The sequence below is a fragment of the Haliotis rubra genome, unplaced genomic scaffold, assembly GCF_003918875.1.
Source record: "Haliotis rubra isolate DU_JTF1 unplaced genomic scaffold, ASM391887v1 Scf559, whole genome shotgun sequence".
Classification (NCBI taxonomy): domain Eukaryota; kingdom Metazoa; phylum Mollusca; class Gastropoda; order Lepetellida; family Haliotidae; genus Haliotis; species Haliotis rubra.
The window spans coordinates 189,464-261,552 of NW_025767256.1; the positions used below are offsets into that span (position 1 = coordinate 189,464).

At 40.4% G+C, this 72,089-nt stretch overlaps 1 protein-coding gene across 1 annotated transcript; it reads right to left on the reverse strand.

The window, feature by feature from the left end:
• Positions 1-314: 314 nt before the first annotated feature.
• LOC124253935 (protogenin-like) lies at positions 315-53,926 on the reverse strand. The gene is made up of 17 exons (XM_046687781.1): positions 53,641-53,926; positions 44,697-45,029; positions 17,278-17,425; positions 15,566-15,732; positions 14,644-14,772; positions 13,598-13,750; positions 12,687-12,835; positions 11,655-11,778; positions 10,627-10,764; positions 9,401-9,568; positions 8,426-8,614; positions 5,556-5,678; positions 5,022-5,210; positions 4,050-4,296; positions 2,127-2,254; positions 1,557-1,723; positions 315-407 (listed from the first exon to the last, which is right to left on the reverse strand). Exons 1-17 carry the CDS (start codon positions 53,714-53,716, stop codon positions 399-401), a joined length of 2,637 nt encoding a protein of 878 aa, XP_046543737.1. The 5' UTR covers positions 53,717-53,926; the 3' UTR covers positions 315-398.
• Between the last annotated feature and the right edge of the window lie 18,163 nt (positions 53,927-72,089).

The following is a 72,089-nucleotide window of genomic DNA, read 5'->3' on the forward strand; positions in this document are numbered from 1 at the left end:
GCAGTACACTGTGTCTAAGTTGGGTAATCAGGTTCAACTGTGGTATCTCCAATTAAAACAGGTTTACATTTCGAGTGAGTGAGTGAGTTATTATTTAACGTCACATCGGTTTACATTTAGACATACAAAGACACAAACACATGAAAGTTGAATGGACAACTTGTTCATTGTTCATAAGGCTGTTTTCACGCTGTGGACAGGATATTACTGACCTGTATTTGCACCAGGGCCGACGATTGTGTCAGGTCGGCATCTTTCCTGCTGCTGCGTCTGGCTTGTGCACTTGATGTTTGGGTAGACCACGACAATCTGTGACGAGCGACCTTGACCTGCTCGGGTACACGCTCGCAGTTTGAAGAAGTAGGAGGCGGCAGTCAGTTCATCAACGGTAGCCTGAGTCAGCCCCCCTGCACACACACAAGGACAAAGGTCATTTCTATGGCAACCAAGCATTGAAATTAATTAGGGCTCATGAATACCTTTTTGCAGGTGAGATTGCTCTTGTCTTCTTGGGTTAGATCGTGTTTGTATTATTGGGTAAGAATTTAATCTTATTTTTGCCTTTAAAATGTTTTGTCCGCTTGGGCGAGATCGTGCGTTTTCTTTTTGGGGAAGATTTTAATCTTGTTTTTGCCTTCTTGACTGAGATCAGGTTTGTATTATTGGGTAAGATTTAAATCTTGTTTTTGCCTTCTTGACTGAGATCAGGTTTGTATTATTGGGTAAGATTTTAAATCTTGTTTTTGCCTTCTTGACTGAGATCAGGTTTGTATTGTTTTGCCTTCTTGACTGAGATCAGGTTTGTATTATTGGGTAAGATTTAAATCTTGTTTTTGCCTTCTTGACTGAGATCAGGTTTGTATTATTGGGTAAGATTTAAATCTTGTTTTAGTGTTCTACGGTGAAAATGTGTTTTCTTTGGTGAGGTCATGTTAGTCTTTTTAGAAAAGACATTTTGTTTTGTCCTTCAGTAACATGACAGTTCCCATACACTGACACATCAGTCAACAGTAACAATACTTATGAAAATGATATCTGCTGAAGTCTCAAAAGCTATTTTTACCCACTGTCTGGCTTTGGTTAGGGACAGGGGTGGGTATTGCGAAGAATTTTCATATTGGGATATATTGCGATGCGAAAGCATATATTGCGATATGTATTGCAATATATAGCATGAAGTATTTTTAGACATAAAACTACTTATAATCGAGTTAATGCTTGATTTATAGAGCAAAAACACAACAAAATAACTATGCTTGATTAAGCTTTAACAACAACCGTTAATCATGACAAAATAAGAATGTAAATAATATTTGGCACAAATGAAACAAGGAAATATCCGAAGATTTGCGAGTGTTACGAAGTTTTCCGAATGCAAGTCGAAATACCGGTTTTTGATCAGCGTATCGCAATACGTATCGTTTTCATGTCTGAACCAGTAAATACCGGTAAACCGGTTATATTGCGCAGCCCTAGTTAGGGAGAGTGTCTTACCTGTCTGTGTTTGGTTAGGAGAGCGTCTAACCTGTCAGGGTTTGGTTAGGGAGAGGTCTTACCTGTCTGGGTAAGGTTGCGCCACATGGTGTCAGGAACCTTGTTGTTGTTGTTGTAGAAGATGATGTAGGAGGTGATGACGCCGTTGGGGAGGCAGGTGGCTTCCAGTGAAGCTCCACGGTGCCTGGTGACACCACGATCCAGGTAATGTTGGTCGGGGCACTGGGGACTGGTGGAGAGAAACACCAGAGTTACCTCCCTTGCATTACATTATTCAACTTCCACTCAACATCACAGTTACCTCCCCTGTATTACATTAACTAAACTTCCAGTTAGAAGCTGCAGTATAAACAGATACAGTGTTGACAGTGAGTGAGTGAGTGAATGAGCATGGTTGTACGCGCCGCTTTTAACAATATTCCAGCAATATCATGGGGGTGGACACCAGAAATGGGCTTCACACATTGTATCCATGTAGGGAATCGAACCCATTTCTTCGGCATGACAGGCGAACGATTTAACCACTAGGCTACCCCACCGCCCCCAGTGTTGACAGAGTGGCACCAATCATTGCAGCATAAAACTCAACTAACTCACTCACTCACTCACTCAGAACATGGCGATACACTTACTGTCTTCCTGTGTCTGTGCAATCAGTGGACTGCTGACCTTGACGTCGTTGTTCTGGAAGTGTGTACGTACAGTGAACCTGTACTTGGTGAATGGCTTCAGTCCGGCAATGCTGACACTGGGCGAGTGGCTGGAAACAGCCAGAAAGGGAGTAAGATTTGAGGCCACACTTACATGACATCATGATGGTTTTTGGTTGGCTGGTTTCATGTTTAATGCCGCACTAGCTTTATGATGGCGGTCTGCCAATAATCGGGTCTGATCCAGTGATCAACAACAATAGCATCGATCTATGCAATTGGGATACGATGACATGTGTCAACCAAGTCAGCGGTCTGACATGTCTTTGTGTCCCAACTGCGTAGACCAATGAAGAATTTATCTTCAGCAACCCATGTTTGTCGTAACAGGCGATTAACAGGATTGGGTGGTCAGGCTCGCCGACTTGGTTGACACATGTCATCATCTCCCGGATGCGCAGATCGATGCTCATGTTATTGATCACTGGATTGTCCAGTCCAAACCCGATTATTAACAGACCACCACCATGTAGCTGGAATCCCTAAAATTTACACAACTGCAAATAGCATATGTCGAAATGACCCACATCGGCCTAACTGGGCATTCAATGGAATGCGCAAGAGGATATCCAGAAAGCATGTTTGCTTGTAAAATCGGGCAAAACTACGATAACTCCTGAAAACAATAGATCAGACTATAGATGGCAATGAGTTCGCTCAGCCAGGTATGACGACGGACCGGCAACTCCCCTGGCATGAAATGCACGTGCTGCCTGCAGGCACAAGGGGTCATGTCAAAGATATTTTGTGCATTTTCATGTGTGTTGAATATGCCTCATCTATTGATTAACACCTTATGTCTCTTTCTTTCATAAAGTGCATATGCAAAAAAGCATGATACCTGATACGCATAGAAAAGCATCGTATTAAATGTCTCAAAATATATAGGTGGCATGACCACCCGAAGATCGACAGAACTGGATATTATTTGTAAATTGTTATGACATGCCGTGTACTTCCCCAGTTGAATTCCCCTACAGGATTATCATATCTTAGCTGATATCTCTATCCCTCAGCCCGACCCCAACCATTGTCTGAGACACCCATCCCGTTTTGCGTTTGAGACGACCCCTCCTACCTGTTTCTTTTTATAGTGACAGTGAGACTCCATGGTAGCTACATCCTTAATAATTTCAGCATGTAAGTTACCATCAGATATCGTTTATAATGAAGCCAAGTCTAATTTCAACATGGACATTTACAAGTGTCCTTTGTAATACAATATCATCGCACACTAATTTGTATAAAGCCATGGTCTGTTCTAAGTAAGACGCTTTGGACTTAGAAAAAACCCGCATTGCTCATATCTGCACTAATCTCTCCCCAGTAAAGTCCTTTTTTCATGTTTCCTATCTCCCTATCACTGAGACTGTGAATGAGCAAGCTATCCTGTAGAAACTAACAAACATGGCTATGGTACCGGGAAACCAAGAAAAATACTCGTGGTTATCAAACCAATCACATATTTGTGGCAAACTAAAGGGTCAAAACTCTGCCCTCTGGCAGGGGCCACCAGAAATGGGCTTCACACATTCTACCCATGTGAGGTCTTCAGCGAATGCTTTAACCACTACTCCACATAGACTTACAGCAGTCATAAACCTACGATTACTTTGTGGGCTGACTGACTGACTGAGTTTGGTTTTACGATGCTTTTAGCAATATTCCAGCGACATCACGGCGGGGGACACCAGAAATGGGCTTTACACATTGTACCCATGTGGGGACTCGAACCCAGGTTTTCGGCGTGACGAGCCAACGCTTTAACCACTAGGCTACTCCACCGCCCCTACTTTGTGGAACAGGGCAAGGCAATGTTACAGTTAGGAAGGAAAGAGAACACACCTCTTCATACAAGTCTGGGTTTTGCCCATCTCTATCTGGTAGCAGACGTCGTACTGTTTGATTCTGTGGGGCGAGCCTGGCTGTATCCACGTCAACAAGATGGTTGCTGCATTCAGCGTCCTAGCATTCAGGACCTCTGCTGCGAACACAGGACCATCTTCGGTTGTCCGAAACTCCATGGCAACAGGACCTGATGATTCTCCATTTCCCCTTGCAGTAAGCGTCACTTCATAGTCTGTGCTGTTGTCTGAAACAAGAGGGCACTGTGAGAGGTATGTTGGTAATACTCTCCTACTATTCTAGTAATATCGCATGTACCCATGTAGGAGAAAGAACATCTGCTAGTGAGGACGCGCCTTAGTATCTGCCTAAATCAGATAGTTCATACCTTGGTCATCATCATGGTGTGTGAAAAAGGTTTCCAAATTTTGCTGGCCAGTCGGGCTAGCCATGCCTGAAAGTTACTAGCCCACAGAATACTAGTAATTCACTAGCGCAAAATTTGAATGTAAATACGGGTTTCATCATTAGGGTGTTAATATGATAAAAAAATTATCAGGCCGTAGTCTTGAATGATTTAAAAAAGTATTATAACTTAACAAATCGGAGAGAGTGAGACATTGACAAAATGACCCCCTGAAAATTCATTAGCCAGTCAGGCTGGTGACTGTGGAGATTTACTAGCCCAACTGGATATTTACTAGCCACGGGTTAGCGGACCAGTGGCTATTTCACACACTATTTGGTCGGTGAGGGCAAACATTCTGTGTACAGACTTACGCCAATGAGGATAAGTGTACTTACCTAGGTCGGTGAGGGTAAGTGTACTTACCTAGGTCGGTGAGGGTAAGTGTACTTACCTAGGTCGGTGGGTGTAAGTGTACTTACCTAGGTTGGTGAGGATAAGTGTACTTACCTAGGTCGGTGAGGGTAAGTGTACTTACCTAGGTCGGTGAGGGTAAGTGTACTTACCTAGGTCGGTGAGGATGTACTGGTCCGCTGGGCCTACAATGGTGTCAGTGTGCAGGACGATGCCTTCACCCTGCAGGCTCTTCAACTGAACCTGGTACGTCTCCACCTTGCCAAGTGGATCGTCGATGACCCACTTGACTAAAGCCACAGAGGCATTTGAACGCATTATCTGCAGGTGTGGAATCGGAACTGTATGCAAGGGAAAAAAAGTGGGTGAGTGAGTGAGTTTGGTGTACAACTGCTCTGCACAGTAAATCAGTAATCATGGTGTGTGACCTTGATCTGGGGAAGAAATGTCGCAAGGTGAGGCAGGTCTCCAACAGTTAGGTAAAATCAAAACTCTAGTTTTCAAGCCAAATTTCATACTTAGCCTGGCCAATTAGTTGTTAAAACAAACTGAATGAGGCAGCCTACAATGAGACCTCTTTTCTTGGGGCTGCTGCCTCAAATATGAAACTCATTCTACCATGCACGTTTACACTGTAAAAGATCCTGAAAATCCAGGAAAATCAGCAGACATCAGATTCGACTTACACGAGGAGGTGAGCCTGGAAGTGCGGATGCTGACCCACGGCCACTGTGTATCGGACAGAACTGGATACCCCTTCTTGGTCCTGGCCAAAACCCGAACATAGTACTCCTCCTCCGACTGCACATCTGGAACAGTAACGTATTACACTGTCATAGGGATATCAAGAGACTTGTAAGGTAATGTCCACAGACCCTAAGTCTCCATAGTAACATCTACAGTTCCTTCAGCTTCCATAGTAACATCTACAGTCCATACAGCTTCCATAGTAACATCTACAGTCCATACAGCTTCCATAGTAACATCTACAGTTCCTTCAGCTTCCATAGTAACATCTACAGTTCCTTCAGCTTCCATAGTAACATCTACAGTCCATACAGCTTCCATAGTAACATCTACAGTCCATTCAGCTTCCATAGTAACATCTACAGTCCATACAGCTTCCATAGTAACATCTACAGTCCATTCAGCTTCCATAGTAACATCTACAGTCCATACAGCTTCCATAGTAACATCTACAGTACCTTCAGCTTCCATAGTAACATCTACAGTCCATTCAGCTTCCATAGTAACATCTACAGTCCATTCAGCTTCCATAGTAACATCTACAGTCCATACAGCTTCCATAGTAACATCTACAGTCCATACAGCTTCCATAGTAACATCTACAGTCCATACAGCTTCCATAGTAACATCTACAGTTCCTTCAGCTTCCATAGTAACATCTACAGTCCATACAGCTTCCATAGTAACATCTACAGTCCATACAGCTTCCATACATCTACAGTCCATACAGCTTCCATAGTAACATCTACAGTCCATACAGCTTCCATAGTAACATCTACAGTCCATACAGCTTCCATAGTAACATCTACAGTCCATTCAGCTTCCATATAGTAACATCTACAGTCCATACAGCTTCCATAGTAACATCTACAGTCCATACAGCTTCCATAGTAACATCTACAGTCCATACAGCTTCCATAGTAACATCTACAGTCCATACAGCTTCCATACAGTAACATCCACAGTCCATCTACAGTCTTCCATAGTAACATCTACAGTTCCTTCAGCTTCCATAGTAACATCTACAGTCCATCAGCTTCCATAGTAACATCTACAGTCCATACAGCTTCCATAGTAACATCTACAGTCCATACAGCTTCCATAGTAACATCTACAGTCCATACAGCTTCCATAGTAACATCTACAGTCCATACAGCTTCCATAGTAACATCTACAGTCCATACAGCTTCCATAGTAACATCTACAGTCCATACAGCTTCCATAGTAACATCTACAGTCCATACAGCTTCCATAGTAACATCTACAGTTCATTCAGCTTCCATAGTAACATCTACAGTTCCTTCAGCTTCCATAGTAACATCTACAGTCCATACAGCTTCCATAGTAACATCTACAGTCCATACAGCTTCCATAGTAACATCTACAGTCCATACAGCTTCCATAGTAACATCTACAGTCCATACAGCTTCCATAGTAACATCTACAGTCCATACAGCTTCCATAGTAACATCTACAGTCCATACAGCTTCCATAGTAACATCTACAGTCCATACAGCTTCCATAGTAACATCTACAGTTCCTTCCAGCTTCCATAGTAACATCTACAGTTCATACAGCTTCCATAGTAACATCTACAGTCCATACAGTTCCTTCAGCTTCCATAGTAACATCTACAGTCCATTCAGCTTCCATAGTAACATCTACAGTCCATACAGCTTCCATAGTAACATCTACAGTCCATACAGCTTCCATAGTAACATCTACAGTCCATACAGCTTCCATAGTAACATCTACAGTCCAGCTTCCATAGTAACATCTACAGTCCATACAGCTTCCATAGTAACATCTACAGTTCCTTCAGTAACATCTATATACAGCTTCCATAGTAACATCTACAGTTCCATACAGCTTCCATAGTAACATCTACAGTCCATACAGCTTCCATAGTAACATCTACAGTTCCTTCAGCTTCCATAGTAACATCTACAGTCCATTCAGCTTCCATAGTAACATCTACAGTTCCTTCAGCTTCCATAGTAACATCTACAGTCCATACAGCTTCCATAGTAACATCTACAGTCCATTCAGCTTCCATAGTAACATCTACAGTTCCTTCAGCTTCCATAGTAACATCTACAGTCAATTCAGCTTCCATAGTAACATCTACAGTTCCTTCAGCTTCCATAGTAACATCTACAGTCCATACAGCTTCCATAGTAACATCTACAGTCCATACAGCTTCCATAGTAACATCTACAGTTCATACAGCTTCCATAGTAACATCTACAGTCCATACAGCTTCCATAGTAACATCTACAGTTCCTTCAGCTTCCATAGTAACATCTACAGTCCATACAGCTTCCATAGTAACATCTACAGTTCCTTCAGCTTACATAGTAACATCTACAGTTCCTTCAGCTTCCATAGTAACATCTACAGTTCCTTCAGCTTACATAGTAACATCTACAGTTCCTTCAGCTTACATAGCAACATCTACAATACCTTCAGTTTCCATGGTAACATCTACAGACTATTCAGTTTCCATAGCAACATCTACAATTACTTCAGTTTCCATGGTAACATCTACAGTCTATTCAGTTTCCATAGCAACATCTACAGTCCATTCAGTTTCCATAGCAACATCTGCAGTTCCTTGGTTTCAATTTTATCATCTACAGTCCATTCAGTTTCCATGGTAACAAAATTTTCAACATGCATTGTTCAACATCTTCAGTTCCCTAGAAACACCCACTTTCCATAAATTTACTATAGTGACATCTGAAGTCCCTGCAGTTTCCCTGGCAGCTCCAATATTCCCAAGTAATCACAACAGTATTTTGTGACAAACCTCTGATGGTGTAGGAGGACTTGGAGCCATCAACTGTATCAACCATCTCTCCTGAATCCTTTGTCTTGTAATGCACCTGGTATTCCGTGATGATGCCGTTTCGCAGGGTGGACAACAGCTCCTTCCATTCCACAACGATAGTGTTGGGTGTGGTGGTCGACAGGATGATCTCGGGGGAAGCCACCGGCACTGAAGCAAGCAGTGCAACAGTGTAGGATCAACTTACCAAAGCATACTCTAGGAAATGAGTATCAAACACTTTCTCAGTGCAAAGTATCAACCTGTGAAGATCCGGCTAGAATTTGTCTTCAGCAACCAACGCTGGTCGTAGAGGTGACTAACGGGATCGAGTAGTCAAAGTCGTTGACTTTGTTGACACATGTCATAGTATCCCATTCCCTGTTTGTACTAAAGAACTAATCATGTCCAGACCAGACAATTCAGTGATTAACATCATGAACATTGATCTACATAATTGGGATATAATGACGTGTCAACCAAGTCAGCGAGCCTGACCATCCTGTCCCGTTAGTCGCCTCTTTCGACAAACATACGTTGCTGAAGACCAGTTTCTAACCGGGATCTTCATGGGTGTAGACAACCATACATTGCTGAAGACCAGTTTCTAACCGGGATCTTCATGGGTGTAGACAACCATATGTTGCTGAAGACCAGTTCTAACCTGGATCTTCACGGGTCAGTTCACATACACGATACAGTGAGCGGTCCACCAGCAGTGCCAACACTGTAGACCCCTGCATTATTTACAACGTTAATAACTTATTTCAACTGTACCAAGAAATTGAACGGTGACATAATTTCACTGGTGAGTTTTACTAAATTTGAATTGTTAAGTGATAACCACTTCTCGACACATCGCAAGAAATAAAGTTCGAAAAATGTGGAATGTAGATAAACCTAACCATGATATACAAACACACAAGGGTGGAGCTAGGACTGAAGACGTCAACTTACGATCCTCAAGTGTTTGGACTCTGACGTTGACTGAGCGGGGGCTGGCTCCCTTCTTGTTGAAGGCTTTGACATACACGGAGTAGTTGGTGAACGGCTTCAGTTGCTCCATGGTGGTGTTGAGGATCGGTTCCTCTCCGTTAACGAAGTCCGTCCCAAGAGCCTCTGCTCCTACAAAACACAACAAGCACTTGACCTCAAACCTGAACGTGATGAACATGAACTTAGCGCTTCTCAGTCAGCAACACAACGAGCATTTGACCTCAAACCTGAACGTGATGATCACATCCTAACATGGCCTTGGCGATTCTCAGTCAGCAACACAACAAGCACTTGACCTCAAACCTGAACATGATGAACACATCCTAACATGGCCTTAGCCCATCTCAACACAACAAGCATTTGACCTCAAACCTGCACGTGATGATCACATCCTAACATGGCCTTAGCGCTTCTCAGTCAGCAACACAACAAGCACTTGACCTCAAACCTGAACATGATGATCACATCCTAACATGGCCTTAGCGCATCTCAGTCAGCAACACAACAAGCATTTGACCTCAAACCTGCATGATCAAATCCTAACATGGACTTAGCGCTTCTCAGTCAGCAACACAACAAGCATTTGACCTCAAACCTGAACGTGATGATCACATCCTAACATGGCCTTAGCGATTCTCAGTCAGCAACACAACAAGCACTTGACCTCAAACCTGAACGTGATGATCACTTCCTAACATGGCCTTAGCGATTCTCATGAGTCAGCATTATGCCCTTGAATACATCATGTCTGAACAACTGTGTATCCTGTCCTCTCAAATTCACAAAGAAGTAACTGATTACAAGGTAGCATGGATGACCTAAGTACTTAGTCCTGAAGGCTACATACCACTGAGGGCTACATACCACTGAAGGCTACATACCACTGAGGGCTACATACCACTGAAGGCTACATACCACTGAGAGCTACATACCACTGAGGGCTACATACCACTGAGGGCTACATACCACTGAGAGCTACATGCCACTGAAGGCTACATACCACTGAGGGCTACATACCACTGAGGGCTACATACCATTGAAGGCTACATACCACTGAGGGCTACATACCATTGAAGGCTACATAGAACTGAGGGCTACATACCACTGAGATTTACATACCACTGAGAGCTACATACCACTGAGGGCTACATACCACTGAGGGCTACATACTACAGAAGGCTACATACCATTGAAGGCTAAGACTGTGACAACGTAGGTGAGGATCGGCAGGTCAGGTGGTGACTCAGACTTATTCCACTGGACGAAGATCTTCTTGCTGGTGAGAGCGTGAGCCTTCAAGCCTTGTGGAGGTTTAGGGGAACCGTCTGCAAAAATGATCACTCATTCATCACTGTCCATGCTAGTTTTGTCCATCAATATATAAAGAAGATATTCAGCATTCCTTGCCTCATAAAGTGACCTGCAATCTGAATCTAATATTCTTGCTACTGCTACTGACCCATAATGTGGTCAGTGGCTAGTCTACACTTGATGTCCATCTCACGTAATCAGGGCTACAGATAAAGGGCGTACAGGCATAATGTACGCCTCAAAATCAATTAAGTACGACATAATATAAGATTTCAAGCGTATCGTGTACGCACATAAATACCTTTGTACGTCTAACATTTAATTTCTGTGCGAATCGTGCAAATGGAAATATATTTCGGATAAATACTTGTCAAGTTTCTTTTGCGAAACACGATTTGACACATGAGGAAACCCCGACAGTAGGAATCACTTGCGTTGCCATGCAACGATATGCGTCACTATTTTTTGATTGGCTAAAAACTACACTGTTGCTATTTATATCCAGTCGGACCTGACATTTCCCGAATCACACGGTCGCTCAGTTATTTCTCACGCGACTTCAAATACAAATACATGGTTGGAAATAGTGATCGATTAATCGTCCAGACAAACCACATCACCAACTCGCTCACACAAAAACATGTCAGTAGTCCTTCAAAATTCTCAGTACACCTCCACTTGCAATATGATGTACACTCACACCCCCCAAAAGTTATCTGGAGCCCTGTGTAATATAATGGATGAAGAGAAAAAAAAACACAAGTCTACAACAGAGTGAGTGAGTATGGTTTCATGCCATTTTTGGCAAATTAATGGCAGGGAGACAAGAAAACTTGTCATCTGTGCCCCGATGAGCTTCACCACATTCATGACACTCTTTATTGTTTCACCACTTCCTACTTACTGTTTTCGAAGATCTCCAGTCTGGCGAAGGCCGTGTCCCTCCCTACACTGTTCTCCGCAACACACTGGTAGTACCCATCATGCTTCAGCTCCACGTTGTAGATGACCAATGAACTCGAGCGGAACTGAAGCAGCAACAACAGGTGGTAACACGCACAGTTCCTGGTATTACCGATACATTCTGAATACAGCAGTGCAAATTTCGAACGTAAAAGTACGCACTCCAATATTTTTTTCTGCATTCTGTCTGGCTATTCCCGAAACGTTCGCAGCCCTACAAACTTCATTAGCCCATTCTCAACACATTGGCTACGATCAAAGTTACGAATTCTTATGGCTATGAACGTTTCAAGAATTAAGGGCCCTGGGGGCCATTTCACAAAGCAATCATAGCGCTAAGGTGATCGTAACTCCCATGCTTAAACGTAGATGTACGACAGTCGTAGCACTATGATAACTTTGTGAAACGTGCCACTGGTCTACTGGGTTAAATAGAGACATAAACATGGTGGGTTAGTTTTTGGTTGTTTTTTGTTTAATGCCGCACTCAGCAGTATTCCAGCTATATGGAGGTGGTCTGTAAATAATCGAGTCTGGACCAGACAAACCAGTGATCAACAGCATCGATCACTGAGCATCGATCTACGCAACTGGGATACAATGACATGTGGCAGGCAAGTCAACGAAGTCTGACCATCTGATTCCATTAATCGCCTCTTACGACAAACATAAGTGGCTGAAGTCCAATACTAACCTGAGTCTTCACAGCTTTATCTAAACATGTAGTCGACATATTAAAAACGTATTTTTAAGTGATGCAGCGAGCAACTTAGTACAGCAATATCACAGCTGGGGACATATGGGCATCGAACCAGGATCTTTGGTGGGACAGACAAATACTTTAACCACAAGGTTACTGTACCTAGACTTTGCTCTTTAGCTGGACATTATTTGTGATGCTCCACTGCTATCGCGTGTTGACCACTAGATTCCAGTAAGCTAACCTGCCTCGTCAATCCATGACAGAACTCACCTCAAAGGGCTGTCCAGGTTTGATAAGCTCTCCGTCCCGATACCAGCGGACTTTGGCCTCCGGTAAGGCATCAACTTCGCATTTAAAGATGACAGTCCTTGCTCGTGGCCATCGCTGCATCTGTGGTGGCCTTGTGATGATTGGCAACACTGAAAGGTCAAGGTCACATGCCGAGAGATGGATTCATACACAGATCCAGCAGTAGGGTTGAGTTGAGTTGAGGTTTAAGACGTATCAGCATTGTTTCAGCCATATCGCCACAATCCAGCAGATGTGTGCTTACTGATACTGATTGGTGTACAGTATCTATAAGATATGTCCATGAGACAAATTTGCTTAACATTTTTAAGAATGCTACATGATTATTGAATATGAACTATCAAATAAATACAAATAAAATAAAAAATAAAAATAATTTAAATAACCTGAAGATCTTTTTGGGGGAAAATCATAAGTCTTAAGTGTTTAATGTTGACTACACAATTATCGGGCTATCCAGGGTACTAGAAGATGTATCGGAACGCATACCCTGGTGATTATCAAGGATGCTAGGAGTGAGTGAGTGAGTTTAGTTTTACGACGCGGTCAGCAATATTCCAGGGCCTAGTTTTCGAAGCTCTCTTAGCGCTAAGATACAATTATCTTAGCGCTAAGAGTGCTTCGAATATCTAGGCCCAGCAATTTAGCAGCGGTCTGTAAATAATCAAGTCTGGACTAGACAATCCAGTGATCAACAGCATGAGCATCGATCGGTGCAGTTGGGAACCGATGACATGTGTCAACCAAGTCAGTGAGCCTGACAACCCGATCCCGTTAGTCACCTCTTACGACAAGCATGGGTTACTGAAGATTCATTCTAACCCGGACCTTCACAGGTCATCGAGGATGCTAGGATGGCAAAGATGACTTACTGTTGACCGTAAGAGTCACGTATATGCTGACATCCTTAAAGCCTCGACTACTGGCTGTGCAGACATACACGCCTGCGTCCTCCTTCTGCACTGACCGGATCTTGAGGTTTCTGTGTCCAACGTAGGAGGCATGTTGACTGAGGCGTTTATGATCTGAAACACGGCAACACAGTGAGTGGATGAGTCATGGTTTATACCATCAGCAATATTCCAGGAAGTTAATGCAGGCAAATAATTGCTTCACTTATTGTACCATTGTGAGCAGTCGAGTCTTGACCAGACAATCAGGTGATTGACATCATCAACATTGACCTACACAAACGGATATGGTGACATGCAAGCTTGACCACCTGATACCGTAAGCTGCCTCTTACCACTAGCATGCGTTGCTGCAGACCAATTCTAATCCAGATCTTCACGGGTCTGACCACGATCATGGATCATATTATAATATCTTTAAGCAATATTCCAGGAAATAATGGCAGGGACAATGAAATATTAATTCAGATCTTGACACATAGTCTGAAGGTAGTGAGTTTGAGTGAGTTTAGTTTTACGCCGCACTCAGCAATATTCCAGCTATATGGCGGCGGTCTGTAAAAAATCGAGTCTGGAATACATATTGTATTCTCTATTATCTCCTTAAGTACTGGTAGTCACCTACTCACTACCAACACCTCACCCCCGACAGGTAAAACAACAACCTTCTCCTCCTCCTCCCATTATAGTATCAGTTAATGCAGTTACAGGGGAGTGAATACAGCTAACAGAACAGCCAGGTAAGGGGCAAGAGGTACTAATTGGTGGCTCGTGACAACAGGGGGCTAGGGGGATGATGCCGGCTTCAGATACGTCGAACAGGGCCTTCAATGTAACAATCTCAAGGGTCAAATATAAGACCAATTTTAACACAGATCTTCACGGCTCAACAAATATGTGAATAGAAACAAGCAGCTACATATCGTTGTGGAAAATGACAAATTTGTGTTACATTTATTTTCACACGTATCTGAGATGTTCCCCTATTCTGAAATCACATGACTCACCCTGTCGATGCCAGGTAACATTTGGCAGTGGAGTGCCGTCGACCAGGCACTCAAGAATGGCCGTCTCACCCGTTTTCGTTGTCACATTTAAGTTGCCGTCTATAATTCTTGGTTTTCGTCTTGCTCCGCCTGAAATAAATCCATATTATCATCAGGATAATCATAGATGATAGTAAGAACTGGTTATTTACAAGTAAAGGTGAGATTTTGGAAGCTCATCCAGAGAGCTCTGCAAAAGGAGAGTCACTGTGTGGAGCTTAGTATATGTCGCCAACACATTTAGGGATAACTGCTGAGTTACTTCCCTTTACAAGAAATGTGTGACCATTCTATACAAGTTATACTATACCAAATCAGAAGCTGTCGTTTAACCAGCAGTTTTCATAGGGAGCCTTCAGTGCTGATTGAATCATCTGGCAGCTGTGATTGGATGATTTTGTTTAATGTATGTTTAATGTACATCCATCCAGTAATTATATGGGGCCGTATTTTTCAACATTTAACGTTACATTTTTCAGCATGATGACTTATGATGAATGTGACCAGGGTATTTTCAAGCTGATGAATTTTATGTGGAACTGGGGTTGGTCTGTTTAGGGACCAAACAAATGGGTGACCCCACCGTACAATCAAACCAACCAACCAACCAACCAACCCCAACAAAACAAAAACACTCATTTCGAACGATCCCTTACCTTCCTGTCCTGGGGAAAAAAAGTGGTTGAGGTAGCCATTTTATACTTTTAATTGTATAGCTGATGAGGGCTTAATTAATTTGTCAAAAAGGTAATGACAATATTGATGTCTAAAATATTGGGTTTTGAATAACCTATAATACATAACATTAAAGTGGGCTACAGAGTTAGCTCCCTTTACCTGTTATCAGTGGTGAATACAAGCAACTACAGTACTTCAAACTGACCTGTTCTGACTGTGAGGGCGGCTTCTCTACTGTGGCGCCAGCGTATTGTGTCGATGACGTCGGGGAGCGTGTGTAGCTCCCCATGAGAGGTAATGCATCGGTAAAGACCCGTATCTTCTAATGTGAGATTGTTTACCTGAAGAACTCCAGAGCGGAATACAATATATCTGAAACACAAGTGACATCCAATCACAATGTTATGTTTCGCTACTTACAACCTTCACCGTGCATGTTCAAAATGGCTAGTGTAGGTTGCCTTTAGGTTGCACTTGGTTGCCTTTAGGTTGCACTTGGTGCAGGTAACAATAAATCCTCTAATAGCCTATAGCTGTCATCGTGTGTTTTAATTGGGAAGAAAGTGGCTGGAAGTAACAAGACTTGTTAGAAGCATTAACATTTACATGTAGCAGTAATCAAATAATTGTAATTTAAAAATAAAGGTAATGCAAAATTGAAGCATGGGTTCTGGTTCTGTTGAATGTATCTGATACTGAGTACTTGTTATGAAAATTGCTAAACAAGTATTTAAGATACATTTTAGAACAAGTGATGTTATTTTACAGAGCAACCAAAAATTTGATGGTGCAGCCAAACCTGTAAGCCAGGCTGCACTTGGTGCAGGAACTCAAAAAAGAACAAAATCGCACCGTGAATGAATACACAGAATGTAATGGTGTTACTGTCTCATCACTGGGAATCTAACCAATAATGACATATGCAAGGAAGACAACTCCCTGTTGCAAATCAGTTGAAGTTAAGCAATGTTGGTCATGGAGAGTCCTTGGATGGTAGTTTCCAGGATCTCAGTCCTGACCCACAACAAAGCACACGTGACACGTGGTCTCACCCTAGGCAATTGAGTTTGCTCATAAATTGCCTCTGTTCACCCAGCAGTGAATGGGTACCCAGTGGGATATGTCATATGACTGTTAACCTTCTGGTGCCTAACAGGCAGCTTGGGTTATCCAGGGTAATATTTTGAGCATGCACAACTGCATGGAAACAGGCATTTTATACATAACCATAATTATTTAATTAACCCGGTGGTGACCTAATACCAGGTCAATCCATGCCCCAGGGTCACATTGATGAGTTAGTTTGGTTTTATGCCTCTTTCAGCAATATTCTAGGAACATCATGGCAAAGGCGCACCGAGAATGGTCTTCACATTCTGAACCATTATGGGGATGCGGGATGATAATATCGAACATGCTATATAGTAATATGGTATGTAGTAATATGGTATGTAGTAATATGGTGGGTATTGCAGAGAATTTTCATATTGCGATATATTGCGATACGAAAGCATATATTGCGATATGTATTGCAATATATTGCAAGAAGTTTGTTTTAAACTAACAACTACTTATAATCAAGTTAATGCTTGATTTATAAAGCAAAAACACAACAAAATCACTACGCTTGATTAAGCTTTAATAAAAACTTTTAATCATGACAAAATAAAAATAAAAATTAAAAATTAAAATAAAATATTTGGCATATATGAAACAAGGAAATATCCAAAGATATCCGAGTGTTACAAAGTTTTCCGATTGCACGTCAAAATACCGGTTTTTGATCAGTGTATCGCAATACGTATCGTTTTGATGTCTGAACCAGTAAATACCGTAAATACCGGTTGTATTGCGGAGCCCTACAATATGGTATTTGGTAATCACAGCTAAGAACACCAGGGCTTACAAGACACTTACTTGTCACTATCTTGAGGTAGATCTGTGCGAGCTTTCTCCCATTTGAAGATTGGGGCAGGGAAAGCGTCAATCTGGCATTCAAATCGGGCAGTGCCGCCTACAAAAGCTTCCTGAGAAAGTGGCTCGCGTGTAAAGTTTTTTGCAACATCTGCAATGAGAGGAGAAAAGACCAAATATATAACCAATGTTGATGAATGGATACGTAAAGCAGCAACACTACAATTTGGGATGGTATATCACATACAAATAGAATAAGGTGAGGCGTTAATTGTCATTCTGTCTGTCAGTCTGTCTGTCATTCCATCTGTCTGTCAAGCTAGTGTTATTTGTGTTATCACATACCTAGCAATGGGAAAAATGAGCTATTTTGCATGTTTGATTAAACCAACATAAAGTCATATCACAGGGATGTAATAACCAGAGCTTATTACATCCTCAGCAGGGCTTATATGCCTGGTCAATTGATGTTTATCACTGATATCAGCTCCTCTAGCTTTGTAATGACATGGTCTCCCAAATAAGGTAAAACTATATTGTTTTGGTAACAGATACCAAACTTTGACTTCATGAAAACACTTCTGTGGGGATTTTCAAGCAGACAGGGGTTAACAGGGGTTAACAGGGGTTGAATAGTGTTTCAAAACTCCACTGGACACAGGTCCAGTAAACTTTCAAAATCCACTTGACCAAATATTAATTTCACTTGACCACAATTAACTATTTGAGTTGGTAGAAATTGCATTTCTATTTCATCATCAAAATACAATATCATAACATTTCAGTAGTTTGGCACTGCTGTACCATGGTCAAGTTTAATGTGGACATTTACTTGACTGACCAGAGAATTCCACTCAACACAGGCATCGGGCAATAGTATTTTCAACCCCTGGCTAAGATATCATTTATAACCCATAAATATCACCAATATAGTTACAATGTTGAACAAAACCTGTATTACATGACAAGCACAATATCAGGAATATCAGGTGAGTTATACATCACCAAAGATTTTCAAACAATACATATATTTTCCGAGAACTGACTTTCATTCACTTCAGATTCCTTCAATTAATTGTCAAAATGGCTTTCTTTGTATGCTATGAGTAGTATAAAAAGGAAAGTATCTAACCTATATTCTAGATGTATGTTATGAGAACCATGTTATTTCTTTTTCAGGTCTTAGTATGTGGAAAATAGGATTTGCATGTACAATCAGAGCCACTTATTGTCAAACAATTTAGCTGACCCATAAAGATACAGGTTAGAATTGGTCTTCTGTAACCCATGCTTGCCGTACGAGGCCAGTAACAGGATCAGGTGGTAGAAATCGTTGACTTGGTGGACACGACATTGCATCCCCAATGCCTTGAACACTGCTGATGATGTTGATCACTGGATTGTCTTGTCAAGACTCGATTAATTATAGCAGGAATATTGCTGAGTGCGACATTAAACATCAAACCAACCAAACAATTTAGCTCCTAATATATTGCAATAAGAATACGAGTATCGCAATATATTGCAATACAAATATTGACCAATACACAGCCTATACACAAGTCGTATTCCCCAGGTGAAATAGTTCTATTTTCAGCTAACATTCTTGGAGTCCTGGTTCAACTGTATCATAAAGACCTTTCAAAACCCGAGTGCTTTTCAAGACTGGGCTGTTAAGCTTAGCACCTTTCAAGAACCAACTCTGCCTTGAACCTTTCCAATAAGCTTTGCATGAGTCGTCTTTCATTTATAGCTCATCATGCCCTAGTGTATTGTGGAGAGTGTTGACACGAAGTGCATGTGCACTAGGTCAAGACCACAGCCGCCCGATGTGTTTAGGAGTATCAGTTCCTGGAGAAATCACCAAATTGTGAAATGTCCACAACGGAGAACTGTGAAACATGGCCCCTAAATGAATCAATACTTCATTGATTCTGGCCATCGCAAGGAGCCGCAGGAACTGGAACACGCTAACCAACATTGTCCTAGTGGAGGGTGGGTGGACCTGAGAGTTGTGACACCCACCAGCCAACATTGTCCTAGTGGAGAGTGGGTGGACCTGAGTGTTGTGACACCCACCAACCAACATTCTCCTAGTGGAGAGTGGGTGGACCTGAGTGTTGTGATACCCACCAGCCAACATTCTCCTAGTAGAGAGTGGGTGGACCTGAGAGTTGTGACACACCCCCCAGCCAACATTCTCCCAGTGGAGAGTGGGTGGACCTGAGTGTTGTGACACCTGAGTGTTGTGACACCCACCAACCAACATTCTCCTAGTGGAGAGTGGGTGGACCTGAGTGTTGTGACACCCACCAACCAACATTCTCCTAGTGGAGAGTGGGTGGACCTGAGTGTTGTGACACCCACCAACCAACATTCTCCTAGTGGAGAGTGGGTGGACCCCACCAACCAGTGGAGTGGGTGTGACACACCACCAACCAACATTCTCCCAGTGGAGAGTGGGTGGACCTGAGTGTTGTGACACCCACCAACCAACATTCTCCTAGTGGAGAGTGGGTGGACCTGAGTGTTGTGACACCCACCAACCAACATTCTCCTAGTGGAGAGTGGGTGGACCTGAGTGTTGTGACACCCACCAACCAACATTCTCCTAGTGGAGAGGGTGGACCTGGGTGTGGACCTGAGTGTTGTGACACCCACCAACCAACATTCTCCTAGTGGAGAGTGGGTGTGACCTGGAGTGTTGTGACACCCACCAACCAACATTCTCCTAGTGGAGGGTGGACCTGAGTGTTGTGAGTGGGTGGACCTGAGTGTTGTGACACCCACCAACCAACATTCTCCTAGTGGAGAGTGGGTGGACCAACCAACATTCTCTAGTGGAGGTGGGTGGACCTGAGTGTTGTGACACCATCCAACCAACATTCTCTTAGTGGAAGTGGGTGGACCTAGTGTTGTGACATCCACCAGCCAACATTCTCCTGGAGAGTGGGTGGACCGGAGAGTTGTGACGCCCACCAACCAACATTCTCCAAGTTGAGAGTGGGTGGACCGGAGAGTTGTGACGCCCACCAACCAACACTGTCCTAGAAGAAGGCTAACAATGCTGTGATGGAGTTATTTACAGTACAACAACATGGAAGGGTTTCAATATAATACATATGCTATTCTGTGCAAGATGATTACCCAACACACTACCATCTATACTGTTTACATATCTACAGTTATAATCACATGCACTACCATCATGATGAAAACTGATCACATGTGCACTTCTGAGATCATGTGACCAAACTCAGTGATCACGTGCACCTCTGATCGTATGTTTGAGTAACTCGGCCTGTCTGCGATCAATATTCCATCTATATATAGCCCACGTAGGCAGCGAATCCAAACATAGCACTTCCTCATCTTGCAAACAGCTTCTAATACAGCACACCATGGCCAGCAAAACCCTGTCTTATACACCCTGCTATTGATTTTCAAGCTAAACGTAACAAAAAAATACTGTTGATGTTTTCGCTCTGTAGTATTCCTGCATCGCAATAAATAACACAGGACTGTATCCTGTATCTGAAGGATGTTGTACGCTCAGAGGCGGCACCAGGTGTCTCAGTATCTGGGTTGGTGCTGTGTCCAGGGAGGCATATTGATTCTTTTCTCCTGAATGGGCTGAGAAAAACATCTAAACAAGGGCTAACAAGAACATATCCTAAACGAGCTGACAAGAACATTTAAACAAGGGCTGACAAGAACATCTAAACAGGGGCTGACAAGAACACCAGGGCTGACAAGAACATCTCCTAAATGGGCTGACAAGAACATTTAAACAAGGGCTGACAAGAACATCTAAACAAGGGCTGACAAGAACATCTAAAAGAAGGCTGCCATAAACATCTAAATGGGCTGACAAGAACATCTCCTAAAGGGGCTGACAAGAACATTTAAACAAGGGCTGACAAGAACACCAGGGCTGACAAGAACATCTCTTAAACGGGCTGACAAGATCATCTAAACAAGGGCTGACAAGAACACCTAATGAAAGGTTGACAAGAACATCTAAACAAGGGCTGACAAGAATAGCTCCTGACCATCGGCTATCAAGAACATCCCCAAAACAGTGGCTATCAAGAACATCCCTGGACTGTCAAGTCCATCTAAACAAGGGCTGACAAGGTCATCACCAAAACAGCAGCTATCAAGAATACCTCTGGACTGTCAAGTACATCTAAACATGGGCTGACAAGAACATGCCCTAAACAACAGCTATCAAGAACATCCCTGGGCTGCCAAATACATTTAAACAAGGGCTAACAAGAACATCCCCAAACAGCGGTTATCAAGCGGCACTTCACAAGAACTGTGAAAAACAACGTACACTTGGTCCGAGTCTTGTAAAGTCGGTCACGCAATTAGGAACCAAAACTGGTTCTTGAATTTTCACTTGTCACGGGAAATCTGATACCGGAAGTAAGCGGGGGCCTGTCTCACATATCGCAAGTTGGCGCGCTCAAAGGGAGCCGAGAACCAGCTTAGTACCAGAAGTAGGGCCTCACGAGGCCCTATACAAATTTATCCTGTCAAAGATTTTTCAAATGGAATGTAATACCGTTTGAGTTGCCTTACCAAATGCAAACTACAATTTATGTATCATTTCTAGTTGGCCATCTAATAATAATTAATTTATACAGCGCCAAAATTACAGGTAGAAGGAGCTCTGCGGCGAATGGCTACTGATACCACCGAAACATCTCTAACTGTCAAATATAAACAGTCTGCGAGTGAGTTTAGTTTTACAACGATTTTAGTAATCTTCCAGAAATATCGCGGCAGGAGACACCCCTAGTGGGCTCCACACATTGTACCGATGTAGACAATCGGATCCGGGTCTTCGGCGTGACGAGCAAATGCTTCAACCACTAGGCCACTCCATCGCCCCTAAAACAGTCTGTGACATCTACTGGTCTGACGCACGCGTCTGGTGCAACATTCTGTTGGCCTGGAGGAGCTGCTTGTGGCAGCCCGACCAGCATAGTAATGTTTTTAGTCAAATGAATCTTGTCAAACAGCTGAACAGTCAGCATCAGCTGGGTCCCACATAATCACAGAAATTGAATTAGTAGAAATAGTTTGTGTAAACTTAATCAGCAGAAACCTACCAGAGAACAATGCAATATTCCTGAAACTATTTTCCTAAAACTGTTTGCAACCTGTGTACAGCTTGAGATATCTACAAATACACCCCAATGTGCTGCAACACGTAGGGCTAGGAAACTTGAGTCCCATGCTGGGATTCGAACCATGGACCTTCTGATCCGAAGCTGGACACCTTGTACACATGACCAAAGAGGTTAAGCCTGTCAACGAGCTGATAAGGTAATCTGTCATCTGTGGGATGACTCCACACCCTGCTACAATAGCGACAGCAGTGTTTTACTAGCTTAAAATGCTGGTTGGGTCAAATGTTTTTACAAGACTGTATTGTTCTGCCATTATTCTGCCAGGTTCACTACAGTCAGTCACCTTAAAGTCCTCAATACGCAGGTAGTAGTATGCTGACACACAGAGTGAATATGTTTTTACGCCGATTTTAGCAATATTCTGGCAATATCACGGTATGGGGGATACCAGAAATGGGCTTCACACATTATACCCATATGGGGAATCAAACCCGGGTCTTCGACGTGATGAGCGAACGCTTTAGCCACTAGGCTACCCCACCACCCCTGCAGCCACACTGAAATTAACATTGTAATATCTTATCTGAGAGTGAGTGAGTGAGTGTTTTTGTCCTTAGCATGCCTTGAGAAACTTCCTCTGCGTCGGTCGAGGCGGCGATATGACCTTAAAGGCTTCCGTGATATCTGATAGTCGACCACATCTAGGGGATGAAACGCCAAAAGGTGATGATCCTATCCTGCCTTAGCGAAGTCCTTCGCTGAAGGCTGTACATCTAGGTTCTTTCCGCCTTGGCGAAGGCTGTACATCTAGGTCCTTTCGCCCAGCGAGAGCCTTGAGCTGTACATCTAGGTCCTTACGTCAAGGTGGTCCGTGACTTCCTTCGCGAAGGTGACTATCGTCCTAGCTGCTTCGTTATTGAGGGGTGCCTCTGGGGTGCTTTGTCACGTTGGAGCCTTGCTTGAAAAACTCCGGACCCTGCTAGCGAGTGATCAAGTCAGTGAGGAAGAAAGAGTGAGTGAGGGAGTTTAGTTTTACGCCACTTTTAGCAATATCCTGGCAATATCACAGCAGGGGACACCAGAAATGAGCTTCACACAATGTACCCATGTGGGGAATCAAGGGGAGAGAAAACAGAGAGAGAAAAGGGAATGAATTGGTGAGTGAGTGAGTAAGTTGGACACTGCCTTGAACAGTATATCGAACCATACCATCCCAGAGTCACATCTTGGAAGTTTAAGAGCACTGGTACGGTAAAAAAATATATATATACTTGATGCTATTTAATATTTTCAAATTTGATCATCTAGTCTTAACATTGTACTGTAGATAGGGCTGGCTATCGCAGCAGATCATAGAAGATAAAAAATCATTAACCGAATATCGATAAATTATCGATAAATATTGGAAAAGTATTTTTGAGCAAAATGTCTTTGCAAAATCTCAAACCTGACTGACTGAGTTTGGTTTTACGCCGCTTTTAGCAATATTCCAGCAATATCACGGCGAGGGACACCAGAAATGGGCTTCACACATTGTACCCATGTGGGGATTCGAACCCGGGTCTTGGGCGTGACGAGCGAACGCTTTAACTGCTAGACTACCCCACCGCCCTCAAAGAAATAAAAATGTTTCACATAACTGCTGAGCGGTAACATGGATTACTTACAAAAACATCATCCTGAACATAATTCAGGAAAAGCCTCTGACAAAAGACGTACCTTTGTACGCTGTGTGTGCTAACCAAAACTCTATTTCATAACAACACTTTATGTGTAATATTATCGAAAACACAATTTTAACAATAATCATTAATATTTTTTTCGATCAGCGATATTTCCGGTTACTAATCATTCAGCCATCCATTACTGTAGATTGAATGTGATTAACATGGTTCAGCAAGCACAGGGCTATTGAATATACATGAATGACTGCATCTATGTTATAAACAGTTATAATAGCTGCAGAGCATATATACATATTACAGTATGTGTTGCAGTCATGGACGCCATTAAGTAACACATTACTTTTCCTTACAACTCTCTTGCCAAAACAACTCTTAGGCCTATAAAAAAATGTTGTGGTTCTGATTACCCGACCGACCCTTGAATTCTGGTGCCGACCCTATTTTTTTAAGGCGTTATGAATAAGATATGCTTTCGGATTCCATTGTTTTTTCCTGACACCGACGGACATTGGTAATTCTGATTGAGAAAGTTGACATGATGGCTGCAAACTTGATTGAATAAACAATTACACATTGATAAATGTGTTCTTAGTTTGTACTTCACTCCTAAAAACAAATGTAAAAAGAAACTCCCACCTACCTACCCTAAATTTTAAAGAGGTGTAATCGGAACCACAACATTTTTTTAGTTGGCCTTAGGAAACATCATTTTTGTAAAAGAGAAGCGAGATTATTGATCAACGACAGAAATTATTCTATATTCACACCACATTTTGGGTTTTGGTTTTTTAGTAAAGTTAATAATCTTGTAATCTGTTTGTGAATAACTTTTGAATAATCAGTTGTCAAACTATGATGCATAAGTGTCTCACATACTATATTGTCATTGAGTGAGTGAGTGAGTGAGCGAGCGAGCAGGGTTTAAGTACAGGTTACACCATCAGGGCCCTTGTTTAACCGTTGAAATGCTGAGTTAAACCCCCTAGGCGTGTAGCGCCGATAGATTTAACTCAGTATTTCAACGGTTAAACACGGGACCCGGGGTTTAACTGGTTTGGCGGTCAGTTAAACCCCGGTCTGAAACAAAGGAGCCATGGTTTAATGTCAGTTTTAATATGACCGTGTGTCAACTTAATTTACGAGAAAAGCACAAAGTAACGCTGATTAAGTTCCAGATGTTTCCCACCTTCATGAAACCCATGAGCACTGGTACTGACCTAGAAACATGATCGTTGCAAATAGTCTTTTAAACCAGAAATCCACCGGTTCCTGACATGTCCAAGGGAAGCAACTCTGCACAGCAAACTGTGACAGCTGACTGGGTATTCACGACCTCAGGATTTTGCTTCTCATAATTTACCAAATGCTATTTTTATTGATACATTTGATTTCTGTAACACTACATGTAATTTTCAATTCTACCTCATTAAACTTTAAAGAGATTTTTTTTCTAAAAACAAAAAGGATCCAAACGGGTCACCCAGATTCCAGACTTATCTCTTCTTTTTGTATATAATGCTTCACTGAGAAATTTCCCAGCTATATTGCAGTTACACTTTGTAGATATAAAAATTTAAATAAGATAATTTCATGAAGGGATTAAATGTTTGTCTTATTTTCTTCAAGTAAGCTCTGTCATCTGCCACCTGTCACGGTTCTCATTTCCCAAAACTGATTATAATTTTTGATAAAACAAATAATCCTATTTTAATTGAAAAGGAGCACCAGTGAGATGGAATATACAGAATCTGAGGAAATCTAGACTTGCTTCATTTATTGTTTTATCATTGCAGCTAGGGCATTAGGGAAAGTAATGCAGTTCAGGGAGATGGATTTCTAAATTTCAATCATATTGTAAACCTATGTTAAATTTCAGTCATATTGTAAACCTATGTGGGCAACTCCAGTTTCGCATGTGTAATGTCCCCGAAACACGGCTTGCAAAGAAAAATATAAAACATGTCCTCCTTGTAGGTTGTTGTCAATGGGGGGCGGTGGGGTAGCCTAGTGGTTGAAGCGTTGGCTCATCACGCCGAAGACCCGGGTTCGAATCCCCACATGGGTACAATGTGTGAAGCCCATTTCTGGTGTCCCCCGCCGTGATGTTGCTGGAATATTGCTAAAAGCGGCATAAAACCAAACTCAGTCAGTCAGTCTTGTCAATGGTATGCCACAAGTCGTGAGTGGCTTGAAGACAACACGGACTCCTGCTGTGCTGCTCTGTAATGATGACTAAATCAGTAGATTTCCTTGCAGAGAGCATTTAATTTTCATGAAATTAACATAACATGACTGCAGGAGATTGTTGAAAATCTAGAGTTGGAAATGTTCTGTCGAATGTGTAAAATTTTAAAAATTCAACAAATTTTAAACTGTGTACCAACTAATCTGCTTTGAAGGAGACTGGGGTTACACTTCAAATTCAAGATTACTGCACTTATATTGCATCCCGCTAGTCGCTTCTTACGAAAAGAATGGGTTACTGAAGGCTGCTCATTATGTACATTAACAGTGAGAGTGAACGAGTGAGTGAGTTGGGTTTTACGCTGCTTTCTGCAGTATTCCAGCAATATCACAGCAGGTGACATAGATATAGGTTTCAAACATTGTACCAATATGTACAAACAAACCTGGGTCTTCAACGTGACAAGCAAACGCTTTAACCACTAAGCTACCCCGCCAAAGAAATAATCACAAAAACTTAATATATGTTCTTTAACCAATATACCAGTTCTCAGAAAAAAGTATTGCAATGCATATCATTTGAAAAGCATATTGCGATATACTGGTAACACCGTGCAGTCCAAACATTTACCATACCAAATTTAATCAAAGCAACCATCATATAGATAGTAGAGTGAGTGAGTGAGTGAGTTGAGTTTTACGCCGCACTCAGCAATATTCCAGCTATATGGCGCGGTCTGTAAATAATCGAGTCTGGACCAGACAATCCAGTGATCAACAGCATGAGCATCGATCTGCGCAATTGGGAACCGATGACATGTGTCAACCAAGTCAGCGAGCCTGACCACCCGATCCCGTTAGTCGCCTTTTACGACAAGCAGTCGCCTTTTATGACAAGAATGGGTTGCTGAAGACCTATTCTACCCCGGATCTTCACGGGTCCATCAGATAGAGACACAGAGGTAGAACGACAGTTCAGGGGAAATATTATAACACAAAAGGTACAGAGAAAGAAAATACTTCTATTTCAGAGGCTGGATACTAGGACGGCAAGCATACCAAGCATGTCAATACAACAGAGGTTTTTCCATTCATATCAATGGTAGTTCTGTTCCGATGATAAAAAATTATCGAAAATCGATTGAAAGAAAGATTTAAAATAATTATCAGTTGTAAAAAACATTTTTGATAAATCAGAATTTTGTTGTTTTAGTATAACACACTTGAATGAAGTAAACTAACATTAAAATTGATGGGTATTCACAAATCAACATGCGCTCAACAGCCTAAAGCTACGTGTGTTTGTATAATTTTAACCACTTTTATTGTTTAATTACAATTCCAGTGTCTCTGCATGCATGCATTTCAATGCACGACAGTATTAGCTATAAAAATCACTCATTAGAAAAATCCTGGGGAAAAACCCTTTAAATTGATGATTACATTAAAAATGTATATATTTTGATTATTATTGATAATCATCACCACAAGTCCTCCGATAATCGATAGTGAATTTGGTTACTGAGTCCCAACACTAGTCATTGGGATTCACATGTTTTCAGTAGGGTACAAAGACCCAATCTACAGGTAAAAGCATCTTATTGTCATGTTTCACACATAAAGTAACAAATGTAGCAAAATATTAAAGTTTAAAAAATAACTTTGCAAATAAAAAACCCAGGTTTGTCAGATTTTAGGCCAACGACATAAATGAGCACCAACAATGCTGCATAAAAAATTCTGTTGCGAAGAACAAACTGTACAGATCCTACTGTAGGAGACAAAAAAATACATCCTGTCTTGAAGCAAAGATTGAGAGAAATTACTCTACCACAGGGGCTGTTCTGATGATCGAAAATAATCGGAATTGGATCAAAAGAAAGGTTAAAAATAATTATCTATTGTAAAAAAAATATTTTCGATTAATCAGAATTTTGTTGTTTTAGTATAACACACTTGATTGAAGTAAACTAACCATTAAATTTGATGAATATTTACGAACAAACATGCGCTCAACAGCGTAAAGTTATGTGCATTGTGTTCATAGTTTCGTATTCATCACAACGGTAAATATCACTGTAACCTGTCTATGAATAAAGTTTATATCTATTGTGAACGTAATGAGACATACTGACAAATATTTGTTGTATAAATAAACAGAATAATTTGTATGTAGAAAGTAACATTACTGCACTTTAAAATTTAGATACAAAAATATATTGCTAATTAGAAAAAACTGGGAAAAAACACTTAAAGTTGGTGATTGCATGAAAAATGTACATATTTCAATTATAATCGATAATTGTTCACCACAAGTCCTCCGATAATCGATAGTGGATTTGGTTCCCGATTCCCAACACTACAAACAACCCCCTTTCTTCTCCTACACACATCTCTTATTTCTTCTGCATGTAATCTTTACATTTTCACATTAGGATTGCTAGCATTACCTTCTTATCAGCATAAATCAGAAGAAATTAGGTGACCCATTTTAAACCACTCTTTGACTGGTAACAACCAAAACATATGACTGACTGTATCAGTGAGAGAACAGCTTACAAACAAGTCAAGCACAGATGTCAGTCTGTTTAAGACTGTTGGTATGAAACATTGCTGAAACTATGTCATCCCAGGCCAGTGGATCAGTAGGCTGCCAGTATATAAGTATTTACTACACGGTTAAAGGTGGGATACGGTGTGTTAACATACAAGTGTTACAGTGAGCTGGACCAGGCATCAAGCACTGGCCAGTTTGAGCTCCACACAACTCAGGGGTCAGTAGAGGGGAGAAAGAAATAGTCCCTGTGTAGAGCAAGATTCCTACATCTCCCCCTCGTTTGCTCCCTCCTCCCAACTGCCCACCGCAGCGGCAGCAGCAGCAGCATCAGCATAACATCATGATCACTGTTTTCTCATTGATCTAGTGGGCAGAATCAGCCCCTTATTGGCTGGCCACCTGGTCATGTGACCCCAGCACTACTTTCCGCCTGCTGCAGTAGAGAAGCTGTCTTTGTTCTCAGTACCAGAAAAAAATAGGTCACGATGGGTTACTGAAGTCCAAAATAGGGCGGGCAGCGAGCAGGCCGAGATCAGCTTCCACAGTCAGTCAGTTGGTAGGACGGGGATGTGGGATGAAGCTGTCAGCAGGGGGGGCTATAAAACATATACTGACTGACTGGGACATAACAGTTTGTTGTGTACCAACACTGACAAGAAGAATCAAGGGCTATTGGAAATGGAAGATGTTGGGAGGGTGATAAAACACTATAATCACTGAGACATAACCCACTTATATCACAACTGACCAGGGAGTAAGTGGAATCAAGATGGAGAGTGTTGTTGATGGATGGGTGGTAGAGAAAATATTATAATGGCTGGGACATAACCCACTTATACCACAGCTGACCATGAAAGGGGTCGGCTGAATCAAGAAGAATGAAGTTGCTATGGGTTGGGTGTGAGATAAATACTGTAATGACACAGCAGTATTTATGTTTATATATTGTAACATTATGTAGAGACTGTTAATTGTTTTGAGGGGAAGGGAGCCATTGAGATTAGGATGTGCATGTTTCCTATGCATTGTTATTTTACTTACTTAGTGTTTGTTTTGAATTTTTCATACTGGGGTATTAGAGGTGAGTTTGTGTGTGTGGGTGAGAAGAGGGGTTGGCTTTAAGATTTCACATCAAGGGTAGGGTGGGGATGGAGGTTTTGGTCTGTTAATGGGTGACGCAGCAAACGGTGATACAGACGTGTGAACAACTCTACCCTATAATAACAGACCTGTCCCTGATGCTGAAATCATATTTAAGTCAATTAAATTTGCAAAATAACAAGAATACTCAAATTGGAAATTGAAAATTGAACAGGCCACCTTCAGCAGTATTCCAGTTACTGTATTTTCCTTTATATAAGGCTGATTTTAATCAAATCCAACTCAGCTGTGTGGAGGAGGGTGCGCATCAAATAAATGACAACTAGTTTTCATGTTTGGTGCCTATGCTGAGCCATTACCTTGAGCATTCAACACTGGGCATAAATTCCAACAAAATCAAAGTAAATATGCAATTCTACCATGTAATTTCCCTGTCTGGCTATCAAAAGTATTCATTGTATATATGGACTTACATTCATTCATACAATAGCTCATCATCACATATGTATATTCTAGTGGTGGTCCAATTAATTGAAATAATCAAAGATTGGTCGCAGTGACTAAATGACCAAGCAATCGATCATGTTTTCTCATAATCGAACACAATCAATCTGGAACACTTGTTTGCATTCACAATATTTTTCACAAGGTTGGTTTTGTCTGTTACATTTCATGAGCACTACAAGCTCGGTCCAAGTCATGATTGAATTTATCTTAATGACCCCAAGAGTTCCTGACATACTAGTCATCCTTTAAAGATGTGCAATTTGCGAAAAAAAATAATCAAAGAACTACATGTTTTTTTCTTTATGTTTTTGTGCAAACAGGAAAATTTCATAAATGACGCTAACTAATTATTTTCGATGATTGATCAGTTGCAATGAACCAATCACCAATTATGAGGTTTTAACCAATACCCAACACTAGTATAGCCGTTGCAGACAACCATAATGACTACTGAATAACTCTTATCCAACAAAAGCTTTAAACATATATTTGGCGTTAAGCAGTTTATACTTTTTATCTACATAGATTTATAAATACATAAAACACAATCACCTGAGAACAATAAAATTTTGATATGTCTCAATTGACATGACATCAAGCGACATATATTTGTTATATACCGTATTTCCTCTAATAAGCACCTGGACGTTGTTTTTTACAACCGACTTCGAGTCCCGGTGCTTATTAGGGGCCCGGTGCTTTTGCACTGACTGAGTGTAATTACCGTAAGTGTTAGTGAACTGCTTTACCCCCGGCACTTATTAGAAGACCGGTGCTTATTAGAGGAAATACAGTATATAAGTAACATACGCCACTGTTAGAGTATAACAGGTCAACAAATTATCCCGATCACTAGCACAGCTGCCTTGGGTGACTTGGATGTGACTACCATAATCAGATGGACCTATAAAATCGATAGTTTACAATATTTTCCCCGACTATATTTGTTCTATTATTTTGTTGTAACTGAATCACCTGCAGACTGGACAGAAATGACCTGCGTAACAGATTGCTACTACCGGCTCACAAGCAGCCTCTGCATCTTAACAATACATCGTAACAATCTCAACAGTAAACCTGACCAATCGCTGTACTGGCGATGTTCTATCTCAACTTCCAAATGTTTATTGACCAAGTTTGTTAATACGTGTTGGATGTTACCTGAATTCGCTGAAGTGAAGATTTTTGTTTTCGCATTATACTGGAAATATTTTTCTCCATAATACAGCATCCCCCCCCACAGAGAGGATTGTGCTGCAAACATATGGTATCTCACAACCTGTCACCTCCATGCGGGAGGAGGGCATGACGCTAAAACAGGTATTGTGAGATTGTATTGTGGAGACATCTAGAGTTACTCGACTGCCTGCTGATCCATAATACCACCTCCAGGGGGACTGGCTTCGGACACCTGACCACCTCCAGGGGGACTGGCTTGGGACACCTGACCACCTCCAGGGGACTGGCTTGGACACCTGACCACCTCCAGAGGGACTGGCTTGGGACACCTGACCACCTCCAGAGAAACTGGATTGGGACACCTCACCACCTCCAGAGGGACTGGCTTGGGACACCTGACCATCTCCAGAGAAACTGGATTAGGACACCTTACCACCTCCAGAGAGACTGGCTTGGGACACCTGACCACCTCCAGAGGGACTGGATTGGGACACCTGACCACCTCCAGAGGGACTGGTTTAGGACACCTGACAACACCCAGAGACTGGATTGGGACACCTCCACCTCCAGAGAGACTGGATTAGGACACCTGACCACCTCCAGAGAGACTGGATTAGGACACCTGACCACCTCCAGAGGGACTGGATTGGGACACCTGACCACCTCCAGAGGGACTGGATTGGGACACCTGACCACCTCCAGAGAGACTGGATTGGGACACCAGACCACCTCCAGAGAGACTGGATTAGGACACCTGACCACCTCCAGAGAGACTGGATTAGGACACCTGACCACCTCCAGAGGGACTGGATTGGGACACCTGATCACCTCCAGAGGGACTGGATTGGGACACCTGACCACCTCCAGAGAAACTGGATTGGGACACCTGACCACCTCCAGAGAGACTGGATTAGGACACCTTATCACCTCCAGAGAGACTGGATTAGGACACCTGACCACCTCCAGAGGGACTGGATTGGGACACCTGACCACCTCCAGAGAAACTGATTGGGACACCTGACCACCTCCAGAGACTGGATTAGGACACCTGACCACCTCCAGAGGGACTGGATTGGGACACCTGACCACCTCCAGAGAAACTGGATTGGGACACCTGACCACCTCCAGAGAGACTGGATTAGGACACCTGACCACCTCCAGAGAGACTGGATTGGGACACCTGATCACCTCCAGAGGGACTGGATTGGGACACCTGATCACCTCCAGAGAAATTGATTGGGACACCAGACGACCTCCAGAAAAACTGGATTTGGACTCCTCACCACCACCAAAGTGACTGTATTGGGACACCAGAGTGACTGTATTGGGACACCAGAGTGACTGTATTGGGACACCAGAGTGACTGTATTGGGACACCAGAGTGACTGTATTGGGACACCAGAGTGACTGTATTGGGACACCAGAGTGACTGTATTGGGACACCAGAGTGACTGTATTGGGACACTAGAGTGACTATTAGGACACTAAACTGACTGTATTGGCACAACAGAGTGACTGTATTGGGACACTATAGTGACTGTATTGGGAAACCATAGTAACTGTTTCAGGACACCACAGTGACTGTATCAAGACACCAGACTGATTGTATCTGGACACCAGAGTGACTATTGGGACAACAGAGTGACTGTATTGGGACACCAGAGTGACTATTGGGACACCTTGACAACCACCATAGTGACTGTATTGGGACACCTTGACGACCACCAAGTGACTGTATTGGGACACCTTGACGACCACCATAGTGACTGTATTGGGACACCAGAAAGACCACCATAGTGACTATTGGGACACCAGAAAACCACCATAGTGACTATTGGGACACAAGAAAGACCACCCCGGTGACTTTTAAATTATAACACAATATAGAACACTAAACATGCTCCTAGCCTACTTTAAAGTTATAAAGTACCTAGTAGCTGTGCAAAAGCTCCATCACCTGAATGATGTACATAACTGTTGCAGTGTGTGTGGAATACTTGATTGCATGCTATTCATGATTCATAACGTTAGACTGAATAATGCAAGTGCAGTCTCGGAAATAGAGCATAGCTCTTAACAGCAATAAAATGGACAATAGGTGTACTACATAACAGTATTTGTATCCCTGCTGTCCATGTGTACACAGTGTTATCACCACAGCAAGTTGTGTATATACTGTTATCTCCAGCTGAGGGTGTATATAGTGTTTTATCTCCAGCTGAGGGTGTATATGCAGTGTTAATTCATGGCTGTATATAGTGTTATACAGGGTGTATATAGTGTTACCAGCTGTAGGTGACCAGCTGAGGTGTATATTATCAGCTGTAGGTGTATAGTGTTATCCCTTGACCAGTAGGTGTATATATCAGCTGTGTTTTTATCTCCAGCTGATGGTGTATATACAGTGTTATTCCTGGCTGTAGGTGTATACACAGTGTTATCAGCTGTGGGTGACCAGTGTTATTATCAGCTGTAGGTGTCTATAGTGTTATCCCTTTCTGTTGGTGTATATACCGTGTTATCTTCAGCTGTAAGTGTTAATACAGTGTTATCCCTATCTATCTATCTATCTATCTATCTATATATATATATATATATATATATATATATATATACAGTGTTATCCAGCAGTCGGGCAGGGCAGCCATCTATCGGTAGCGGACAACACTGCAGTACAAGTCACTGCTTCTGCTACAACAATCTGCTACAGGAACTTTATTGATTTTCCCTCCGCCTACTGAACAAATAGATGCCTGGAATCTCTTGACCTCATTCTCAAGTCATTTATATTAATGAGCCATAGCAATGTGGACGGAAGACAAGTTTTCCTTATTTACTTCATCTAAGATATTTCAAGTCTGTAGCTACAGAAGTCCTCGGACATAGCTGCTGGCTGTTTTCTCACGTTTTTTACTGATTTACATTTAAGTCTAATATACAGCCCCCTGTTTCCTGACTTGATTAAATAAAAATACTGGCTGACATATTGTTGTCATTTGGGATGCGGCTTCAGGAATTATCATATTCTGGTTAACAAAGAATCAGGATTTTTTCATACTGAATTACAACAGCGATCATCAAGTGCCGATGGTGAAGACAATGTCCACACAAAGACGAGAAGAAATGTGATGAGATAATCAATCATTTCACTTTGTCAAAATATTCTCAGGTCTTGGTGATTGTTTTTAGTGCTACACTAGATTAGGTTACAAAGATGTTTATCTGAAACTGCAACTCGATACGGACTTGAAGTCTACACAGGAATCATTGCTACGAGAACAGAAAATTCTGTCCCTTAGAAAATATTCTCTCCCCCTTTCTGGTAACTGACAGATTCTAGGGCAATATTCCACTTATAAAACACTGCCTGTAGGACTTGCTGAATGTGTTTGATGTAATGGTGCTTGCATTTCAGACATATGTCCATCTGGGTGGGTGGGTGAGTGAGGGAGTGGAGTGAGAGAGGAGTGGCGCGGAAGGAGGGAGGGAGCGAGCAAGCTGGGTTTAACAGAAATATCCAAAGTATATCACAGTGTGTCAGCTCAATTCAGGAAGAAAGGTCGCTTTTAGCAATATTCCAGCAATATCACACCAGAAAAGGGCTTCGTACATTGTGCCCATGTGGGGAATTGAACCCTGGTCTTCGGCATGATGAGCAAAGCTTTAACCACTAGGTTACCCCACAGCCCCCATCCCTTCTAGAATAGAAGGACAGTGGGCAGTTAGGTATGTTGTAATAGTCCTGCTTCATTTCAACAGAGCAAACACTGTTTGACCGATGTAACGTCACAAGAAAGCCTCGTGTTATAGTTGATCATGGTATTAGAGGTTTCTCAAACACTCATCAGCCATTATCACAGTCAGGGGATTTTTTAATACAGTAATTATGGTGGAAAGGCATGTCAATTAATTTAAAATTGTTCAATGTTATTTCAATATTGATTATTTAAACTTGTTTAATGACATGAAAGTCAATCATGGACCGCATGAACTGTTGTTCCATCTGGTAGGTAATGAAAAATATTAGGGCTGCGCAATATAACCGGTTTACCAGTATTTACTGGTTCAGACATGAAAACGATGCATATTGCGATACGCTGATCAAAAACCGGTATCTTGACTTGCATTCGGAAAACACTCTGAAATGTTCGGATATGTCCTTGTTTCATTTGTGCCAAATATTATTCACATTTTTATTTTATCATCATTAAAAGTTGTTATTAAAGCTTAATCAAACCTAGTGATTTTGTTGTGTTTTTGCTCTATAAATCAAGAAATAACTCGATTATAAGTAGTTTTGGGTTTAAAAATACTTCATGCAATATATTGCAATACATATCGCAATACATGCTTTCGCATCGTAATATATCGCAATATGAAAATTCTCTGCAATACCCACCCCTAAAAAATATGCCCATGCATCAGCTCTCACAATGCCAATACTTTAGTCATTTGCCATCTTCGTGTACGCCGCTAAGGTGACAACATATAACAGACACATTCCATACAGGAGGCTGGTCACAATAGTTTCAACAATCAACTTGCTAATTGCTGAATTTCATAATTTCATTATGACTTGTCACGTAAACTTTAGCAAGAAGATGAACCCATGAACAGGGGTGGAAATAACTTTAAAATTGCTAGTGTACTCCGGTACAGTGGCACATGTAAAATCACTTGCCCTGATAATTTTTCCACTATACTGGCCGTTTTCTTGTTGATTTTTTAAATAAACAACATAACTAACATTGGAATATCAACTGGACACCGGTACAGTGTGATATACAAATTTGCTTGCCCGACAGAAAAAAACACTGGACTCGGGCGTCGGGCAATGGGTTATTTCCACCCCTGATGAATTATTTTGAACTACGTAACATACTGATATTTTCCAAACGTATTGTGATATGAATTGATAGTGTCATGTCATGGGATAACTGTATACCACACACCTTTAAATGAGTCTTTGTCTTAATATATAGAAAATCTCACCCACGTGTGATATCAGTTGTATCAAAACGAGTTTACAAATATCCAAGGCTTGCCAAAGATACTTTTACTTTTATCAACAAGTGTGGATATATCTGATATCAGAAGACACGAGGGTCAGATTCTATTTATCATCAAAAATCACTCTTCATTAGTTTTCAATGAAAAATGTACATCTCTGAATACAGTGCTGCCATTAGACTTGCAGTGCAGTGATGTCATAGCATTGTGACATCATAAGCATTGCGAGTCATGTAATTGATGATGTCAGGGCATTGTACAAGATCTACTGTGAAAACAATATCTCCTAGAGAGATATTGTTTGATCTCACACAAGCAATATCTCCAGTGGAACACAGTTTTGGATGATAAAATCATATTCCCTTCCACTCCTACAAGCTACCTGATATTGATAGGTAGTCTTCTGTGCCATTCTACAGCTACTGTTAACATTCGCTATTACCAACCCCATTCAAACCCAGAATCATGAGACTAATATTGAGTTTTGATTATATTTATGACAATACGCCCAATGCTTCAGAGGTAATGTACTGCTCCAACTAACACCAATAGACTGGACTATAGCTTTGTGTATTCAACTCTGTGTCCTAAATCTCGCATCGCCTGGTTGTGGCCTAAATCCCATATAGCCCGCTAGTGGCTTGGGAGGCCGACCTGGCCATAACTGCGCAGTACCACACAGTGACCTTCAGGCAGTGTCCTGATCACCGATTGGCCAGCCTCTACTGACCACTCACCCTGGTATGAAGTTGACCTCAATAGCCACTACACCAGTGCATTATGGGAGTGTACATTGTCAGTGGGCAGCTGGCACATTGCCAGGGACATTTAGGTGGTCACCTGCCCTGCTATAACCCAAGGTGGAAAAACAACTTGTATCCCATCTAACCACTAGCATTCTGAAGCCATCATCCGTAACTCATTGTTGAACACTGTAATAGCTGCTGGGTAAATACGGTCATTATCATCCCATGACTTCACTCTATCCAAACAGTCCAGTGTGACTTACATTTCTTTACAGGGCAAATATCCACACATAAAACAGGTATAGTGGGCTCAGCACCATGGACTCCTTGGTCGATAGTTGTCCAACAGCAACAAAATGACAATACAGTCAGTCTCAAATGATCCGATACCTTAAATATCAAGCTCAGGTAATGAAAACAGGCACACTAGTTACATGCATGTAACTCCTAATGGTATTAGCTTACATATATGCATTTCACCGTATCACTTTTAGATTGATTTTATCATTAGATAAGATAAGATATTTATTGCATAGCATTCCATGAAGGAACAGTGGCAATATTCCATAAACTTCAAATATAAACACAGTAGGTAGTAAGATATAGAAATATATAGATACATTCCACATATAAATGATGTACATTGTAACAATTTCACCAAACATATGTAGTATATATTATATTATATATACTGTTATATTATATTATATATACTGTTACCTGAGGGTGTCTGGGCATTACACCCAGTCCATTTTGCTGGTAAAGTCCTTCATTATAGAATATGATATAACAAAATGGTCCTCAGATATTTCTAGACACCAACACAGATTCACAAAACAGAATTCTTGGAAGAACTTGGTGATATTTTCTTATACAACTCTTCCCTCTATAATTCCATCTGAGCCATTATTTCATATATGATATACAGAGAGAACCTCGTTGGTCATCGGCATCGCACACACCTCCAAATAAATTGACCCTTGTAAACTTAACTTCAGACTCTACTTAAATGTTTATCAAATTACATTTCGTTTTTAGTTCTAAATAGCATGGTTATAATATATATTATATTGTTAATAGATATGTATAGATTTAAAAACCATATTGTTGGCCAATACATATAGATTTAACCATTGTTGCTGGCTGATAATCATAAACTTCACTAGACTATGATATTGTCGGCTTGTGTACATAGGCATATCTCATCCAGCTAGTGCACGTGGATCAATGCTTGTACATTCAAGGTCATGTGTTCATGAAATTAGTGAATGAGTGGGCTCGGTCTGGACTTCCTTCACACAGTTCTATATTGCCTGATTTTGTTATGAGAAGGTTCTGCTGGATTAAAATTTCTTAACCTCAGAGGTATTTTAACATTTCCGAGAAAGCAATCTGAGTGTCAATGACCTGTTCTTCAATCGCCCTGGGAAAACAAACTTGCATTTGCAGATCAAACAAGTTTATGTATAATAACCAGAATTAGGAAGTTTTTCGATAGTTCTAGAAGTTGTTTTGTTAGTATCTTTAGCAACGTGTATCTACCAGGAATGACTGACGGACTGAGTTTGGTTTTACGCCGCTTTTAGCAATATTCCAGCAACATCACGGCGGGGGACACCGGAAATGGGCTTCACACATTTTGCCCATGTGGGGATTCGAACCCTGATCTTCAGCGTGACGAGCCAACGCTTTAACCATTAGGCTACCACACCGCCCCTCTACCAGTAATGACACATTGCAACTGTTTCCAGCCAAAGGGCATACTGACTTCTCAGGGTTGATGGACCAGAAACATTGCACAGGCCCATGAATTGTCGAAAATGTCAAGCAAATATGTTGTGAAAAATGAGTGAGAACACAGACATATATAATTTACACCTACAGCTAGGGGGTTACGTCAATCTTAACCTTCAACATTGGGCTATATCACACACCTGTAACAAATAGGCTATATCACACACTGATAACTAGTGAGTTGTATCACATACCTGTAAATAATAGGAAATATCACACACTGATAACTAGTGAGTTATATCACACACCTGTAACTAATAGGAAATATCACACACTGGTAACTAGTGAGTTATATCACATACCTGTAAATAATAGGAAATATCACACACTGATAACTAGTGAGTTATTTCACACACCTGTAACTAATGGGCTATATCACACACTGGTAACTAGTGAGTTATATCACACACCTGTAACTAATAGGCTATATCACACACTGATAACTAGTGAGTTGTATCACATACCTGTAACTAATAGGCTATATCACACACTGATAACTAGTGGGTTATATCACACACCTGTAACTAGTGAGTTACATCATACACCTGCAATTTGTGCCATGAGACAACTGCACTTAACATGTGACATCACAACACACCAGTAGCTGTAGTGTTAAATCACACACCTGCAACTAATGGGTCATATCACACACCTGCAACTAGTGGGTCATATCACACACCTGCAACTAGTGGGTCATATCACATACCTGCAACTGATGGGTCATATCATACACCTACAACTAATAGGTCATATCACACACCTGCAACTAGTGGCTCATATCACACATCTGCAACTAGTGGGTCATATCACACACCCGCAACTGATGGGTCATATCACACACCTACAACTAATGGGTCATATGACACACCTGCAACTAGTGGGTCATATCACACACCTGCAACTAGTGGGTCATATCACACACCTGTAACTGATGGGTCATACCACACACCTGCAACTAATGGGTCATATCACACACCTGCAACTAGTAGGTCATATCACACACCTGCAACTGATGGGTCATATCACACACCTGCAACTAGTGGGTCATATCACACACCTGCAACTGATGGGTCATATCACACACCTACAACTAATGGGTCATATCACACACCTGCAACTAGTGGGTCATATCACACACCTGCAACTAGTGGCTCATATCACACACCTGCAACTAATGGGTCATATCACACACCTGCAACTAGTGGCTCATATCACACACCTGCAACTAGTGGCTCATATCACACATCTGCAAATAGTGGCTCATATCTCACACCTGCAACTAGTGGCTCATATCTCACACCTGCAACTAGTGGCTCATATCACACACCTGCAACTAGTGGGTCATATCACACACCTGCAACTAGTGGCTCATATCTCACACTTACAACTAGTGGCTCAAATCTCACACCTGCAACTAGTGGCTCATATCACACACCTGCAACTAGTGGCTCATATCACACACCTGCAACTACTGGATGATATCACACACCTGCAACTAGTGGCTCATATCTCACACCTGCAACTAGTGGCTCATATCTCACACCTGCAACTAGTGGCTCATATCTCACACCTGCAACTAGTGGGTCATATCTCACACCTGCAACTAGCGGCTCATATCTCACCCCTGCAACTAATGGGTCATATCACACACCTGCAACTAGTGGCTCATATCACACACCTGCAACTAATGGATCATATCTCACACCTGCAATTAAGGGTCCTATCACACATCTGTAATCTCACACCTGCAACTAATGGGTTTTATCAAAACTGTAACTGCTGGGTCATATCATAACACAACTGTAACTGACAAGGTCAAGGCTGGCACACAACTAATAGCTGAAAACATAACTGAATCTACCATTCTGCGTTTTATCAAGTATCTGTGTTCAGGACTTGATCAAAATGATCGGTGAGTATTACCAAGGTATTCATGAGCATGTGTTTGATATGTATCTTAGCATCTACTACAGATTGCAGCTACTCGCCGACTGCAGATGATAAATACTGTGAAACATGACAGAAGTGTTATATTTAATGAAATGGCCAGACATTTATATTCATGCAGAAATGCAACAGCTGGAAATCAGGTACTATGTTATAGTTGATATCACTCAAGTAAACACGTCCTGTGTAACTGAATATCACTGAAGTAAACACGTCCTGTATAACTGGATATCACTCAGTAAACATGTCCTGTATAACTGGAGATCACTCAAGTAAACCTGTCCTGTATAACTGGATATCACTCAAGTAAACATGTCATGTATAACTGGATATCACTCAGTAAACATGTCCTGTACAACTGGATATCACTCAAGCAAACATGTCCTGTATAACTGGATATCACTCAGTAAACATGTCCTTAAAACTGAATATCACTCAAGCAAACATGTCCTGTACAACTGGATATCACTCAAGCAAACATGTCCTGTATAACTGGATATCACTCAAGTAAACATGTCCTGTTTAACTGGATATCACTCAAGTAAACAGGTCCTGTACAACTGGATATCACTCAGTAAACAGGTCCTGTACAACTGGATATCACTCAAGCAAACATGTCCTGTATAACTGGATATCACTCAAGTAAACATGTCCTGTGTAACTGGATATCACTCAAGTAAACATGTCCTGTACAACTGGATATCACTCAGTAAACACGTCCTGTACAACTGCATATCACTCAAGCAAACATGTCCTGTGTAACTGGATATCACTCAATTAAACATGTCCTGTGTAACAGGATATCACTTAAGTAAACATGTCATGTATTACTCGATATCACTCAAATAAAACTGTCCTGAAGCAAAGGGCTTATCACTGAAGTATACAAGTAGTTTAACAAAGTGGATATCACTCAAGTAAACAAGCCATTATAAAAAGTGGATATCACTCTAGTAAACAAGTCCAGTGTAAATGTGTTTCATTCCTACAATCTTATTGGACCCTGGAGAAATATTACCTCAGTTAACACATTGTTTAAGTTTAAGACAAGAATATTCCTACATTTCCTGGCCATTACTATTAAACCCTACACTAGTGTTGGGTAGATCCCACTAGAAATAAACAATGTTGGATAAATTGACTGTATAACCTCGCATCCGTACTGCTGGACGATAACACAGTTATATCCTGGAGGGCAGATGACCATCTGATGGGACTAGGGATTTGGCACAATGCCATGTGGGTTACATCCAGAGCCTACAGGTCACATGACCTGTTATGAGTCAGAACAGAGGAATGACCAGCTGACCGGTTTACAGGAATATGACACGACCAGTGATGTGAAATTTTATGCGCAGAATTATCTGCTTATCAAATGATAATAATAATACGAATGAATGGACACTTGTAGAAATGTCCCTTTATTTTAAGTTGTGATCAGGACTCTGCAAATTTCCAGCTATATGGCGGCGGCCTGTAAATAAATGGTCTGGACCTGACAATCTAGTGATCAATATCATGAGCATCTATCTACGAGATTGGGATACGATGACATGTGTCAACCAAGTCAGCTAGCCTGACCACCCGATCCCGTTAGTCGCCTCTTACAACATGCATGGGTTACTGAAGACCAATTCCAGCCCGGATTGTCATAATTTACTGTTGGTTTAGATACACTTTTAACCAAGTTTGGCATTAAAATTCTTTTCAGGTATATTGTTGGGTACACTTTAGATCTTGCATTTAGCTGATTGCTACATATTTTCCACCATAAGTACACACAATAGTCTCATCACATTCCCAGCATACACCAAACATGCCTGAAACTCAGGTGCATTTTACCACAAATTTCACAAGTTTGTGATCTGTTCGTTCACTTTGAGCAATACTCCATAAAATGTTTTTTCCCAAATACCATATCCCACAGGGAATGATGACCATTACGCTTGGCTGTGCACTGTAAAGTACTATTGAAATAAGAAAATGCCATACAAAATGTCACACTAATAAGTCCAATTAGTATGATACAAATTAGTAGGTTTTTACCATAACATATTACTTAGGATTTTACTAATTCATAACCTCCATATTGTGCAGAATAAGGTTACATCTCTTGGTTTGTTACTGAATATCACTTTGCTGTGCTTTTTGAATTGAGACAAAAGTTGGGCTGGTCAGAATTATGCATAGCTCACGTTTTGGAAAACATTTAACAGTCGACAATCATGAGAAAAGCCTAAAGTATAGGGAACCTTTAGTAGGGGCATATGACTTCTATTACATAATATTAAACGAGGGCTGGGTTGAGGGAGGATGAGTGAGTGAGTGAGTTTAGTTTTACGCCACACTTAGCATTTTTCCAGCCATATGGCAGCAGTCTGCAAATAACCAAGCCTGGACCAGACAATCTAGTGATCAACAACATGAGCATCAATCAACGCAATTAGTATACGATGGCATGTGTCAACCAAGTCTGACCACCCTATCCCGATAGTCGCCCTTACCTTACGACAAGCATGGGTTACTGAAGACCAATTCAAACCTGGATCTGAGATTCTAGAATCCCATACATGATATATACATGATATATACATGATATATACAGTATATATCACCTCGTCACTGTCCTCCACAACCTAATGACACACTTTGGAGTTTTACCTTCTAATCCCTCTAAAATAAAAATCAGTTCAACACTAGAAAAAAAACTGCATTGCAAGTTTCAACAAGCATTTCAAGCCGGAGGGATAAAAATGAACCATCGCAGAAAACCAGAAATAAATTATTATTTTGGATCAGATGACTACAAATCACGTGAGCTTTCATTACCAGCAGTCAGAAATAAACTGAGATCAGAAAAATGGAATGTGCCCCAGGCAAGTATCGCTTCACACACTCCATCGTATTGCGTAATTCATTGTTGACAGCGTTTGAATCTTCCTGTGACTAGATGTTTGTAGCCATCAGGGCCCTGTTCCTCAAAGCAATCGTAGCGCTACGACAGTCATAAGTCAATGTTAAAGTATGGGAGTTATGAAGATTTTAGTGCCACGACAGTCGTAAGTGAATGTTAATGTATGGGAGTTTCGAACATCTTTGTGCTATGACAGTCGTAAGTCTATGTGAAAGTATGCAGGGCTTCAGATAAGGGCCGTATCGGTGTATGTACGGATATAAAAAATATGCACGATACGGTAGGAAATAATTTAGAAAACATAGCAGATTGCCTTATAGCTATTGCAATCGACAAACAACTGATAGTCAATCAAATGAGTGAGTGAGTGAGTTTAGTTTTACGCCGCACTCCGCAACATTCCAGCTATATGGCGGCGGTCTGTAAATAATCACGTCTGGATCAGACAATGCAGTCATCAACAGCATGAGCACTGATCTGCGCAAATGGGAACCGATGACATGTGTCAACCCAGTCAGCGAGCCAAACCACCCGATCCTGTTTGTCACCTCTTATGACAAGCATGGGTAACTGAAGATCAATATTCTAACCCGGACCTTCACAGGTGGATAGTCAATGAAAAAGGATTAAAGAAAAAGAATACAAAGTTGTACTTACTTGCCACTTGAACATGTACGTGGTTGGCTATAACACTACCAATGCTGTTCTTGACAATACATGTGTAATCTCCTTCGTCTGTCCGCCGTTTTCGTTTCCTGAACTTTTTGAAATATAGCGACCCATTTGAAAGCAGTTTTATCTTGGGGTTGACTTCTTGAAATTCTATAAGTTTGTCATCCTTTAGCCACTTATATTGGAAAGGGCCAAAGTCTGATGTGGCTGTGGCAGAACAGTTGAGTAACAACTGTCCGTTCTTCTGTGTAACCACTACATCTACGTCTTGGTACACCCGTATTCCTGCCTCAAACCCTGCAGAGTCTTCCCCATTGGCTGCAACACAGACAGGCACATGTCAAACATATATCACATGGGATGTTATTAAACATATCAAACAGGCACATGTCAAACACATCACATGGAATGTTTCAAATATATCACATAGGCATTATCAAACATATCACATGGGATGTTATCAAACATCTCACACAGGCATAATAAAACATATATAACAATGGTACATTTGATCACTGGTCCCTAGAGAACCATGGGTTGATGGCCCCTGAGTCCAAAGGGAACATAAACAAACATCGAGGATACATCAGCTCATGTCCCCCCACGAGACCAGTGAACAACTTATAAGGCTACAGGTTGATTACGATGATGTCAATGTGTTCTGATGTAGGAGGGGCGGCGGGATAACGTAGCGGTTAAAGCGTTCACTCGTCTACCCGAAGGCCTGGGTTCGATTTCTCACACGAGTACCCTGTGTGAAGTCCATTGCTGTGATATTGCTGGAATAATGCTAAAAGCGGTGTAAAGCTAAATTAAACTCACTCACTTACTCTAATGTACAAATGGACACAGAATAGTAATAATTCATATCTAAACTCATGCATAATAATATTCATTGCATCCATTTTTGACATGAAATATGAAGATCATGTAATTAATGGAATTAGAAAAATAGAAAGTCCACATTTTTAAGAGAGTGAGTTCTGCTTTACACTGCTATTAGCAATATTCCAACAACATTACGGTGGGGAACACCAGACATGGGCTTCACACGTTGTACCCATGGGCCTGACACTGTTCGCCCTGTCAGGAGCCTAGGGCAATGTGTATCAGTAACATACGTTATCATTCCTTACCAGTGACTATGAACCACTGTGGTCAACAGTGATCATTGTTTTTGTATGGATTTCATGTCACTTGTAACAGAGTTCTATCAATATCACAGTGGAGGACACCAGAAATGGGTTTACACATTGTACCCATGGGGGGAATCGAACCTGGCTCCTCGGCATTACGAACAAAAGCTTTAACCACTAAGCTACCCCACCGCCCCCATATTTTATAGAGGCTAGCTGTTAATTCCCAAAATGTACATGAAAATAATTCTTCTCTGCATGCATAAGATATACACAAGGTTTTACTAGGTTCAAAATACTGCACCCTCGCCAGTAAAATACTGCACCCTCGCCAGTAAAATACTAATCATGGATGCAAATATTTTCCAGCTTGAATGACTGCAACCTTGAATCAAGAAGTTATTTCTGTCCGCATCCTCACTTTTTCACTAAGTCCACAGGTTGCTTTCAAACAAAAGTAAATCCCATTTTGCAAAAATCCACGACTGTTTGAATCATTAAGACCAATTCAGCTGTAGCCATGGCGACACTACATGTCTGATTTTCTTCATTGAATCATTGGTGAAGGGAACATGGGTTTGTCCAAGGTGACTGCACTAATACCTGTATGTGGTTCCAAGGAGAAGTCAGGACGTCAGAACTGTTGTCCAACTGACCCATAATGCCACAGTTTACGAGGGTTACTAGGGATGCCATGATACATCAATACATCGATACTTTTTCTAAGACGATACAATTATCAATACATTCAAAACTGTATCGATATTTAGTTTTGAAAGTATCGGTTGCAATGTGTTTATGTATTGTTTACATTTTGCAATTGTATCATGTAGTTTATGTTATGAGAGTTATAAATGACTATTTTTCATGCACAAAATGGGAAAATAGAACTTTTTAATATCTGAGAATATAAAATGTTGATCTTTTCATGGACAATTATAAAATATGAAATAATAATGTTCAAGGTGTAACTAAATTTACACAATAATGCTGAGAATACAGGTATCGTGATGCATATCGAATACAGGTATCGTGATGCATATCGAATACAGGTATCGTGATGCATATCGAATACAGGTATCGTGATGCATATCGAATACAGGTATCGTGATGCATATCGAATACAGGTATCGTGATGCATATCGAATACAGGTATCGTGATGCATATCGAATCGTGACATGGGTGTCATGATACGTATCGATTCATGAAACTTATGTATCGTGACATCCCTAAGGGTTACACCACTGACCATAGCCTGCCAATCATTGCTTTAAGCACTTATTGTCCAGGGCCTCCTTTCACAAAGCACTAAGGTGATCGTAGGTCACTAAGGTGATCGTAAGTCACTACGGTAACCTTAGTGCGATGTTAAAGAATGGGAGTTAAGGTTAACCTTAGTAAAGGTTGCTTCGTGAAAGGAGTGCCAGGTTGGGTAGCCTAGTGGTTAAAGCTTTCGCTCATCATTCCGAACATCCGGGTTCAATTCCCCTCATGAATACAGGGATTTACATGGAGTCCTGTATTTGAAGGTCCCTGGGACTCATACTCAGGGGTCCTTGACAACAAAATGGGGGTCCCAGACTTAAATATTATTATATATACTGTTATTGTATTGTGTATCATGATAATCACATTGTTGCAAATAATACAATATCCCTGCTAGTAGCAAACTCAGTGATAACATATTGTCACTTGATTGGAATTTTTACAAAAAGTATTTACACTGTTTCTGAGTCCCTGTGGACGCTCTAATATATTTTGTTGCGTCCATTGTCAATTTTTATGCATATAGGGCGCAGGAAAACATTTGCCGAGGATGATCAGCAGTGTTATTCTCATTTTCTGATAATTGAAAAGACCTTCGCATTAAAGTGAACAATCGTTCACACAAATTTATTTGTTATTGAGATGGATGTAAATAGTAAACAATTGTGCTGGAATATTCATTTTCAAATTATACTTGACTGTTCTTATATTATCTTCTAAAACAATTTCCAATTTCCTTCAGCAACTCTGCCCCAACCACCACCTCATCACCCCTTGCTCTGTACTGTCATTATAACATCTAGGGACAATACAATCTGTGACAGTAGTGAGTGAGTATGGTAGAAGGCGCTTGCAGCAATATTCCAGCAATATCCCAGTGGGGGATACGACATGGGACTCACATATTGCACCCATGTGGGGAATCGAACCCGGGTCTCCAGAGTGATGAGCGAACGCTTTAACCACTAGGCTAGCCCGCCGCCCCTTGAGGCACAGTGGACAATGACCTTTGAACGAAACGAAACAGAATGCTGCATGCTATCAGGAGTTCCATTCATTGCCTCAAAGGGGAAATAAATGTCATCATTAGAGCCCTGTAAAACTACAGATTCAAACAGTCTACATTCTATGAATATTTATATCTAAGCTGAACAGTTTTATTTCTGAGATTATAAGATAAGCTGTATTCTTTTGGGGCAGTCTTGCCACAACATAACCCTGGACTATATTTTGTCCGTAGTATGAAGGACACATTAGTATCGACCAGCAAGTGTCAGTGGCAGGGAACTTGAGAAAAGAAACACAATTGTATTCAATATAAAAAATGTTATAAAATTCAGAGCTCTATCAAGGCCATATTCAATGCATTGTATAAATTGTAATATCACCCCTCTTTATATAATGCTCAGTGGCCCCTGCCAGGCCATTGCACTAGTTGCAACTATGTTATGACTGTGGAAGGTTTTTATTACTTTTATTCCACTTTGTGAACCTTTACAGCCATACAGACATTTGCCCCAGATTTGGGTCTACATACTGGACAGAGTGAGTGAGTGAGTTGGGTTTTAAGTCACATTCAGCAATAATCCAGCAATATCATGGCGGGGACACCAGAAATGGGCTTTACACATTGTATCCATGTGGTGAATCGACTGACTGACAGTTTGGTTTTACGCCGCTTTTAGCAATATTCCAGCAACATCACGGCAGGGGACACCAGAAATGGGCTTCACACATTGTACCCATGTGGGGATTCGAACCCGGGTTTTCGGCGTGACGAGCCAACGTTTTAACCACTAGGCTACCCCACCGCCCCTGTGGTGAGCAAATACTTAAACTATCATCAGACTACCCCACCGCCTCACATACCGGACAGACAAACAAAAAAACTGCTTTTAAATCTTTCACCAAATGTCACCCTCTTCAACTTAATGAATAATCTTGACAAAATTTGTTTTAATGGTGTACAAGATAAAATTAGCTCTTCGTTTTTAAAAAATTAACTATTTTATTTCCATGGTTACAGTACATATTAGGTACAGTGATATAATGACAATTAGTGTCATAACGCCTCCATGGTAAGATCAGGCCTATATAGACAGGGCCTATATGTTTAGTATATGTCCCATCAAGAGGCATCCACTCCCCAGGATGATGTATATTTTTTTAAATTCTTTACATTTATGCGAATTTTGACAAAAATGATAGTGTCAAGTAAAACCCAGAAACACTCGAAGATTTGGGTGAGAATAGGACTTCAGCAACCCATGCTTGTCATTAGAGCGTCTAGCGAGATCGGGGGGGCATGGTTAACATGTCTCCAGATTCTGTAGATCCATGCTCATTAAGTCAGTCACTGGATTGTCTAGTCTTGACATGAGTGAGTTTAGTTTTACACCGCACTCAGCAATATTCCAGCTATATGGCAGCGGGTCTGTAAATAATTGTGTCTGGACCAGACAATCCAGTGATCATTTTGACAGGACTACTTACAGATCACTGTCATCGTCATATAGCTAGAATATTGCTTAGTGGAGCACTTATCAAACAAACAATAAAAGATACATGTATGATGACTTTCATTCTATTGAATCAGTGCATCAGTGAGCAAAACTGTTTCCAAATTTTACTAGCCAGTCGAGCTAGCTATTCCCGAAAGTTACTTACAATGTAATTCACTAGCCCAATATTTGAATGTAGACACTGAGCAAAAGATTACAAAAATAGATGAGAATAAGATATTGTCAGCATAAAAGGGTGTTTATCATTAAGTTGCTAATATGATGAACATTTCTACTTGCATGATTTAAAAGTGTATCTAGCATAACAAGTCGGAGAGAGTGATATATTTACAAAATGACCCCATAAAAAATCAGTCAGGCTAGCCCAACTAGATATTTACAGCCACTGACTAGCGTCCAATGGCTATTTCACACACTAGTGCAGTGGATAGAAACACGAAGGAAGTAAAAATGAAATTCTACTTCAAAATTTATAATTTTTCAGGAACCTTTGGAAACAATTAGTCTCATTACTGTAAACACAGTTACTTCCTATTTTTCTACCAATATCAGGGATTGATATTCCTTGAATAATGAGTGAATGACAGTAAGTTGGGTCTTACGTCATTTTAGCAATGTACCCGAAATACCATGGTGTGAGACAGCACGATTGGGCTACACACACGGTACCCTTGTGTGTAACGGAACCAGGTCCTTCGACGTGATGAGCAACTCTTTCCCATAAGGCTAGAATTGGCATGACAAGTCAAGGGCTACATGTTGTATCCTTGCGTGGAACCGAACCAGGTCCTTCCAGATATTTGGCATGACAATTTGGTACACGCATATTTCTTTTCATGACATGCAGATATTTGACATGACAATTTGGTTGGGATGGGACGATTCACCAATGCATCGATATATCGTGATACATTTAAGTTTAATACAGCTATCGTATCGTCGACTGGTGTATCGATACAAAACGATACACAACCTTTTTTCAAAACAGTTTTATCTTAAACATGTCAAAGTACTTATTTTTAGAAAAAAATACGCAAGTATGATAGAGATTATTGCTTGTTTATTACAATAGTGTTATTGATATACACAAATACATTTAAATAAATCATTTTAAATCATTAATACTGTGCCATTCTTTCAAGGTGTATGTATCATGATACGTATTGTTCCAGCCCTACAATTTGGTACATGCATATTTCTTATCATGACATCCAGATATTTGACATGACAATTTGGTATATGCATCTTTCAAGTTTCATAATACATTTCATGACATCTAGAGACTTGCCATTTCAATTTCATACATGCATATTTCTTATCATGACATCCAGATATTTGACATGACAATTTGGTATATGCATCTTTCAAGTTTCATAATACATTTCATGACATCTAGAGACTTGCCATTTCAATTTCATACATGCATATTTCTTATCATGACATCCAGATATTTGACATGACAATTTGATACCATCTTCTTTCTCTTCAACTTTTACCAATGATCTTACTAGCATTCCACACTAAGAGCCTCTGGCAGTCAAACTGGGATACATATCGTGATATTATCCAAACTTAAATTTTTTTCTAAGTTCCTGTTTTCATGAAAAATTTAAAACACTTAAATTTAAAAAATATTTTTTACTGTAGAAGTACTGGGCACCAGATGTTTAAAGTAACATCACCAGATGTTATAATGAGTGAGTGAGTGAGTATGGTTTTATGCCGCTTTTAGCAATATTCCAGCAATATCACGTCAGGGGACACCAGAAATGGGCTTCACGATTGTTTATGGAATCAAACCCCAGTCTTTGGCATGACAAGCCAACGCTTTAACCACTAGGATACCCCACCACCCCTAGATGTTATAACGACAGTACAGAACAAGGGGTAAATGATGTGGTGGTGGTGGTGGTGGTGGTGGTGGTTGGGGCAGAGGTGCTGAAGGTGGAAACTGTTTCAGAAGATAATATAAGAACGATCAAGTCTGATTTTTGATATTTCAGCAAAATTGTTTACTATTTACATCCATCTCAATAACAAATAAATTTGTGTGAAAGATTGTTCAATTTAATGTGGAGGGCTTTTTAATTATCAGGAAATGAGAATAACACTGCTGATCATCCTCAGCAAAAGTTGATTAGCATAGTATGCAAATATTTTCATGTTAATGAACACTTAGTTTGGATATGGCTACACACTGTCTTTCATTTCAACAAATAGTCCGCAATTCTGTCAACAATTATTAATTTCCTTTACAAAAACACAACATACTTCACAACAGAACGAATAATTCAGAAAAAAAGAAAAGAAAATAGTTCAAAACCAAAGAAAGAAACATGACTTGTCTACTAGTGCAACTGTTACCACTTGAACAGAGGCTTACACTCACAATAAATCTGCAGCAAATACCAGTCAGAAATACAATATTGTGACAAAAACTTCCCAATTCATGTTGACATGGGTATAAATAAATTTATGACCCTGTTAAGGTTTAATATTAAAAGCACCAGATTATAAAAGAGGATATAATGCTAAGTTTCAGTTTGCTCTAAATACAATGTTAGAATACCTGAGAATTTATAATAAAAAATAATGACTATTAAAACACCCCATTTCTAAGAAAACAGGGAATTTTTTTCAATTTACCAGCTAAAAGCAGTTAGTTTAGAATCTGAGATAAATCCTAGTACTGATTTCATTCATGAAACGCTCAACCTACAGGGCAGATTGTACACAAAGAGGTGTATTTCCTGGTTTCATTGATAAGCACAACAGTTCTGTTTCCTGGTGTATATATCTCGTATCCCATGTTGTACACACTTTAAACACCATTATCACATGTGTCAATGGGTTACTAGTGCTTACTCTGTTACACATTACACAACACTGCATATGAATGAAGCCATTGTAATGGATGCAATTGTAAACAATGTTGACACTGAGTGCAACTATGTGATACAATGTCAATACCAGCTTCAGGCAGTTTAAATGCAATGTTTACATTACTGCTCCACACTGGTGAACACTGGTAATTATCACCCAATCAATGTGTAACGATTACATAATGACAGAAAGCAAGATAATGCTGATAACATCACCACAAAAGGCCATTATCAGCATCCAGTAGTGGAGGGGTGATAACAACAATATCACGCACGCCTCCACAGAATCAGGTCAACAGCGAAACTCTCTTCTATTCCCTCTCTGACATATATTTGTTTGATGGTAGCCACACAACTCCCCACCACAAAGGTCCACCACGCCAGGCACCGTGGGCTCCCCTTCCCCGCCACTGTAAGACAGGTTATACACAGACCTATTTTTTAATCAATTCGTGCCCTATGGCCTGTCAAAGCTGGGGAAGGAAAGAAATCCATTTTGGCTGGGTTATGTTGTTATTCGGTGAATTCAACGCTGGGGTTTGGGTTGTTGATAAGGCATTTGTTAGTGACTGCACCCTAGATCGCTGCCCAGCTTACCACCAACTTGCCTGACCCGACTGGCCAACGTTACCATTCAGTTAGCCCGTGACCTTGTCAGATTCACCACGTCAAACAACCTCGAAAAAAAACCCAAAACAAACGAATCTGACAGTAACATGCCGTGTTGTAATAGAGCAGGGAGATCTCCGCCGCGTATTTAGATGGTACATATAATTGATATTGGACGGGATGGGGTGGTATATGGGTCGTATATCCTCCCGATTGTTGGTCAGTAACCCCGGGCGTGGACAGAACGAACAGCGAGCGAGTAGCACGGCTGGGAGCGAGTTAGCACCATCTTCCCCCAGCATTGTTAAACTGAGATACCGCGCGTGCAAGTGAACGCTCCAGATAGTGATATGGTTATAACAGGATATGAGGAAACATGAAACACAAGAGATGATGACTGGGCTGTCGGGGACGACGGTGAATGGGCCAAGTTAGCTACAAATACACGGCCATGTTGTTTTTGCAATTGAGGTCATGGGTGAAGCTGATGTTAGGAAAAAATCCACGACCTACCTCTGACGACGGCTACCAGCACGATCACTGCCACGGGTAGACTCCCGCCTAGGAATGAGGAAGGCGCCATAGACATTCAACCATCGGGGAAATCCGCACCCAAAATCCCACTACAAATTTGGCCTCCTTCTCCTCGTAGTGGGCATGAATTTGCGGCTATTCAACCGTAGCACAACCTTCTAATCTTTTAGCCTTGCGCCAGCTGTTCTATCAACCTCGGCCCCTCCCTGTTCTACGATTGGCATTAGACACGTCCGATGTTTTGGAGAGGAACACAGTTGTCCTGTTTGGTTTTGAGATCGGTTGTCATTGTTCGAGTGTAGGTTATCGTTCACATGCGTTGGCAGAGTCATTTGATAATTTATTCAATATTTGCATTCATCTTTACGGGGGCGGGATCCAGCTGGATGGAAGAGCAGTGGTTAGTTGAGGTCAACATCTCTAGCAGTTTTCTTTCCCGCGAAAATGCCACAAGGAAAAAAATGTCAAATATGTGCTCTAGTTTACGGCTTTGATTTGACGTCTCGCGACCTGCACGTGCAACTGCAGCACGATGTGAGTCGAGACTGGTGACAGAACGCGCACAATTCTCGAGATCCCTCACTGAAGCTGTGAAGGGACTGTCAGATGAACGATCTTGCCGTGCTCGCGCTATAGCGGGGACCTCTTGCAGTACAGCACGGAAGCGTGCTCTAACGGGATTTCGAGAATATTGCGAAAACAAAAAAATATCCAGGAACAATACAGTGCAATACGCGTTGTTATAACGGGGCTTTAGGGGTGGTCGTTTTCACAGCTAGGTACTGACGATAACAAAAGACAGAGGCTCGCCGCATACCAAATCACATTATGTATCTTATAAATTATCATTTTCCGTAAGTTGGTCTCGGGTTCACCAATGAAGCTCCTAACAGTCAGCTGAGAGAGACTGGTTTCAGCTCATGTTGACGGAACCGACAGCATCGTTGTGATTAATTCCTAAACACTTCCCGTATCCCTTGCCTCGATCGACCCACTTTCAGTGGTAAGGATACGGGGACAGGAACTGCTGTTGTCGAGGTGGCTGGCCACTCAATACAAGGATGCTCCGTCGGGTTTCCACTCCGAAGTGGTTATTTGCAGCCGAATATTTAATGATGGTATTTAATATACTTATCAAATATTTAAAAATAATAACATCCTAAAGACGTTTCATTTATTGCGCTTCTCTCTGTAAATGGTTTGTGTTGATCAATATGACTCTGTTTATTATTCTGATGAAATATTTGCGAATATAAATCTATTTTATTCGTTGTGCTCTTTCTGTCAAGTGTGTTGGTTGTAAATATGTAATGACTATATCTAACTTTTAACAGAAGAAGCGTTCCATCGGTGACTTTTTGTCTGTGCATCTTTTATTTTTAAAAGTCCGATAGCCACATTTATTATGCTTATGATCTATTTGCAAATAACGACCCTTTTAAGACTGTTGTCTTTGAGAGACTTTGTAAAGATTATATATTTATAAATTTAATGACCATATTGAAAATTTGCAATCTTAAAACCTCAGAAAACTTTAGGTTTTCTGCGGTTTTTCCATATTGATTATTTTAAATTTTAATTGTATTTTCAAATATTTACAAATGCTATTTAAGAAATATTTTTGCATTTCGTGAGCGGTTTCCATAAGGTATTACAGTTTTAATAATTGATAACCTTTGAATATGCTTATTAATTTACATGAAAACCATTTATAGCAAGTTTTTGGTGAAAAAAAGGTTCGCGGCTGTTTTTCTCAAAATGATGCAGTTGTAACCATTTCCCGATTGTCAAAAATTGAAGTGTCTATTATCAGTCAGTGATTGAGTGGACGGTAGCTCTTAGAAAGCATTGCATGATAACTTCACGACCTTTCAGCGAGTGAGTGAGTGATTTGTTGTTTTTTTCCCGTTTTCGAAATATCCCAACAAAGGGCGCGGTAAAGGTGAAATGGGCTTCACACATTGTACCCACGTGGGGAAGTGAACCTAGGACATCAGCAAATATGAGCGAACGCTTTGACTACAAGGCTACCCCACCGACCCTCACCCAAAGCAACACATGATAAGTTACTGAATATTTACATTTATTACCTACGAGGGCGAACATATCGGGGTTCATATTTTTCATGCGATGCCACAGGGCAAAATTTCACTTTGTCATGGTGACGCGACGTCATGAACAATGCTATGACGTCACGTTTTATCTGTGATGTTGCGTTCTACATGCGGCGAAAGTGGGTAGCTTGCTTATGCTTGAAAGTTGATTTGGGTTTATTAACCTCAATGTGACGACTTCGGCAATATAAACAGAAAGCATGTATTATATCCGTGCCCATATCATACTATGTTTACGACACTCGGTATATCCCTCGCTCTCGATCGGGAAATAACAACCTAGAATGACGTGGTCACTCCTATAATATCCACCGCCTCCGTAGTGTAGCGGTTAGAGCGCCAACCCCGAGAGCGGAAGTTCGCGGGTTCGACCCCCAACCCCGTCATACCAAAGACGTTAAAATATGTTACTTGTTGGTCCCTGCCTGGCACTCGGCATTAATGCGTACATCAAGGACTGGTCGGCTCGGAGTCAGTATAATGTGTCTGAGTGGTGTATTCATGCTTCACTGCGGCATGGTATCTCAGTGGGCTAGCACTATTAACCAGCTTCAGTCTGGGCCAGCACAAGCAGCCGCGCATACACATACACAGGCATGCACGTCGTCTTATGAACGAAATATTCCCAAGCACGACGTAAAACCCAATTTCACCTCACCTCTTATAATATCCTCTATGAATTAGATTTTGACAGTATCCATGAAGTCCGTGACAACCGGCATCCACTAAAATACGAGAACAGTTTAAACTGGTTCATGCCTGTTTGTACCATGCGCCACAAACAGGGAAAACACACGGGTATCAAGCATCACCACCAGGTGACACACACGGGTATCTAGCATCACCATCAGGTGACACACACGGGTATCAAGCATGACCATCAGGTGACACACACGGGTATCTAGCATCACCATCAGACGACACACACGGGTATCAAGCATGACCATCAGGTGACACACACGGGTATCAAGCATCACCATCAGGTGACACACACGGGTATCAAGCATCACCATCAGGTGACACACACGGTATCAAGCATCACCATCAGGTGACACACACGGGTATATCAAAGCATCACCATCAGGTGACACACACGGGTATCAGGCATCACCATCAGGTGACACACACGGGTATCAAGCATCACCATCAGGTGACACACACGGGTATCAGGCATCACCATCAGGTGACACACACAGGGTATCAATTCAAGCATCACCATCAGATGACACACACGGATATCAAGCATCACCATCAGGTGACACACACGGGTATCAAGCATCACCATCAGGTGACACACACGGATATCAAGCACACCATCATCAAGCATCACCATCAGGTGACACTCACGGTTATCAAATCAGCATCACCATCAGGTGACACACACGGGTATCAAGCATCACCATCAGGTGACACACACGGGTATCAAGCATCACCATCAGGTGACACACACGGGTATCAAGCATCACCATCAGGTGACACACGGGTACCAAGCATATCAAAGCATTACCATCAGGTGACACACACCACGGGTATCTAGCATCACCATCAGGTGACACACACGGGTATCAAGCATCACCATCAGGTGACACACACGGGTATCAAGCATCACCATCAGGTGACACACACGGGTATCAAGCATCACCATCAGATGACACACACGGGTATCTAGCATCACCATCAGGTGACACACACGGGTATCAAGCATCACCATCAGGTACATACATCAAACATCACCATCAGGTGACACACACGGGTATCTAGCATCACCATCAGGTGACACACACGGGTATCAAGCATCACCATCAGGTGACACACACGGGTATCAAGCATCACCATCAGGTGACACACACGGGTACCAAGCATCACCATCAGGTGACACACACGGGTATCAAGCATCACCATCAGGTGACACACACGGGTACCAAGCATCACCATCAGGTGACACACACGGGTACCAAGCATCACCATCAGGTGACACACACGGGTATCAAGTATCCAAACTTGATCAAATTGTTTCATTATAATTTAAAATTGAAGTTATAAAGTTTTAATATTGGTGTGCATAAAACCTTGTTTGTCTACAATGTGTCACATTATGAACCTGTTGTATACAGTTATGTAATGATGGTCTGTTACAGAGACCTTGGGCAGTTATGACGTGTTCCCATACGAGATACACGCCTGTATAACACCTCATGTCTGTGATGTATACGACAGCACTGGTCAATATATCACCTGTTAACTGTCATACACACCGAGTTGTTATATACAACTGTGTACGCCAATATTTTGCGTCACCTGATTTCAGGCCATTTGTATTGGTGTCAAAGACAACGTGTCACTTCATCCCAACTGTATGCGGAAATCAAGCAAAAATCTCGACTGAGAGTGAAACACGTGTGATTTAGTAGGTATATCAAAACAGGCATTCAGCAAACGTACGTTTGTAAACTCTACCAAATGTGTCGGAAACGTTCGTTATTTGCGTATGTGCTTAATTTCATTAAATCAAATTTGGTTGTGATAACTAAATACATTCAATATTAAGATTTCAAAACACATGTAAAACTGTCAAAAGTAGCCATATTTACGATGAACCTAGTTTTGCTTTGCCTAAAATTACTGTGGATGATGTCGGGTACTGTGGATGATGAATGGGCTTGGTGTATTTTGAGTTTACGAACTGAGGTGAGGTGAGGTGAGGTGAAATTGGGTTTAACGTCGTGCTTGAGAATATTTCGCTCATAGGACGACGTGCATGCGTGTGTATGTGCGGCTGCTTGTACTAGCCCAGGCTGAAGCTGGTTTTATAGTGCTAGCTCACTGAGATACCATGCCGCAGTGAAGCATGAATACCCCACTCAGACACATTATACTGACTCCGAGCCGACCAGTCCTTGTACCCATTAATGCCGAGTGCCAGGCAGGAACCAACAAGTACCATATTTTAACATCTTTTGGTATGACGCGGTCGGGGATCGAACCCGCGACCTTCCGCTCTCCGGGCTGACGCTCTAACCACTACACCACGGAGGCGGTTTACAAAGTGAGAGTTGGAAAATACATATAGGGGATAAACCGTATATATCAGCCCAAACTGTATTCTACAGGAAGTATTGCTGAGGACAAAATGCCGTATTACAAACCACTGTGATGTAATTGGTTATGGCGTCACAGTGAAATGACATCATCAATCCCCATGCTGTTGGTTATTACTCTTTACAAACCTAAAAAAGCGGGAACGACGATTTCGGTTGAGAAATAGAATCGTATGTTTATTTCAGGCTTCAGTTGATGTGGGGGTGTTGCGAAATGGGTCGCCGTTCAATATTATGTACCGGGTTCGATTCCCGACATGGGTACAATGCGTGTCCCCCGCCGTGATATTGCTGGAATATAGCTAAAAGCGGCGTGAAACTATAACACACTCACTACACTCCGGAAGGCCCGGTCCTTGTTTTATTCCCTTAATGACGAGGCAGTCAAGGTAGCAACAAGTACCATGTTTTGATATAACGCTAGCGGGGATTGAAACACCGATCGCATGCTGCGTAGATACCATACCCACTACACCACTGAGGTGGCCTTTAAACCCCAATATATGATATGACTCGTGTTGATTTATATTGATATCAAATTCAACATGAGCTGGATTCTCTGTGCATGTAACTAAATTCCAAACAGGGCAAGGCTGCTATTCTAGGTTTTGCAGAGTTCACGGCCAGTGTCAGCTTTGCGCCACATCCCGAAAACACCAGCCAGTTCGCCTAACGTCACCATCATCAACAGCTGGGCCGCGTGGATGTCACTGACATGTGAATCAAAAACACTCAACAGCTTTCTCACAAGCCATTCGCTCGGATGCAGGTCGCGTGCCAGTTTGTTACTGGAAACCAGGAAGTAATATCACGTGCTTATATTCACGTGATCACAATACTGCTTGCATCAATTCACACATTACGATTTGCATATTAATTACGAGCTTGTTCGCATATTTGATTATACTGCGGCCATGCTTTGCAATGCTGATACTGTCAGTCTGACAACCCGATTCGCTCAATGATCTCTTACGACCAGCAAAGGTTGCCAGCATCTACTCTAACATGGAAGACAGGATATGGTTGTGGGTGGTAGATGAGGTGTACGTGTGTTACGGGGGACAGGATATAGTTGTGGGTGGTAGATGAAGTGTACGTGTGTTACAGTAGACAGGATATGGTTGTGGGTGGTAGATGACGGTGTACGTGTGTTACGGGGTGGTACAGGGGTGTGTTACAGGGAGACAGGGTATGGTTGTGGGTGGTAGATGGAAGTGTACGTGTGTTACGGGAGACAGGAGGTTGTGGGTGGTAGCAGATATGGTTGTGGGTGGTAGATGGAAGTGTACGTGTGTTACTGGGAGACAGGGTATGGTTGTGGGTGGTAGATGAAGTGTACGTGTGTTACGGGAGACAGGGTATGGTTGTGGGTGGTAGATGAAGTGTACGTGTGTTACGGGAGACAGGGTATGGTTGTGGGTGGTAGATGAAGTGTACGTGTGTTACGGGAGACAGGGTATGGTTGTGGGTGGTAGATGAAGTGTACGTGTGTTACGGGAGACAGGAGGTATGGTTGTGGGTGGTAGATGGGGTGTGTACGTGTGTTACAGGGAGACAGGGGGTATGGTTGTGGGTGGTAGATGGAAGTGTACGTGTGTTACGGGGAGACAGGGGTATGGTTGTGGGTGGTAGATAGATGTGTACGTGTGTTACAGGAGACAGGGTATGGTTGTGGGTGGTAGATGAAGTGTACGTGTGTTACAGGGGAGACAGGGGTATGGTTGTGGGTGGTAGATGAAGTGTACGTGTGTTACAGGGAGACAGAGGTATGGTTGTGGGTGGTAGATGAAGTGTACGTGTGTTACGGGAGACAGGGTATGGTTGTGGGTGGTAGATGGAAGTGTGTACGTGTGTTACGGGGTGTAGACAGGGTATGGTTGTGGGTGGTAGATGGGGTGTACGTGTGTTACGGGAGACAGGGTATGGTTGTGGGTGGTAGATGAAGTGTACGTGTGTTACTGGAGACAGGGTATGGTTGTGGGTGGTAGATGAAGTGTACGTGTGTTACAGGAGACAGGGTATGGTTGTGGGTGGTAGATGAAGTGTACGTGTGTTTACGGGAGACAGGGTATGGTTGTGGGTTAGATGGGTACGTGTGTTAGATGAGTGTGTGTTACAGGGGACTGTACGTGTACAGGGTGTTTACAGGGACAGAGGGGTATGGTTGTGGGTGGTAGATGGAAGTGTACGTGTGTTACAGGGAGACAGGGGGTATGGTTGTGGGTGGTAGATGGAAGTGTACGTGTGTTACAGGGAGACAGGGGTATGGTTGTGGGTGGTAGATAGAAGTGTACGTGTGTTACAGGGGAGACAGAGGTATGGTTGTGGGTGGTAGATGAAGTGTACGTGTGTTACAGGGAGACAGGAGTATGGTTGTGGGTGGTAGATGAAGTGTACGTGTGTTACAGGGAGACAGAGGGTATGGTTGTGGGTGGTAGATGGGAAGTGTACGTGTGTTACAGGGAGACAGGGTATGGTTGTGGGTGGTAGATGAAGTGTACGTGTGTTTACAGGAGACAGGAGTATGGTTGTGGAGTGGTAGATGAAGTGTACGTGTGTTACAGGAGACAGGAGGTATGGTTGTGGGTGGTAGATGAAGTGTACGTGTGTTACTGGAGACAGGGGTATGGTTGTGGAGGTAGATGAAGTGTGTACACGTGTGTTACAGGGGAGAGGATGACGTGTGTTCAGGGGTATGGTTGTGGGTGGTAGATGAAAGTGTACGTGTGTGTTACAGGGGAGACAGGAGGTATGGTTTGTGGGTGGTAGATGGAAGTGTACGTGTGTTACTGGAGACAGGAGTATATTGGTTGTGGGTGGTAGATATGAGAAGTGTACGTGTGTTACAGGAGACAGAGGTATAGGTTGTGGGTGGTAGATATGTACGTGTGTTACAGGGGAGACAAGAGGTATGGTTGTGGGTGTGTAGATGAAGTGTACATGTGTGTTACAGGAGACAGAGGTATAGTTGTGGGTGTAGATAGATAGGAGACAGGATACGTGTGTTACACAGGAGACAGGGTTATAGTATGGTTGTGGTAGTGGTAGATGAAGTGTACGTGTGTTACAGGGAGACAGGTGGGTGGTAGAGGTATGGTTGTGGAGTGGTAGATGGAAGTGTACGTGTGTTACAGGGGAGACAGGGTATGGTTGTGGTAGTAGTAGATGGAGAGGTGTATAGTGTGTTACGTGTAGACAGGATATGGTTGTGGGTGGTAGATGAAGTGTACGTGTGTTACAGGAAGTGTAGACAGGAGATATGGTTGTGGAGTGGTAGATAGAAGTGTACCTGTGTGTATTTACAGGGGAGACAGGAGTATGGTTGTGGGTAGGTAGATAGAAGTGTACGTGTGTTACAGGAGACAGGGAATTATGGTTGTGGAGTGGTAGATGAAGTGTATTACATGTGTTACAGGAAGACAGGAGTATAGTTGTGGGGTGGTAGATGGAAGTGTACGTGTGTTACAGGAGACAGAGGAGTATGGTTGTGGGTGTAGTAGATGGTTGTGGAGTGGTAGATGGAAGTGTACGTGTGTTACAGGGACAGGATAGTTGTAGGTATAGGTTGTGGGTGGTAGATGAAGTGTACGTGTGTTACTGGTTAGAGACAGGAGGTATGGTTGTGGTAGTGGTAGATGAGACAAGGTGTACGTGTGTTACAGGTGTAGACAGGGTTGATGGTAGTTGTGGGTGATGAAGGGTAGTAGATGGACAGTGTACGTGTGTTACAGGGAGACAGGGTATGGTTGTGGGTGGTAGATGGAAGTGTACGTGTGTTACTGGAGACAGGGGTATGGTTGTGGGTAGTAGATGAAGTAGTACGTGTGTTACAGGGAGACAGTTGTAGGTATGGTTGTGGTTAGTGAGACAGATGAAGTGTACGTGTGTTACAGGGAGACAGGATATGGTTGTGAAGTGTAGGTAGATAGGAAGTGTACGTGTGTTACAGTAGACAGAGATATGGTTGTGGGTGGTAGATGAAGTGTGTACGTGTGTTACAGGAGACAGGAGTATGGTTGTGGGTGGTAGATGAAGTGTACGTGTGTTACAGGGGGACAGGGGTATGGTTTGTGGGTGGTAGATGAAGTGTACGTGTGTTACAGGAGACAGAGGTATGGTTGTGGGTGGTATAGATGAAGTGTGCGTGTGTTACAGGAGACAGGGTATGGTTGTGGGTGGTAGATAGAAGTGTACGTGTGTTACAGGAGACAGGGTATAGTTGTGGGTGGTAGATGAAGTGTACGTGTGTTACTGGGAGACAAGGTGTATGGTTGTGGGTGGTAGTAGATGAAGTGTACGTGTGTTACAGGGAGACAAGGAATATGGTTGTGGGGTGGTAGATGAAGTGTACGTGTGTTACAGGGAGACAGGGTATGGTTGTGGGTGGTAGATGAAGGTGTACAGTGTTACAGGGGACCAAGGATATAGTTGTGGGTGGTAGATGTGGGGTTGTATGTGGTAATTATTGGGTTGTGTGTGGTAGATGTTCGGTTGTGTGTGGTGACATAACTGGAATGAATATAATATTGAAACAAACTTGTCTCGATTATATACTGACCGCCGCCATACAGCTTGAATATTGCTGAGTGCCACTCACTCACTCACTCACTCACTCACTTACTCACTCACTCACTCGTGATGCAATCATGTTCTCGTACCCCAGATTTTTTATAGTCTAATACAACACTGACTTGCTGACAACGGAAAAATGATCGGCAGATTGTTTTATTACAAAACATGATCCTTCCAAATAGGGAGACCTTTCTGCCCTGTACCTCAGTACACAATCGTGCCATGATTCAGTACTTCCTGAGTGGCGAGTCATGCTGTCCACACGGGTAACGCAGAAGTCATGCACGAGAGACAATGTAATTAGATAATTGTTGTGTCTGAACAAGTCACAGTCACGTACATCGCGTAATGGGCGTCGTTTGTGTTGCCTCATTTGAAAGATGACATATCTGTTTGTAACCAATAAAGTGACCGCTGCCATATACAGTAAACGCCAAAAGAAACGTTACCCTCCTACCTTTATGAATTGCTTAAAAACTATCAAAGATATGTTAGAAGGTATTAGTTTACAAGAAAGCTTAACAACACAGCTTTATGCAAATCACGAAAACGATTTCTCAAATGCATTCATATTTAGGTGAAATGCATGTTTTTCAGAAAGTTAAATTGTCCTATTTTAGTCCGTGCTGACATAAACCAATAACAGTGATTTAGATGTCCAGAAGAAAGGTTGAAATATAATTCTGCTTTGGGACAAACCATTTAAAGTCATTATTTTTCAACTATTAAAACAAGAAGCAAATGTTGTAGAATGTGTAAAATTGTAAAACAATCATTCCTATGATTTCAGTCTTTTAAAACATTTTCTGCTGATTTGCATTAGTGAAAACAAGCAAAACGTGTCTTTGATATTATGAAAAAATATTTAGGAACATCTAACATTATCTTTGTTCACATACAAGTGTGTATCGTTAAACACAACAATTATGCATAGTTAAACACAACAATTGTATATCGTTAAACACAACAATTGTGTATCGTTAAACGCAACAATTCTATATCGTTAAACACAACAATTATGAATAGTTAAACACAACAATTGTGTATCGATAAACACAACAATTGGATATCGCTGAACACTACAATTGTGTATAGTTAAATACAACAATTGTGTATTGTTAAACACAGCACTTGTGTAATTGTTAAACACAACAATTGTGTATCGTTAAACACAACAATTGTGTATCATTAAACACAACAATTGCGTATCGTTAGACACAACAACTGTGTATTATTAAACACAACAAGTGTGTATCGTTAATCACAACAGTTGTGTATCGTTAGACACAACAAATGTGTATCATTAAACACAACAATTGTGTATCGTTAGACACAACAAATGTGTATCGTTAAACACAACAATTGTGTATCGTTAAACACAACAATTGGATATCGCTGAACACTTCAATTGTGTATAGTTAAATACAACAATTGTGTATTGTTAAACACAGCACTTGTGTAATTGTTAAACTTAACAATTGTGTATCGTTAAACACAACAATTGTGTATCATTAAACACAACAATTGCGTATCGTTAGACACAACAACTGTGTATTATTAAACACAACAAGTGTGTATCGTTAATCACAACAATTGTGTATCGTTAGACACAACCATTGTGTATCATTAAACACAACAATTGTGTATCGTTAGACACAACAATTGTGTATCGTTAAACACAACAATTGTGTATCGTTAATCACAACTATTGTGTATCGTTAATCACAACAATTGTGTATCGTCAAACACAACAATTGTGTATCGTTAAACTAAACAATTGTGTATCGTTAAACTAAACAATTGTGTATCGTTAAACTAAACAATTGTGTATCGTTAAACTAAACAATTGTGTATCGTTAAACTAAACAATTGTGTATCGTTAAACACAACTGTGTATTACTTCTTTGAGTGGCATTTTAGAAGTTGGGAAGTACAATATAGAACAAACTTTATTGATAATATTATTTGTGTATCATTATGCTTGACAACGGTACAAGAATCTGTATCGAAACGTCGCACACACGAATAAAAAGAAGTTGTTATCCATAAAGTTTGTTCTATACAACTGTGTATTATTAAACACAACAAGTGTGTATCGTTAATCACAACAATTGTGTATCGTTAGACACAACCATTGTGTATCATTAAACACAACAATTATGTATCGTTAGACACAACAATTGTGTATTGTTAAACACAGCACTTGTGTAATTGTTAAACTTAACAATTGTGTATCGTTAAACACAACAATTGTGTATCATTAAACACAACAATTGCGTATCGTTAGACACAACAACTGTGTATTATTAAACACAACAAGTGTGTATCGTTAATCACAACAATTGTGTATCGTTAGACACAACCATTGTGTATCATTAAACACAACAATTGTGTATCGTTAGACACAACAATTGTGTATCGTTAAACACAACAATTGTGTATCGTTAAACACAACTATTGTGTATCGTTAATCACAACAATTGTGTATCGTCAAACACAACAATTGTGTATCGTTAAACTAAACAATTGTGTATCGTTAAACTAAACAATTGTGTATCGTTAAACTAAACAATTGTGTATCGTTAAACTAAACAATTGTGTATCGTTAAACTAAACAATTGTGTATCGTTAAACACAACTGTGTATTACTTCTTTGAGTGGCATTTTAGAAGTTGGGAAGTACAATATAGAACAAACTTTATTGATAACATTATTTGTGTATCATTATGCTTGACAACGGTACAAGAATCTGTATCGAAACGTCGCTCCGCGAGATAAAGAAGTTGTTATCCATAGAAGTTTTGTTCTATACAACTGTGTATTATTAAACACAACAAGTGTGTATCGTTAAACTAAACAATTGTGTATCGTTAAGCACAACAACTGTGTATTATTAAACACAACAAGTGTGTATCGTTAATCGCAATAACTGTGTATCGTTAAACACAACAATTGTGTATCGTTAAACACAACAACTGTGTATTATTAAACACAACAATTGTGTATTATTAAACACAACAAGTGTGTATCGTTAATCGCAATAACTGTGTATCGTTAAACACAACAATTGTGTATCGTTAAACACAACAATTGTGTATCGTTAAGCACAACAACTGTGTATTATTAAACACAACAAGTGTGTATCGTTAATCGCAATAACTGTGTATCGTTAAACACAACAATTGTGTATCGTTAAACACAACAACTGTGTATTATTAAACACAACAATTGTGTATCGTTAATCACAACAATTGTGTATCGTTAAGCACAACAATTGTGTATCGTTAAACACAACAATTGTGTATCGTTAATCACAACAATTGTGTATCGTTAAGCACAACAATTGTGTATAATTAAACACAACAATTGTGTATCGTTAAACACAAGAATGGTGTATCGTTAAACACAACAATTGCGTATCGTTAGACACAACAACTGTGTATTATTAAACACAACAAGTGTGTATCGTTAATCACAACAATTGTGTATCGTTAGACACAACCATTGTGTATCATTAAACTCAACAATTGTGTATCGTTAGACACAACAATTGTGTATCGTTAAACACAACAATTGTGTATCGTTAAACACAACTATTGTGTATCGTTAATCACAACAATTGTGTATCGTCAAACACAACAATTGTGTATCGTTAAACTAAACAATTGTGTATCGTTAAACTAAACAATTGTGTATCGTTAAACTAAACAATTGTGTATCGTTAAACTAAACAATTGTGTATCGTTAAACTAAACAATTGTGTATCGTTAAACACAACTGTGTATTACTTCTTTGAGTGGCATTTTAGAAGTTGGGAAGTACAATATAGAACAAACTTTATTGATAACATTATTTGTGTATCATTATGCTTGACAACGGTACAAGAATCTGTATCGAAACGTCGCACTCACGAATAAAAAGAAGTTGTTATCCATAAAGTTTGTTCTATACAACTGTGTATTATTAAACACAACAAGTGTGTATCGTTAATCACAACAATTGTGTATCGTTAAGCACAACAACTGTGTATTATTAAACACAACAAGTGTGTATCGTTAATCGCAATAACTGTGTATCGTTAAACACAACAATTGTGTATCGTTAAACACAACAACTGTGTATTATTAAACACAACAATTGTGTATTATTAAACACAACAAGTGTGTATCGTTAATCGCAATAACTGTGTATCGTTAAACACAACAATTGTGTATCGTTAAACACAACAATTGTGTATCGTTAAGCACAACAACTGTGTATTATTAAACACAACAAGTGTGTATCGTTAATCGCAATAACTGTGTATCGTTAAACACAACAATTGTGTATCGTTAAACACAACAACTGTGTATTATTAAACACAACAATTGTGTATCGTTAATCACAACAATTGTGTATCGTTAAACACAACAATTGTGTATCGTTAAACACAACAATTGTGTATCGTTAATCACAACAATTGTGTATCGTTAAGCACAACAATTGTGTATAATTAAACACAACAATTGTGTATCGTTAAACACAACAATGGTGTATCGTTAAACACAACAACTGTGTATTATTAAACACAACAATTGTGTATCGTTAATCACAACAATTGTGTATCGTTAAACACAACAATTGTGTATTATTAAACACAACAATTGTGTATCGTTAATCACAACAATTGTGTATCGTTAAACATGCAACAATTGTGTATCGTTAAACACAACAATTGTGTATCGTTAAAGCACAGCAATGGTGTATCGTTAAACACAACAATTGTGTATTATTTAAACACAACAATTGTGTATCGTTAAACACAACAATTGTGTATCGTTAAACACAACAATTGTGTATGTATTAAACACAACAATTGTGTATCGTTAAACACAACAATTGTATCGTTAAACACAACAATTGTGTATCGTTAAACACAACAATTGTGTATCGTTAAACACAACAATTGTGTATCGTTAAACTAAACAATTGTGTATCGTTAAACACAACAATTGTGTATCGTTAAACACAACAATTGTGTATCGTTAAACTAAACAATTGTGTATCGTTAAACACAACAATTGTGTATCGTTAAACACAACAATTGTGTATCGTTAAACACAACAATTGTGTATCGTTAAACTAAACAATTGTGTATCGTTAAACACAACAATTGTGTATCGTTAAACACAACAATTGTGTATCGTTAAACACAACAATTGTGTATCGTTAAACACAACAATTGTGTATCGTTAAACACAACAATTGTGTATCGTTAAACACAACAATTGTGTATCATTAAACACAACAATTGTGTATCGTTAAACACAACAATGGTGTATCGTTAAACACAACAACTGTGTATTATTAAACACAACAATTGTGTATCGTTAATCACAACAATTGTGTATCGTTAAACTAAACAATTGTGTATCGTTAAACACAACAATTGTGTATCGTTAAACACAACAATTGTGTATCGTTAAACACAACAATTGTGTATCGTTAAACACAACAATTGTGTATCGTTAAACACAACAATTGTGTATCGTTAAACACAACAATTGTGTATCGTTAAACACAACAATTGTGTATCGTTAAACACAACAATTGTGTATCGTTAAACACAACAATTGTGTATCGTTAAACACAACAATTGTGTATCGTTAAACACAACAATTGTGTATCGTTAAAGCTAAACAATTGTGTATCGTTAAACACAACAATTGTGTATCGTTAAACACAACAATTGTGTATCGTTAAACACAACAATTGTGTATCGTTAAACACAACAATTGTGTATCGTTAAAGTAAACAATTGTGTATCGTTAAACACAACAATTGTGTATCGTTAAACTAAACAATTGTGTATCGTTAAACACAACAATTGTGTATCGTTAATCACAACAATTGTGTATCGTTAAACTAAACAATTGTGTATCGTTAAACACAACAATTGTGTATCGTTAAACTAAGCAATTGTGTATCGTTAAACACAACAATTGTGTATCGTTAATCACAACAATTGTGTATCGTTAAACACAACAATTGTGTATCGTTACACACAACAATTGTGTATCGTTAAACTAAACAATTGTGTATCGTTAAACACAACAATTGTGTATCGTTAAACACAACAATTGTGTATCGTTAAACACAACAATTGTGTATCGTTAAACACAACAATTGTGTATCGTTAAACACAACAATTGTGTATCGTTAAACACAACAATTGTGTATCGTTAAACACAACAATTGTGTATCGTTAAACTAAACAATTGTGTATCGTTAAACACAACAATTGTGTATCGTTAAACTAAACAATTGTGTATCGTTAAACTAAACAATTGTGTATCGTTAAACACAACAATTGTGTATCGTTAAACACAACAATTGTGTATCGTTAAACAAAACAATTGTGTATCGTTAAACTAAACAATTGTGTATCGTTAAACACAACAATTGTGTATCGTTAAACACAACTGTGTATTACTTCTTTGAGTGGCATTTTAGAAGTTGGGAAGTACAATATAGAACAAACTTTATTGATAATATTATTTGTGTATCATTATGCTTGACAACGGTACAAGAATCTGTATCGAAACGTTGCACTCACGAATAAAAAGAAGTTGTTATCCATAAAGTTTGTTCTATACAACTGTGTATTATTAAACACAACAATTGTGTATCGTTAAACTAAACAATTGTGTATCGTTAAACACAACAATTGTGTATCGTTAAACACAACAATTGTGTATCGTTAAACACAACAATTGTGTATCGTTAAACACAACAATTGTGTATCGTTAAACACAACAATTGTGTATCGTTAAACACAACAATTGTGTATCGTTAAACACAACAATTGTGTATCGTTAAACACAACAATTGTGTATCGTTAATCACAACAATTGTGTATCGTTAAACACAACAATTGTGTATCGTTAAACACAACAATTGTGTATCGTTAAACACAACAATTGTGTATCGTTAAACACAACAATTGTGTATCGTTAAACACAACAATTGTGTATCGTTAAACACAACAATTGTGTATCGTTAATCACAACAATTGTGTGTATCGTTAAACTAAAACAATTGTGTATCGTTAAACACAACAATTGTGTATCGTTAAACACAACAATTGTGTATTGTTAAACACAACAATTGTGTATCGTTAAACACAACAATTGTGTATCGTTAAACTAAACAATTGTGTATCGTTAAACACAACAATTGTGTATCGTTAAACACAACAATTGTGTATCGTTAAACACAACAATTGTGTATCGTTAAACACAACAATTGTGTATCGTTAAACACAACAATTGTGTATCGTTAAACACAACAATTGTGTATCGTTAAACACAACAATTGTGTATCGTTAAACACAACAATTGTGTATCGTTAAACACAACAATTGTGTATCGTTAAACACAACAATTGTGTATCGTTAAACACAACAATTGTGTATCGTTAAACACAACAATTGTGTATCGTTAAACACAACAATTGTGTATCGTTAATCACAACAATTGTGTATCGTTAAACACAACAATTGTGTATCGTTAAACACAACAATTGTGTATCGTTAAACTAAACAATTGTGTATCGTTAAACACAACAATTGTGTATCGTTAAACACAACCAATTGTGTATCGTTAAACACAACAATTGTGTATCGTTAAACACAACAATTGTGTATCGTTAAACAAAACAATTGTGTATCGTTAAACACAACAATTGTGTATCGTTAAACACAACAATTGTGTATCGTTAAACACAACAATTGTGTATCGTTAAACACAACAATTGTGTATCGTTAAACTAAACAATTGTGTATCGTTAAACACAACAATTGTGTATCGTTAAACACAACAACTGTGTATTACTTCTTTGAGTGGCATTTAGAGAGTTGGATTAAAACACAATAATTGTGTATAGAACAAACTTTATTGATAATATTATTTGTGTATCATTATGTGACAACGGTACAAGAATCTGTATCGAAACGTTGTACTCACGTTAAACACAAGTTGTTATCCATAAAGTTTGTTCTATACAACTGTGTATTATTAAACACAACAATTGTGTATCGTTAAACTAAACAATTGTGTATCGTTAAACACAACAATTGTGTATCGTCAAACACAACAATTGTGTATCGTTAAACTAAACAATTGTGTATCGTTAAACTAAACAATTGTGTATCGTTAAACACAACAACTGTGTATTATTAAATACAACCAGTGTGTATCGTTAATCACAACAATTGTGTATCGTTAAACTAAACAATTGTGTATCGTCAAACACAACAATTGTGTATTATTAAACACAACAACTGTGTATTATTAAACACAACAATTGTGTATCGTTAAACACAACAATTGTGTATCGTTAAACACAACAATTGTGTATCATTAAACACAACAACTGTGTATCGTTAAACACAACAATTGTGTATCGTTAAACTAAACAATTGTGTATCGTTAAACACAACAATTGTGTATCGTCAAATACAACATTTGTGTATCACTATGTGTTGATTATTTCTTGAATTTCTAACAATTTACCTTTGAAGTTCAAATTGACCATCTCTTCTACTTATGTAGAAAATTTGATTCCAGGAATTCTGAAAAATTCTGGATTCCGCTATGATTTCACA

Bases quoted from the DNA above. Each gene is read 5' to 3' on its own strand.
- LOC124253935 (XM_046687781.1), bottom strand. From the start codon at position 53,716: ATGTCTATGGCGCCTTCCTCATTCCTAGGCGGGAGTCTACCCGTGGCA. The intron at 15,733-17,277 runs GTAAGTGTCTTG...CTTGTGTTTCAG, and splicing joins CTACCTCAAGATAGTGACAA to ATATATTGTATTCCGCTCTG. The intron at 13,751-14,643 runs GTGAGTCATGTG...GCCGTGTTTCAG, and splicing joins TGTTACCTGGCATCGACAGG to ATCATAAACGCCTCAGTCAA.